Source organism: Dreissena polymorpha, chromosome 7, assembly GCF_020536995.1.
Source record: "Dreissena polymorpha isolate Duluth1 chromosome 7, UMN_Dpol_1.0, whole genome shotgun sequence".
In the NCBI taxonomy this organism is placed as follows: domain Eukaryota; kingdom Metazoa; phylum Mollusca; class Bivalvia; order Myida; family Dreissenidae; genus Dreissena; species Dreissena polymorpha.
This window is the reverse complement of record NC_068361.1, coordinates 72,783,054-72,855,142: the sequence shown is the minus strand read 5'-3', so window position 1 is coordinate 72,855,142 and position 72,089 is coordinate 72,783,054. Positions and strand designations below refer to the sequence as shown.

The following is a 72,089-nucleotide window of genomic DNA, read 5'->3' as shown; positions in this document are numbered from 1 at the left end:
TAACTGTATTTTATTATAAGAGCACATGATAATTTAAGAGAACATATTGAGACTGTTAAACACTTGTAAACCCTTTGAAAATTGCAAGTTTATTCATCTAGGTATCGTCAAATGCATTTTTCTTCAGTCCGTTTCGTTTAAAACTTCCTTGATCATTTATTACAAGTTGAAGTTGATATTTTGTAACATCTACCAGAGCGTGATATTAAAGCTACCATATTTCAAGTCACCAGCCGAAGTTTAAACGAAAAGTAACGAAATCATATTTTCGTAAGGTATTTATTTTATCTGCCACTACACAATTTACGGGAAACACCGGACTGAACATTCACCCATACACACATTTTCTGATAACGTGCTCGTGCAATTACAAAGTACAACATTTAAATGTGCATGTGTTGTGAAGTTAGGCATGCACAATTTTTATTATGCAACATTTTAAAATGCTTAATATATTATAATATAAATTCCTTTACCATGCTTATTTAGATGCCATATATATCAAGAAATCACCATGCATTAACACTTATTCATTTAATTTATTTGTCTCTTGTGAGCCCAAGTGGGAGTTTACAAACGGAATAAATAGCTAGTTTACATTTAATTGCAAACGAAAGAAATATCGCCCACATGCTCTTACATGCGTGAATTAATATTAAATCTTCCTGAATACTGGTTCAAATCGTTTTTAATCTGTTTTCTACGCATATAATGTTCTAACATCCCATGACCCAGTTTGCGGTTAAATCGGGTATAATATAAATGCTTGCATTCAAATATCGTGCCAAGGAAGAAGTTTAATTCTGGGGAAGTGGAGAAGTAGCAAAGTTTTCAGCTTTGATTGTTGGTTTTGATTTAAAATTGTACATGTGATAATTTGACTATATTAACTGCAAGCTAACGATAATATCACTCATCCATGACGATCGGATTATTTAGCACGTGGGGTACGTATGGTTTCATCTTTTTGCACGCGGACATGATAGAAATGATTTAACGCGATATAAGTCTGATTTTATTTTTATTTCATAATTTTATGTTGATTTATACAATACTATAGAATAATTTCAAATGTCCATTATGTCAAATGCACCTATTGCGCTGAAAACAAGATGAGCGGTAAAAGTTTTAGTTGTGTTTGTTAATCGATGAGGTGAAAATAGTATAAATTTAGAACAGGCATTGGCGATAAAACCCCACACAAGTGCTAAATTCAGACAGGTTCAATAGTTGAGTATAAGTAAACTTAATCACAAACTTTTATCGTTCAATACTTTACATACATAAGGGAACAAAGCTTTATGCTGATTTATTGAATCAATTACCTTAATGCAAGAGCACACAACTCTTCAACAAATATTGTGATATACACAACAATAATGGTATTCTACTTCTGTAAACCATAAACAATGCTCCTTTTAAGTTTCGTTTAATTTACTTTATGTTTTATTTATAGTAATATATAGCTGCATAACTTTTGCCAAAACAACTAAGAAATAGCTATATAAAAGTGATCTGTTCATATTTATGCACAACATCAGTGAAATATTGACGTCACAAACGGGTTATTCGTATCCGGCTGGCTAATACAATCATATCAGGCGAATTCTATGCTTATAATAATAAAAATACAACTTCATGCGCTTCCATTTTCTTTTCTTCCATCCATTGACTTTATTTAAAACTATACTATTTTGGGAAATGTTTGTATCGAACGCTCACAATTCTTACAAAAACACGATCTATTTCAAAAATCGAATGACTGGTGAGAGCACTTTATTTTATTCCCATTGAAGATTTTAATTATACCTGATAAACGCACTATTAGTATTCGAAATGTGTTTTGGATTCTTTCATTACTAATTTATTTAATATATTCCCGAGCATGTAATGTACATGACTAATAATGGAAGTCATATTGACCCGAGAATCCAGAGGGTCTAGCTTGAACGTGTGTTTCGTCACAGAATTTACGTCATAAATAAGTAATCAGTTGAATGCAAATAAAAGTGTAAATGTTAGTGATCAAGAAACGTGCATTGTGTAAGTCAAGTAACTTTATGCATACATGTCTCGTCGATATTGTTTTTAGTTTGTCTGCAAGCAGTTTTTTTAATTATCTCTGTCACTTTTAAATGTTGTCTTAAACTCGTAATGCTTATTGAACATGTAGTTTTGGGGATTCATTTTTGAAAAACAGAACAGCAATTACAAAGCATCTATGCGATCGTCTGATATTCCAGCCGAATTCAAAGTCGTATCTGACATTCATGCTTGTAATATATCCACTCAAAAAAGATTACATTGGGGTCGACATCAAGGTTCCTATGCTGTATTCACGAAAAAAAGACAAATATGCGTTGCTCTTAAAAAACAATAACACATATTAACAATTGTTCACGGAACACCAAAAAACATGAATAATGTTTAAAAAGCATGGATGTACGTGATACTCTCTAGACAATTAATTTTCTTCATTTGACATTCATTATTTTTGTCCATGCAAATTGTCATCTTTAGTGATATTTACTGTGCCGTTTTTTACCCAATGTATCATCCTTATAATAATTCTTTATATATAAGACTTGCATTAAATCTAGTATACATTATATATTTACTGTGTTAAATTAAAGATGTAACGTAGTAAGAACCGCGACATTGCCAACGTCGCCAGATATTCTAACGCGCCGAAATCGTCAATGTGTCGACCTTAATCCGCAAAGCACCATACAAGGTATTCAGAGCTCGCACGATACTGTAAAATAACACGCGACACTTTACACTTTATAACGCAAATATGTGGATATGGCGACTGTCGACCTAAATCGTTCGAGTACGACATTGAGTACAAAACATGACATTTTATTCTGTTGTGCGTCGTTGATGATTGTCGTTCGTCATAATGACTGTCGGACGTCCTGCTTATGTGCTTTAGGTCCACGGTCGATAATTGCTTGATTGTACAACATTTGCGTGACATATCCTGTGTCCTGTAGAATATAGTGCGTCGCCTTGAGAACGAACCACTATATATATATTCAACTTGGCACAAAAGGGACACCGTCAAAAATTTGCGAAACAGAAATTTCGCAAACTCAAGTGACCTTTTTCTTGAAGATTTGCTTCTTTAAGATATCGTATGCGATAAAAGTAAGATTTTTGGCTGATAATTGATTATTGTGGCTTACAAAATCAGTTTTTGTCACTATGAAATTTATTCGCAAAGTTGATCTCCCATGGAATTTTTGTATCTTTCCACGGGCTCTTCGTTTTGGCCTCGGATTTTTCCCATGGGATTTTTTCAAGCTTTTTTATGGGTAATTTTTATACATTTGATTATGCTTAGTCATCGATTTTAAGCAGTGTAAAAGTATTTGTGTCAAGATACAGCACGCGACATTAAACAAGGAAATAAGGCAATGAGTAATGATACTTATGTTTTTATGCAACTCTTCTGACAAATACAAGCGTTTCGGAACGACATTCAAATCTTTACATGTCGCGTGTTTTTGTTCCTTGTCGAGGGTCATTGTAATCTGTACTGTTTAGTACCGTGAGTCGCGTTGATAACCATGTGTCGACCTTACAAGACAACAGTCGACTTACAATATTGCATTAACCAGATTCAGATGTTACGAGTTGGGCATTGAATCGATTGCTCGAGTATCCGTTTTGCGTCAACGACCCATTTAAAAAAAGAACGTTTTTGTGAAATGCTTTTGGAATACAGGAATAATGTCCAAAATGCGTAAACAATATTTGAACATCCAATAAGTAAACTATAAATAATTATTATTTATTATAATGATGATCACGATAATTAGTTGAATGAAAATATATATTTATTTATCATTATTTCATATAATGAACATTAAATAAAATAAACCAATATGCGTGTTAATATGTTAATTGTACAAACCAAACTATTCTACATAACAAGGATGTTAGTACTTCTCTGTAGTTTGAATCTTTGTATTGTAAGAATTCATCATATATACAGTTTTAACTCAGGGTTACCGTAATGCTTTATGTATGCATTATGAAAAGAATAAACCCTAATCCAATTACAAAGTTAATTGTTCAGATGCTGTTTTTTAATTCTTATTTTCTTTTATACAACACCAATTGTCATTAAAATAATCAGACGCGATTCATTTTATAAATACAATACTTCATTATAGTGAGCTAAATAGAATATGTTGCATACACATAATAATCATTTACAGTTAACGAAACAAAAGCAACACACAACACACGCTGACTTAAACAATGAAACAGGTCTCTCTTCAAATCAAAGTCGCTTTTAATGTTTCATTCCTACATACATTTAGAAAAAAACATGTTCAATTAAGATGTACGAGCATGTTTAATAAGAACAGATGTAAAACTGGATATACACGCTAACCAACTGTACACACCAAAACATTTAAGACGTTGTAATATTTTGCCGTGTTGCAAAAGAGACCCAGCAACGGGCGACAGTTTACTGAATATTTTAAAATATTTAATTTAAGTCTATGAAATAAATCGTGTCATAAATGCAGAAGATAATTAATATTTACTACTGAATAGGTATAACGAAGGCATACCAAAGATATAGTGTTGACCGTTATTAAATGTTTATTTGTACACAGTTTTGGTAGTCAGAGCTGTTTGTGATGCCATCTACTGATGTACACAGTTTTTCTTGTAAGAACTTCTTGTGGTACCATCTAATGACGTGTTGTAATAACTGTGGTAGGAAGGAAAACAAGTAAAATAGACTACAATAACTTCTATTGAATCAACAAAATGCCAAAGAAAACAATTGAATATTAACAATATGCAGTGTTTTTACCACAAAGCTTTTTATAGTATACTATATGTTACTATACATTTGCATTGTATTAACAATGAAACGGAAATTCCATTTAAAAATACCATTTCCGCGTTCGTTGAGTCCAGCATATAAATGAAGATCCGAAGCTTGATTTGAACCCATCTGAGTTGTTTCATATTCTGAAGATTGGAACCGTTTATTTCGTCTAAAAAAATAAACCAGTATATTAATAATGGCTTGTATGGATGCACCAAAAGTTATAGTTTTGTCAGACTAAACATTTTTTGGTAACTAAATGTATGTATAAATAAAAGAGAATTAATGAAAATCATTTAAAACTTGTACAGTACAATACCTTGTGCGAACGTAAATCAGCACTCCAGTAAGAATCAATCCAACAATAACAATGGCTGCAACTCCACCAACTATTCCTGCTGTTTGACCACCGGAGTTCCGTGCTATATGATAAGGTACTGTTTGCAAAATCATTATAGGGAAATTATGATAACTTGCCGCATATTAAGATGAAATGAAATTATCTTGAATATCTCGACTCTTAATGCTTATGATTTTATGTCACTATATTACAGAGTGCAGGATCACGTTACATTTTAGGGTTCCATCTTTTAACTTTAATGGATTTATACACGACGGTAAGTGGTGCTTCATTTAAAAAGACTTTGTTAAACAAGTTTTCTTTATTATTTCAACAAGTGCATAAAAGTCAGATTTTTATGCTGCTTATGGCAATGTGAAATACATCAGAATTCCTTTTTTTAAATAAGCATGTGTTCTTGTTAATATTTCCGTTTTTACTGCATTCATTGTACACGGTTGTTTCACGCAACGTGAAATTTTGTCACCGATTTCAAAAGTATTCAAGGTTTTATTCTTATACCTTAAGATATCGGCACAAACTGCCAGAAAAACTGTCTTTTACACACTATAAATTTTTGCAAATGTATTTTCAATAACTTGAGATATTTGAAAAAATAAAGTTCTCAACGATGTGTTTACATTCTGTCAAGCCCGTGTGTAAACCCCTGAAAACCCCGTTGTTTCTGCACCTTGTATTATTAAAGTACATACTTTGTGTACGTATAAATTGAAACTATAAGTACCAGTAACACAATGAATCAATTAATATAAAACACTGTACATATTGTGCAGATATTCACTTTACAAATCAAAATCCCGAATACAATGAAAACATTACGGTGATGTACACGCCCGACCTAAAAAGATGGCACAATTAACGAATACTTACAAGTTTTCGATGTCGTTTCATCTCTTACCCCATGCTTGCAAACGCCGTTTTCCTGCGAGCACCGTGACCCTGTCACGACGTCATTACAGTTTTCTTGACACGGAGTGTCGCACTTCTTGCCGTAGAAGTTTAGAGTACATCCGAGGTTGCAGTCGCCACTTATTGAACACGACGTGTTGAGACAATGTTTGCTGCACTCAATATCACACATAAAACCATACTTGTCAATTGATCGACACGACAAGCATCCGCCATTGGTCTGATTGCATACCTGACAGTTTGCGCTGCACATTATCGTGTACGTTTTGTTATATTGCTCACATAAAGGTCCTGGATAATCATGCATGCATGTGCACGTTCCGGTAACACGATTACAACCATTAAAGTCGCATCCTGGTGAACATTTTATGTCACACAAAGCGCCATACCTGCCTGCCAAACATCGATCACATGTTGGTCCATTAAAGTTCGGCGAACACATGCATGACCCATTATTGCGATCACATGTATAATCATCACATCCTTGTGAACATTTGTGCTCACAAGAAGGTCCAAATCTACCGGATATACATTGGTTACAACGGACTCCATTAAATTTGTCTATACATTGATCACATTTGGTTCCTGTATAGTTTGGCAAACAAATACAGGCACCATCAGATCGGTTACATACAGTTTTGTTACATCCTGTCGAACACATTATATTGCAATACGCGCCATACTTTCCAGGTACACACTGGTCGCATTTGTATCCATCAAAGTTTGAACGGCAGTTGCATTTTCCATCAGTCTGATTACAAAGTCCACCATCGCATCCTGTAGAACACACCATTTCACATGACGCTCCGTATCTACCAGGTACACACTGGTCGCATTTGTATCCATCAAAGTTTGAACGGCAGTTGCATTTTCCATCAGTCTGATTACAAAGTCCACCATCGCATCTTGTAGCACACAGCATTTCACAAGACGCTCCATATCTACCAGGTTTGCATGTTGAGCAGATGGTTCCAACGGTGCATGTAGAGCAGTTTGAATTGCATTTGCCCATGCAGTTGCTTGTTGCATTATAATACCCGTCCTTACAAGCATCACACGTGTTTGGTAATTGGCATATGCAGTTGGTTGAAGAACAGTTGGTTCCATATTCACAGCTTTTACCTGTGAAACCCAGCTTACATATTGAGCAGATTCTTGAATTTGAACAAGCCACGCAGTTAGAAGGACATGGGTGGCAAAGAACAATTTCCATATAATATCCAGTTAAGCATGCCGGACAGTTATTGCCATTAGTACATTCACAGCCAGTCATATAACACTCTGTACAAGTGTCATTCCATCCCCAGAAGAACCCGGGTGCACAATTTGCGTAACCGCACGTCACTGTGTAAAGACATAACGTATATGTTATCCATTTATTATTAAAGCGTCTTATAAACTAAACCATACTTCTTATATATAACATATATTGTAAATTCACTTCTTCTAACAATTGACCTTACCATTGACCAAAATTAGAAGAGACTGAACCAATGTGAGTGTTTGCCGCCCTTGCATTTCCGCAATAACTTGAAAAAGAAAACAAACAATAAATCATAGCATAGTGAATTCACCAATTTGGGAATGATACACCGTACTAAGGCATACAATTTATTTTCGACGTCGCTGTGTAAGATCACTAACTTTGCGATATATTTCGCAGTGAACACTTTTTCTAAATTCAGAGAAAGCAAACTGATGAAAAGTGTTCATCATGTAACACTAACTGTTGCACACTGTTTAGCACTGCTGATTACATAGTGCTCATGCGGAGTTCGAGGGTACCGAGATGTCTGACGTCCGTCGAAACTTAAACCGTGCGTGCGTAATTGTGTATTCCAACAACTTTTCCTTTTATTCTCTGAGCAGATTTTAACGAAACTTCACGGGAATGATAGGTGGATTAACATTCGTAATTAATTTTTATCAGTTATTATGTCGCTCACCAAAGCTAAAAATGCCTTCAAAGAGAAAAACCAAACTGGTCTGATGTTGTTTTTTTATGGCAAAACATCGCTTGGTAGTCTCATAAGCAGTTTAATAAAATCGTGCTCCTGAGGTCAAATGTATTCACACTGAATGGGTAACATAGACATAAATAGCAAAATAAAATTACAAATCTTACTAAAACAAGGCAGAATTGTAATATTTATTATGTAACAACGTATGGTGGTATTCTTTAATGTGCACCAAAGTTGAAGTTGACTGTTTTTCATAAATGAACAAAAACAAAACATTAAAATAATCCTTTTTCTAAATAACCGAAAGGCATAGAGGTTTAATATAGGCTAATAACATCGCACGATACCGTTGTCTAAGTTTGTGTAAAGCATACCCTAAGGTCCAAACTGGCAACTCATTTGTTTGCCTTATGTGTGTATAGTAAAATATCTAAGTTTCTTCTTCATTATTCCGGATCTAGTATTGTTTTAGCATAAACAAATAAGGGAAACAAGTAGCCCCATGAAGTGGCCAGTTTTGGCTGACAAAATAATGACGTCGTGAAGTGTTTTAATAACTTTTAGCAATGGCTTACCCACCTAATTTTGCTCTGAAACCGCAAAACAAAGATGTTTGGATGTCAGATGTAGCAAGGTATGCTGGTCCTCTGATAAATTGTAACCAAAGCATGCCTCTTGGTACTAAATTGACCCCGCCCCAGTTTGTTTATTCATCATCAAACATATCTACCAAAGCGCTGTAGTGAAACTTTGCGAACAGTCTAGCGATATGTTTTTCGCCCAAACATCATTTCTGAAATGGTTATGGAACGTCATCAAAGCTACTGAAAACAATTCAGTTCGTTCGGATATCAGGTGATGGTTTAATCAAGCGGTTACAATTCGATGGACACATATTTAAGATAAAAAATCGACGTATACCTCGTAGAATTAAGAAACCCATAAAAACAGAGCGTGCAAAAATGAAAGAGTATTTTGTGCAATACTGAACTAAATGTAAGCGCGTAAAGGGAAAGAATGGGGGTTTCCCATTATTTTTAAGTTGCTTTTTTATCTATTTTAATAGCGCGCGGACCTAATAAAAAACCGAGGCAAGTTCGCTCAAAATTATGCTAATTAACGTTAACGGAATGAATCCGATCCTGACTCGAGATAATCCATCCGAAAAAACGAAATATAATGACATCGTGAAGCGATTTTTAGATACTAAAAGTAGCAGAATATTTGTATTTTACGTTTTCACACAAATGTTACTTTTTGTTGTTTGAAGTTTTATACAGCAAAAGATAACAGAGGGATTCAGTTACATAGTAAAGTAATTTGCATGACCAGCACTCGACTTTCTTAAAGAAGCAACATTATATTTGTATACAAAAATAACATACAAATAACAACATTAATATTATTGGAATAGCAATTCGATGGATTTTTATTTATGCCCTCTTCGAATAAACTGGAAAAATTTGCTTTCCATCTGTCGTTTGTTCGGTCTTTCGGTAATTCTGTCGGTCTGCCGATATACCATTAGTCTTCGCGCAATATCTGGTCAAGGCTTTGAAATGCAACCATGCGAATCAGTAAGATGATTAATGTTTAGGAAATAAAGACGCTTGTAGATTGTGAGGTCAACCGTTCGAAGGCCAATGTCACAGGGATTTGTCACATTAAATTCGTATCCGCACGGCATATTGAGTTTTTGTATTTATATTCATGCAAAAATGCATTCGGATTAAGGTCTACAGGTCCAAGGTCAAGGTCGCATGAGCTTGAATGAAGGATTTGTTTTCTTCATTTTATATAGAGAACACCATGATTTATGATAACCTTATCAGGTGTGGTAATTACTTGGGAAGAAAGAATCACGCATATTGATGTTGAGGTCAACCAGTATAAGATTAAGGTCTAAACAGATTGTAAAACGACATTCGTTTCAACAAAATATTTTGACATCGCTTTGACCTACGATCATGCATATTGGTTAAGTGGTAACTTGTGTTGAGGTTAAGATGCCTATATAGTTTCAGGTTACAGGTGAAAGATTATGTCACATTAGCTTGAAACATGAACTTAATTTCCGCACTATATCTACAGTTGTCGTATGATCATCCAATGTTGCCATGCTGCCTTCGTGTGAAGAAAAATGAAGATGCAAATCGATGTTGAGTTCAACAGATCAGAGATCAAGATCACATTGGCTTTCTTTTAACGTCATAAATTTAAAAGAATTCCTATGATCATATACATTATTTTACTGGTTAATCTTGACAAAGGATTAGCCTCTAAAGATTTCGAATTTAGTATCAAAAGTCTTTTTAAAAGGGTCGACTTTGCAGCAATTAAGAATTGGTTATTGCATATTTCTATCAACTTAACCTAATTATAACTAGATGTTTAAAGACAATTATTTCCTACGACACTTGTTAAGACCAGATAATTCCATGCGTCATTTAAGAGGACTTGCTTCCACACATATTTCATTTCTTATTCTCAATGCTTGTGAGACTGACCAATGGTCATGTTTTTACTCAATCTGTTGCAATTACAATTCTTTTCTTTCGATCATCTTAAGTTAAAAGTTTGTTGATACCACGTTTATCTTCATATCTATTAATTTGGGAAAAAACTTACTGTGGTTATAATTTTGCTAAAATAGGGTGCAGCCAATTATGTTTTTAAGATCACCTCTATGTGATTGTTCTTCAGTTTAAGCGAAATCCACGAAGCAAATGTAGCGGTGTTTAGTCCACAACATATAAGGAAGTATACAAACTACAGTAGTAAAAATGACAAAGGACCTTACATAAATTTTTGTTTATTTACATCTCAACTGAAATTCCTTGTTTAATTTTAATAAACACATTACACATAATGATCAATTGCTAACATCGAAGGTGGATGAAATTAAAAGATCATTACATTGTAAACGATCGCTTTACCTGTTTAAGTCTAGAAGGATAAGTTGGTACTAATTACAACTTGCGCAACTTGCGACACGTAATACTAGTCCTCAAAGATCTGTGTCCATGAGATATATTAGTACATTCAAATAAATATAATTGAATCATTATTTACTTCGAAGATACAAATAGCATAGGAATGGAAAAAGTACATGAACACCAAGTAACGATACGTACGCTGAACTGATGTAAATGTAATGATACGTACGTTGAACGGTTAGAACCTAAGTAAATGTACTTTTATTCCGTAAAGAATGATCTAATCACTCTGCAAATAAACACGTTCACCTTTCAGATTTTAGTATTATGCAATTACAAGCTAAACATATTCACGGATAATTTACTTCCAGATGAACTCAAACTTCCTGGTTTACGACCCATTTATGTACTTCATTTTGTTAAACGCATAGTATGAAAAACTTAGTTGGTAAAATAAATGAAAACATAAGATTCACGCTCTGATTACACTTATTTATAAAACTGCAATACTCGTGATAGCTTGATACTTCATTTGCATAGTTCCATTAAGTCTAAATATCAATGATAATAACTTAATTTTAAATGCAGCACTATGGGCCGTACAAACTGTTACACATAAATCGTGCTTAACATATGACTGATACATTTGCTGCAAAAAATATGTTGCACGTATCCAGTATATACTTGTATATATGTATATATTAATTCTTATTTGTAATATTACAAGACAAAATGTAATCAAAATAATCATCAGCATATTAACTAAAAAAATAACTTAAAGCACGTGACATGTCCTCAATGTTATTTAAGGACAATGTAAAAACGAGCGTTCTACTATAAACAAACATGTAAAGTTAGTACTAAATATCCTACAGTGTTTGACACATCATTTTTGGGGATACAAAATAGAAAAAAAAATACCATTACGAATTAAACTTCTAATTCTTTAGTTTTAAAGCTTGATTGGAACGCGAAATAGTTGCAAAAATTGCTTCGCTTATAACGCATCAATAACATAGTATTATTCATTAGTAAAAATCAAGTATCATATTGAGATTTAAACTTTACATTTGACAGCCAATAATATGCATATGGGTGATGAGCATCAGAAAGTTCATTCAACAAAGGCTTTTTAAATTCTGACTCTATCGATACCGATTGGGTATCGTCAATCGAATAATTAATTAAGTTTGGCCTTTATTTGTTTAAAAAGTATATCATTTGCAATACATGTATCCACATGTTTATATGTGGAATGAAAGGCAGAAGCCTGATATCTTGGTTAAATGTTAAGGTCACAGTTCAAGGTAATTAGACAGCTTATTGTCATGAGCATATTTTCTTCTCCAGCATTGATGAATTTTAATTACCAGCCAGAAGTTACAAGCATGGTTATGTTACACACTAGTAGCAGGTTCCTTGGTAACGCGTGAATTTTATGTCAAACATTAGACATATGCGTCGATTTGTTTTTGAATTATAAATTAGTCCTGAATTGAAATATTTTGAAATACCTTAGCAGAAGTGGAAATTGTTTAGTGGAGAATTGGTCTCAAGAACCATATTTAAATGTCAAAATTTAAAATAGATTTTCAAATTATAATTTTGCGGAGAATAGGGACTTGAATGAAGTTACACGCCAACTAAAATGTAGTTTTTCATGCAAGTCCTTAAGTCAAAGTTTAAGGTCTTAATTCTAGTTTGAAATTAAAATAAGATAAAGCAGTAAAGAATTTGTATCATGGTTACTGGACAATTGTTTATAATTTAACGACGAATCTCTGTGAAAATTGCAGGCATTGTATTTATAAAACAAGACTATTGTCAAGCAATATGGTCCCCTACCGCTTAAACTCCACCATTGTCATATTTTTTTATACATTTGTTGCCATAGCAACCAGAATTTTTGAAGTAGGAACAAAATGAAATGACGTGCATAATTTCCATATTGCCATCTATCCATGTTTCAAGTTTCATGAAAAATATGAAGACCTTTTAAAGTTTTCACATGATCCAGAAAAGTGTGACAGACTGACTGACTGACTTACTGACGAACACACAGAACGCAAACCATAAGTCCCCTCCGGTTTCACCGGTAGGTGACAATAAGACGAATTTGTTTTGACACCTATGGATGCGTTATTGAAAGGTTTCAAAGAACTCTGTAAAGAAAGTCGGACTCTAAATAAAAATGTCTTTCGCATTAAATACGTTAAGAAAAGGATCACATGAGAGTTTGTATATTAGAATATACATATTTGCAAACTTGTTTGCAAATAATTTGGAACATTTTAATTGAAAACAATAATGTTAACCCTGCGAAATAATTGAGTTTGTATAATGCATTGTATAATGCATTAAGTATGAAACATATTAAACATATTGTTAACGTTTTGGTGATAAGGAAACTCGTACGTTGATGCAAATTGGTTTTAAATAATTACAGTTGAGGAAACTGTAACGAGCTGCATTAAGTCTGATTCACATTATATTAATAGTCTTTGTTTCTGTAATTTTGGTATCCCAACAGCGTATCGGTCCAATCCAAATGATTGGCGTCTCCCGTGTCATGAAAAACTTGAAGCAAATGGACAGATGTGCAATTATTTGAAGCTCAACCAACAATGCAAATTCTGTGGATTGTTTCATTTGGTTATATAAAATCTTTATAGGCTTAATATACTAATGTGATTTTTATGTATTTGTGCACAAAGTGGCAACGTTTATTTACATTTTTTTTGTATATATATTGGGGCCGTAAGCTTGTTTTGAAAGATTTTAACGTATACTTTATAATTGAAGCATTCAGTATTCAATAAATTGATCAGCAAATTATACAATATATTAAAACAATAGTTGTGTCTGATTAATCTGTTCTGTATTAACTAATGATATGTTTTGTTGTGCAAATAGTAATAATACTTCTTAATATTTCTTTTTTTTCTCGACTTTTACCTGTTTGAAGAGTTCTGTAACTTATTTTCAAGTTCCTGATCAAGAACTCTGTATTGTATTTGCACAATTTAGGGCAATATGTATGAAGCGCAGATTATTGACTTGATCAAGTTTTCACTGGTAGGATACTCAATTATTGCCTTACTTAAAGTCATGGCACTTAATATTACAAGACTCTCGTGTAAGAGAGCATTAAAGTGTGTTTAATTACACAAATATCACACTGAATGAGCTTGTTTTGCCCGCATGCTATTATATAATTATATGAAAAGCAGTCATGTTGGTGCATGGTTAGACAGGCTTTTATAGCGTGTGGTATGCTAGTTCAGATGTTATTGTTGCGTGTTTGGATCTCTATCGTTTGGAGCGATCTTCAAAACCTTCCTGTTTTGGTGAAAGTTGCATTACTTTCCTGTGTTTGTATTTGTGATCTAATTATTGAAGTAAAACTAACTTCCCTTAATGGGTTTTTACTACATTGCTATCAGGATAGCACATCAAATTTACCATTGTTAAAATACTCAAAAGGCCATAGCAGAATTTGTTGTTAACTTTCACGACTGACACACACGGTTTGCTTGGTTTTCAGCACTCTGGCCTTGTCAGCACGGATGTATTTTGGTAAGTCCTGATTAATTATCACCGTACGTTTTGCACTGTTCTTATAACTGTCCATATTAACAATTGTATGATAATATTGGAATAGACCATAACAAAAATAAATAAAATAGACAGAACGGTATATACTAATGTCTTTGTTCCATCAGTTGATGTGTGTGTATTTGAACCTTCTCCTGACAATAAATGAATTTAAAGTAAAGGTGTACCTGTATGAGACTATGTGCCTCAGGCACGAACTACGTTATATCTTTGGTTTTCTCCATGAGTATTGAATGTTTAGTAAAACGTTATATTATCAGTATTTACGATCACTGATTAAGATAAAGATAATGCTACTTATTAAGCTTATAGTAGTGCTCAAGTTCAACCATATACTGATCATATTACAATAACTTGACTTAATTTATATCAGTTTTTTGTATGATATAAGAATAAGAAGTTGCACAAATTACATGCAGAATTGATCAAATGTATTCATTCAAACATGTATTTTGTTATGCTGCCTTAACGGAGATGTTATTGAGTGTGTTGATGTGTGAAACTAAATTCCCGGAAAAAATATTTTCCAGTCTTCTCAATGTCAGTCGTTTCGCCCGTTGCATACTCGCGAAATCTCAGCAACCAATTATACAAATCTGGCATTTTATATAAAAACATATAGGGTTCACATGCGCATATTTTTCGGTTGTTCTACTCCACTTTCCAATGAGCCATTTTTACATTGATAATAAGACATGTTCTAATGAAATTTGTGTTCACATACGATTTTGTTCGATAATTCCACACCTATTTATTTAGGATGGTATTACGCCTTCATAAATGTGATGACATTTTCTAATGAGGGTTTCGTTTCGACGCGTGATCTCAGGAAATACGCATAATAATCCGAATTTGATAAGGCTGTGTATGTAGTAACATTAAAGGTTTTACATTCGCATATGTTCAGTTCCAATGATTTTAGGTCAGTTAATACCTTTTAATAATAATCCATATCCGCTTGAGATCTCAGGCGACAGCGATTCTGTTTTGATAAACGTTTATAATGATACGCCGACAGGGGGAAAATGTGCATATTGTCTGCTTGTTTCGCCAAAATGATTATTCAGGATGCCATAGCCCACTGGTTTCAAGAAGATATGCTATATATATTCTTTTTGTTTTCTGCTTGAATTCTAAGGATTTTATTATCCTTATTTGATGAAACTTTATATTATGTGTCCAGCTAATGAAATGAATTCTGAATAACAAGAACATGTGATTAAACATTGAAAAATGTATAGTCGACTAGCCTAGACCAAGATCAGTAGATATTACTGAAATAAGGGATTGTTTATATTCGCCGTTGTCAGCATTCATTGGTTATGGTTTTCTGAGATGTTTGTGTATTTATCTATATGTCCTACAATCGACTATTTCACTTGCTGAAATGCCCTTAATGCTGACTGGTATTTATATGTTTCTCTTTAAAAATTTAAGCAATATTTATCCGCCGTTTTAAACCCTATCAGCGCCGCCACTTTTGCTGCGCCGCCACTTTTGCATTCGTCGCCAAGAAGGTGTTTCTGTATAAAATGCTCAAAACGTTGTTAACGCGCTTAATGGATAAATTGAGAACACATCGTGCAGGTAAGTGGTGTTTCGATGAGTTTTTTCTTTACTAGGTAAAACCTGAACAGTGTATTTGCTTTGCATTTCGAATGTTCATGAAGAACGAATATAAATGTGAACAATTTCATGTATCCAGTAAAAGTAATGCACCATACATGCCCGGCGCACAAATGTCGCATTTCGCTCTTGTAAAGTTTGTAAAACAACTACATGTGTCATCAGTTATATTACATAATCCCCACTACATCCTGGTGAACACGACTGTTGACATAATTCACCATACCTGCCTTGTGCACAAATGTTGCATTTCGCTCCTGTTAAGTTTGTAAGACAACTACATGTCACATCATTTGTATTACATGATCCCCCACTACATCCTGGTGAACACAGCTGTTCAAATAATGAACCATACTTGCCCGGGGAGAAATTGTTGCATTTCGCTCCTGTAAAGTTTGCAAGACAACTACATATCCCATCAGTTATATGAAATGATCCCCAAATACATCTTGTGAACACGACTGTTGACATTATGAACCATACCTGCCATGTGAACAAATGTCGCATTTCGCTCCTGTAAAATTTGTAAGACAACTACATGTCACATCAGTTGTATTACATGATCCCCCACTACATCCTGGTGAACACGACTGTTGACATAATGTACCATACCTGGCTTGTTAACAAATGTCGCATTTCGCTCCTGTAAAGTTTGTAAGACAACTACATGTCACACCAGTTGTATTACATGATCCCCCACTACATCCTGGGGAACACGACTGTTCACATAATAAACCATACCTGCCTTGTGCACAAATGTTGCATTTCGCTCCTGTAAAGTTTCCAAGACAACTAAACATCCCATCAGTTGAATAACCTGATCCCCCACTACATCCTGGGGAACACGACTGTTCACATAAAGCACCACACCTGCCTTGTACCATAATGTCGCATTTCGCTCCTGTAAAGTTTGCAAGAAAACTACATGTCACATCAGTTGTATTACATGATCACCAACTACATCCTAGTGAACACAACTGTTCACATAATGAACCATACTTACCCGGGGAGAAATTGTTGCATTTCGCTCCTGTAAAGTTTTCAATACAACTACATGTCCCATCGGTTGTATTAAATGATTCCCTTCTACATCCTGGGGAACACGACTGTTCACATAATGCACCATACAAGCCCATTTTGTATGTGGAACAGGTCGTTTCATTATAACAAGAAGTACAGCATGAATTGCATCGATTATTGCAATTTTCAGAGGGGCTAAAGTAACCATTTTTACACTGGAAGCAAGTGTTCGAGTGCTTACAATTGCAGTTAATTGATTGACAATTTATCAGATATTCACATGATAGACATGTGTATCCCGATTTACAGGTAAAACATAATGTCGCATTTGAACATTCTAGACAGTTGGTTGGACGGGAATGGAATAAATAGTCTTTCTTGAAATATCCGCTCAAACAAGAATCACATTTGAGAAAATTAACGCATGCACACCGATTTTATTTGGTTGAATGATTACTGTAATACAAACCATCATGAAAAAACACACAAGGTTTGATTTAAAAAAATAGAAGTACAAATTAAATTCTTTGTTAGCCGTGATATTATATTGAAATTATTTCTAAACTATTTTGAAAGATTATACTATAAATATAAATAGAATAGAACTAGAATAATTTGTTTTAACTGACATTCAACTGTGATAGGTACCAAACATATTACGTTTAACCAGCTTCAAATCATTTCGATTTTCTGAAAATTAAGTATCAAATAGACTGACGTTATACATATGCGCTTTAATATTCTATTGAGGCTTAAATTTGAAAAATGATCTTTGATTAATAAAACTTGTAAATATTATGCATGTAATCTGTTTTTCTTAGGTTTTAGTTATTTTATTTTACTTGTATTCCAATTGCGTGTGTTTTTAAAAATGAACAAAGACAAAAACTGAAAAAAGGTAAATGATGTACATAATTGATTTACATACACAATAACCAAATAACCATCGGTTTTTATTTTATTGTAAGGACCAACTAAAACATGTAAGCACTATAGATTGAGGATAATGCACTAGAAGCAAAATCTTCAATATTTAGTTTGGCAATAAACGCTTTCAACTCAAATGCACATCATTCACGTATCCGTTCAACAGACTCTTGATATGTCGAAATAAATACCCATTGTTCATTCGTCGACATGCACGCAACAGAGGATTTTAAACTTCCTAGTTAATAAAATACACTTAATACGGACATATGTATATCTTCAGTTGAAATGTTTATATAATGATATGAACTTCATATAATATAAATGTAAATTCACCTACAAAAAAGCGCATTCTTAAAAAATAGTTTATATATTAAATATTAATGTCGTAAAATTCGGCATCATATTTCGCATAGAATCTTCGCGTAGTTATATTGGAGTTTTACTTTGCATTTAACCACTTGCACCAAATAACAACTGTTGGTTAACAAGTCTTTCTATCCCCGTTATGTCTCTGTACTTTTTATGTTTAATATGTTTGTGCTTTGTAACTCATTCCATATAAATAATATATTTGTTTCTTTATTTTTTATTGCAAGTTTGTTTGACGTTAATTTACGTTAGACATGCAAACAGTTGAAAAGATTCATTTGCTATCTTCACCTGCTTTTAAATTGTCAATGGCCTCGTGACCTACATAGTTACCTATTATATACTGAGTTTAATATAGATTTGCTTTAATTGATAAATGTGTGTTTGCTAATTTTACAAATGCACTAAGTATTCGAAACATAATATATTATAATTATCTCATCTAGTACATGTTCAAATTTCCTCATTTAAATAACGTTCGCTAAAGCTTTTTGCGCATAAAGCGTACATGTCGATTTAGTCAGAGGCCGCCGTTCAGCAACTATTGCTTAGAGAAACTACGATTTGAAGGTACCAAAACGTTTGGATTCACAAGTGTGTTGTAGTGTAGATTGATGTGAAATATATGAATTTAAAAATTGCTTTAAAATTACACCATAAGTAATGAATATAATTGAATGCGTTGCACATTTCCAGTTAAATGAAGCGTTCGCATGACATGTACGATTCGTCATAAGATAAAAGTGTTCGTCACATGGAACACATTTGTACAAACATAGTTTTGCTACGGGAACAATACAAATAAAGTAACATCATTTGTAAAATACAACTACAGAAATTAACAAAATGCAAGCACGTAAACACACTTAATATAATAATAACCGATATTCGTAAGTCATGTTTACGTAATTTCAATTCGATTTCATTTTTATTTGCGTGTCAAATTGCTAAATATCGGGGTTTGTTTCTTTAAAGCGGACAATAGCGGCAAATCTTTGTCAAACAGGTACTATTTTCAATGATTTTAAATGATGCAGTTAATTTTGTTTAAACCTAATTGCGACATTTTATATGGGAATTACTTCGTTAGAAGGATTATCACTCGAAGATATTTTCCATTTAAAGATATTGGAGGGTTGATTTGAATTAAAGATTTTTTCTTATTTTATTTAGATATTCATTTTAATAAATTATAGATGTTGATTATTTTGAAAACAGACATATATTACTTAATGTATATAACAACCGGATTGTAATCTTTTCATTGGAAAACTTGTCCTCATGTAGTGGCGTTAAATTGTACCGCTTAACAACTTATAAGGGGAAGAATATATCAAACTTCGTATGTAATAACTTAAAAAATAAATGTCCTAAAACACGACCAAGAGACTCGGCAACTATGAAACAAACAAGAAAATGATTTAAAAAAATTAAATCACTGAAACATTGTTTGCATTTGTAAAGCTCTTTTTATTTTAAACATAATATTATCGTTTACCATCAAGATTTAATACAGTTGTCAAATATATTACATTTGTTCATGCCTTTCGTTTTACATAGTTTGAAGTTGTGCACTTATTTGAACTGCTCAATTTTAAGCAATATCTTCAGCCGTCTTTATGTCATCCATCAGACCTTGAGTCATCTGAGAAATAATCATGATGTCGTTATCCACATGTTGAAGGACTTGCAATAACAGAGACTTCGTGTGACCTGAATCAAACCTTTATTCTATATAATTGATATTGATTTTTTTTAATTAACATTTATACTCGATTGACGTTGCTTTAAACTAGGAAAGCATCGTACTTTTAATCATTATATAATAAACTTCATTTCTTAATAGTCTCATAATGCGTTATATACTTCTTTGAAATTCCAGTATTGTTGCTCTTTGACTAAGCATTTTTATCATTTACTGAAATTAACTTATTTAAAACTCTTTAAACTTTTAAACTCTTAGTACCAGACCATGGTAGAACATGTGGGGCTTTGGATCTGAAGAAAACAAACAATTCCGTATGTCCACAAAGGTATCCTTACCTGCTACTTCTTCAACAGTGGCCACTTTGTCAGTTAGCCCGTGCGCCAGTGCGGACATCGTGTTGGCGTCGTCATACATGTTACGCAGGAGTATTTATTAAGAAAAAATCCATATTTTTTATAATTTAAGCAGTTTCTTTAGAGTGTGGAGATAATACATATATATTTATTCTTCAGTATGGAATCATGTTGAGAAAATAATCATTAATCTATTAGCGATGCTATCAACTCTGTTTTGAACAATAACGATGTTTGATGGGCTATTCCCTCGAGAGAGATTGCCGACAACGAAAATATTTTGAGACCTGCATTCTCAATACGCGTGTATCAAATATTGACATATTTCGTGTCTATTTGATTTGGTCCAAGTATTATGCAATCTTCCACAGCATAGCAACCAGAATAAATAAAAAATGTAACTAAATACTGTCGTATTTACACATCTTACACAAATAATTTACGAAAAGATCTCAAAGTTTTACATATTCAAATATATTCTAGCTCATAGAGTTTATTTCAAAGAAATGGAGACAAATCCGGGTGTAAACTATTATGTTTGTTATTTGATTGCCCTGTTAAAAATCATACATACAACAAGACAACGAGAACAACTTAATAAACCCTGTGAGAAAAATGAGTGTTTAAAGAAATAATCATTTCTTTATAAAATAGACTGAACCATTTAACAAATCGCCTAAAGCACATGGTCCTTCGCGGAATTTCTTTATAGTACATAAATACAAGATCGTGCAGAAACATCAATCAATTTTGCATTTCAGATGAGTTGAATTTTTGTGTTTTGAATGAGGAATTTATTATTGAAATAACGCGAATTCATGTCATTAAACGTGTATATGAAGAAGTTTAAATGAGAAAGTTAAAAAAACGTTTGTATTGTTCATGAATATCAAATAAAAGTTATTTGTGATCGACGCACATGTGTTTTATTTATTTAATACATGACATGTAACAAATGAACCTATCTATGTATACCCCATCTAGTGTTTGTTATCGCGCAATGGCACGTTTTTGGCAGATAGCATACACGATCTAATTACTTTTTGTTAAAAACATATTAAACGTTGGTGAATATAAAACTTTACTAAACGGTTAGAAGAAGTATAACACGAGAATAAACAAAATACTTCTTTTATCAAATGGCAAATTTTCCGTGGTACAGCAGAAAACTCATTAGGAAAAACATGATATGAAAATCGTTGGGATATTGGTCCATTCAGATTCTTTCATACGTCACATGACAATTTTGTTTGTGCATCAAATAGAGAGTACACTTGTTGTAGATGAAATTAATTTCAATAATATTTGGTTCCATGCAAAGCTGTTAAATTAATTGTAAATAAATTACCTCGTTTATATTAATGTATTGGTTTAAGATAGCGTAAACCAATACTTGGCATGGAAATCGAACATTAGGTAAAAGATCATGTTGTTGAAATAGAAATAACAAGAGGTGTGTTTGTCAGAAACACAATGTTCCCCTACTGCGCCGGTTTGATTTATTTATTTTTGTTTTTGATTATATCCCTTTAAAAAATATTACTTTTCTTTGTAAAAATGATCCATACCTGTCAAATAATAAATATAAATTATCTCCCTTTAAAGCTTGTTACTTCCCTTGGATTTGTGTTTTTGATCTTTGACCTTGAAGGATTACTTTGACCTTGACCTTTCACCAATCAAAATGTGCAGCTCCGTGAGAAACACATACATGCAAAATATCAAGTTGCTATATTCAAAATTGCAAAAGTTATGTTAAAGTTTTCGGACGGACGGACTGACAGACAGTTCAAATGCTAAATGCCACCCTACCTGGGAGCAAAAAAGCATTGATAAGTATGAAAACATCCTGAAAAATTGCTGATTCCTTGAAATACTCGCGGTAATTAACATCAACGATCAACAATCAAGTAATATATTGAAGAGAATCGAATCACACTTCGTCGTCGTAGTTGAAATAATCAATACGGCCTCAACGGAATAAACTGATGGATGCAACGAAAGAAAAAGTGTAGCTCTTAACTCTTTCTTTTTGAAAAACACATATTAATTTCACTATTTTATACCATTATTCATAACAGATCCGTGATAACGCCGACAGATAAATTTGCATATATGCAATGTGAAAAGTCGGACCCAATAAATTATGTCTTGGTATATCCAACCGTCGATTGTTTCAAGTCGGCGCAAAATTTACGGCCGATTGGGTTAGTGGAAACAAATAAGTTTTTTTTTTCTTACGCTTCATGTCATATTTTTGGAATGCAATCAGTATACATGTATCACCTATTTTTTGCATCTAATTGAGTTACCTTATATAAAAAACACGCGACAGATATAGGCATTCTCAATTATTTATGTATTAACCATGCAAGGTTTATGCATGTTGAAAATATAGTTAAGTGTAACATGAATTTTTGTAATTCCATAATCAATAAGAATATATTTACAAAGTGTTTAGTCATTTTGAAGGTTCAGAGTTAAAAATGTGATGGATATGTCTGCCATAATTATAATTGATGTTTTTGAGACGATGTGTGTTTAATTGTACATGAGAGGTCTTTAAAATATTCGAATTCAAAGCATGATATCCATCAGGGTATCCAATAACACTATGAGGAAGCGTTTTGCCTAGAATTCCAAATAGAAATCGGAATATTAAAAAGGATCGTTTTAACGATCGTAAACATAACCAGGTGAAAAAAATCCGACAATTTGTGTTTATAATCTAAGCAAATATTTCCGACATACCATGCTTTGAATAGCTAAATATATTGTTCATGAATCATTTCCGATCAGTCAATATTCCGGCATATTATATTGTCAAGTAACCACTGGCTAGAATCGATTGTTAGCGACCTCCTCCGCTATGTCAGCCTCATCACTAAGGCCGGTTGCCATATGCTCCAGTGCGTCAGCATTGTTCTTCATGTTTCGAAGGATCCTGGCCAGCAGTCCACGCGGAATACCGGAACCTATACAATATAAGAAGACAATCATTCAGACACGTAATAGCATCCAAGTTGATATGTTGAGTTTCGCAAATCTTATGCAATTAAATGAAGTTTCGCAGAATATGTTATGTGTGAATTAAATAATATCATATGAACTGACAAGTGTGTATCCCGCTACTTACAACTCACAATCGTTTAGATTGAAAATTTATTTAAAATAATGATCGTTCCAATGCGGTGACCCCAGAATAATTTACATTTGTAATATGTGTCTGTTTTGGTTTCTATATTGTTAACCATGTACTACTAGTTGTATGTTCCGATAATTATCGCTGAACTAAGTGTGATGTTTTGTATGCATTTAAACTGTTAACCCTCCCCCTCTTTAAACTTGGTATTGATACTTCCTTTGCGATGGACCCAGCTGTAATAATTCTTTTATGTGTGATGTCGTATCGTATACTTTGTATGTCTTTGTATAGGTCATTGGTCATTATCCTCCAATAAAAGACTAGACAGTGTAAACCAGGAGTGTATTTATTCCTTTTATATGGTAAACATACTACATGTTATTTGTTAAAAGTATGAAAAAACCTTACTGTTTTGCATCGATCCCATTCCCGCGTTTTCACAAAGGCAGCGACAATCATACCTGCATCATTCATAAATATGTATTATGCACAAACTAGCATAACTTGACCGAAAACAAATTTCATGGTTATGAGAAGTTATTTATAACGCTATTGAATCGGTATAAACAATCGGTCTTGATAATCATCTGAGGAATTGAAACTGAATTATCACGGGCAACCTTCAAAAATTAAATTTAGTTCAATTTCAGTTTACCATCTGATTCAGTGTATTGTTTCGTTTATTTATTGCGTAACATTTCAGTTATTGATTTGGTAAATAGAAACGGTAACATGCATGTGGACGTTTGTTTCCTTTTGAAGATTCATTTGTTAAATTAAGCATTATTCACAAATACACGCACGTATGATAAGCACTATAACCAGCGGGACAGGCATCGCAAGAGCCACAAGGAGGCGCCGTTCCGTTAAGGTAAATTGAAGCCTCGGATGAAGGTCCTCCGTCGTTTTTCATAGTAGACGGATGTGGTCTAGTTGTACTATAAATTTGAGTGGTGTTTTGTGCTTCCTGTAAAGGAAATTTCACAAAAAAGAATATTATTTATAGTATTACCAAATCGGTTGCGAGACGATTATATTACGAATAGCATACGCCTTTTGACGTAGAGAAGACAATCTGGTGTTTAAATCCATAAACTGGTATAACTTTCAATGACCTCTGACCGATACTACTACTACTACTACTACTACTACTACTACTACTACTACTACTACTACTACTACTACTACTACTACTACTACTACTACTACTACTACTACTACTACTACTACTACTACTACTACTACTACTACTACTACTACTACTACTACTACTACTACTACTACTACTACTACTACTACTACTACTACTACTACTACTACTACTACTACTACTACTACTACAACTACTACTACTATTACTAATACTACTACTAATACTACTACTACAACTATTACTACTACTACTACTACTACTACTAGTATGTGACGATTAACAACGTATTCATCTTTAGCCAATTTGTCTCTATATAATCTAAAATATTAATTGTTTTTAAAATATTGATTATTGGACCAGGTGGACGTCCATGTTAACATAATTTTACTCCTATCGAATATGCGAAGCATTTTTTTATATATTATTTTTATGTAAGGTATGATGTTAACGCTTTACACGGTATTTCTCAACATTATCATTTAAAATATTCAATATGCTCACTCGACACCATGATTATGTTAACGTTACGCGAAGACACACTCTTTTAATTTGACACAAAGGGAACATCCAGATAAATGCATGTAATCGATGCACGAGGCATATGTTTATTATACTTTTACTTTGAAGTTAAGAAATGTTTCGCTATGATATATTTTACTTGTAATCAGCATGAACAGCATCAGCATTTATAGCATCAATACAAATTATTCGCATTGAAACGTTTTCATTAACCGATGCGCACAAAATATCTGATATAATTAAAATACCAACGACGCTTGCTACGTTTGTAAAGTCAGTTGTAGTTTTGTATACTCACCAAATTTGAGAAAAAAGATCCACAAGTCACTAGCGCCAAGACGAGAGATGAAGCGGCGTACATCTTTAGTTTAAAATAATACAGGTACAGGGCATATGTGCTTTTATAGCAATATTGGACATGGCGTATATTATCACGTCAATCACAAACTATATATTATCTTACATCAACGTGGAACTTAACTGTTACCGTGAGCACTTAACAACCGTTTAATGCGTCCAGGCAACACACTAAGTGGAATACAAAGAAAGCCTGCGGTGTGCATGTTGTACCCTAGTGATTTAATCTTATAACATAAAACACTTTTAAGTTGATAATGCATTCATTATATATTACAAAGGCGTTTGTTTACGGTTTCTATAGAAAGGCTAACAATTTAAGTGTAATCATTGATTAATAACTTAAAGAAAACAACTTCTATAGATACGCACTGCATGACACTTTATTGTGCATGGAAACGTTGAATATTTTAATCAGTATTTAAATATAATTTGATCATAAATTTATTTTGGATGTAACAAGTATTCAACATGCTTCTCAAAACTAAGACTGGGAAACATATGAAGGTAATTTATTTAAAGACACATCAACCAATACATTGTACCTCTTACTAAAACCAGACTCATATTATATTTTTATTCCCCCGAAGGTGGGCATATAATGATCGCATTTCCATCTCTCTGTCTGTCCGTCTGTCTATCCGTCTGTCTGTCCGTCACACTTTTGCGTTTAGGTTTCAAAAATTCGCATAACCTTTATGTCACTTTAGATATAACCTTCATATTTGGTATGCACGTGTATATGGACAAGGCCTTTCCATAAGCGTGCAAAGTATGACCCCCTTGTCCTTGAACTTAGGGTCCGCGTAAAGGTGATGAAATCTGCGCTTAGGTTTCAAAAAAGCGTTTTTCGGGGACATATGTCTTCCTATGGAGACAGCTCTTGCTTCATATTCTTAAAAACATGGAAACAACAATAGCTTAAAAATAAATCTGGATTACGAGTCATTGATACGAGTATTGTTTGCTTTTCAAAAAAATACAAAATGAATAAACCGTATTTGTTTACATGTTATAGAATTTTGACATTTGTAAAATGTTAAGCGCCGTATTTTACAGGATCATTAGAATTTATTAAAATATAGTAATGTATCTCAAGAAATGTGATACACATGATAGGGGATTCAAACTAGTATCTTCCTGTATACAATATGATAGAAACTAAGATGTTTATTTTGAGCATCATTATTTTCAACCTATCCTCCTGAGAAGTTGGGTCATATCAGCTTGTTCCATTAGTAATTGTCTCCCCAATTGTAATCTCCGTGGTTGTTGACGTCTGAGTTATTATTGAAACAGGATAGATTGTCTCATTAGTTGATTCATCCGGAATTGAGTGTTGTTGACTCCTGCGTTGTAATTGCATGATGGTGATGAAGCAATTCAACATTAATGCTTGTTCTAAGCGTCGTTCGATAGGTTGTACAAATGCGTCTAAGAAATATTTCAATCGAAACTTACTTTCATACATCTATTCGTGTATATTTGAAAAGATATATATAACGTACAATGTTGATACATAACTGAGTGCGGGTGTGATTTAGTTTTAAGAATAGGCTTCGAAAGTAAAATGAATAACGTAATTGGTACATGCAGGTTTGGTGCTGCAACATGTCAAATGTTATGTTAAATGTATTCCCTCTTAACACATTTCAAATCATTTTATTATCATGCTAATGTATAATGTTGAAAATTAAATGTTGATCACATGTTGATTATTTCCTCATACGGTTATACACCAAATTACATTGCTGAGTAGTATATTCTTACGTCCGTGTGTAGTTGGAGTATTGGCATCATGAACCAATTAAAAATGTTCATATCTTTTGTTCTGATATGTCATGTGAACAGTTGTGTCGATTTTTTCATAAAAAATACCATATGAAACATCGATATTTACGACAGGTTTAATACCGTTTACGCCATGCCTTCCAGAGAGGAACAATATGTCAATAATTCAATTATGAAGTCATTTTCTCTTTTACAATTTATGATAAAAACTAAATACGGTTTGTTGTTTGGATTCAATATATTGAATGATACAAGTAAATGTATATTTGAACGTCATGTTTAAACTATCAGTTAACCCGGTCTTCAAAACCTTGAGCTTGATGAAATTTATCAGTAAATTTCAATTACATACATTACTTGTAATCTGCAAACTTGAGTCACACATACAACTTTATTTTGTGTTTAAAAACATACCTGGAATTATTCACTTTTAAACACTGAATGGCATGTATTACTTTTATGATTGCTCTTTTACTTTGCATCCGTGCTGACGAAAATGTAACATATATGTGAAAATCATCAATCCGTTATCCCGTATTCTACATTCATATACCACACAATATTTAATATTTTGATACAAATGAGAACCACATGGAGACTTGTTCCGCTCGCATCGACTATTCCCCCGGGAAAAAACCTCTAAGGTGAAGGTAACACATGTTATCAATACGCGAACATGCGGTTTGTTCGGACTGAGACGTAATTGCTGACAAAGCAATTTTAAAAAGCATGCCTCACAGATCAACGGCCTGTCTCATTGCTTCAGTCCATAAAACAGGTAAATTGTGACATCCTGTCATTATATGTATATTTTTACTGAATTTCAATATACGCATAGTAGAAGGCCTCATGTATTATATAGAATGTGTTACGGTAGGCACACAGCCTTCGAGTACAACCATGCACGTAAGTTACATCTATGTTTCAGCACATATATACCAATCAAAGACCATTGAGTCGCGTTCTGAGAAAACTGAGCATTATTCATGTGCGTAAAGTGTCGTTCCATATTAGCCTGTGCAGTCCTCACAGGCTAATCAGAGACGACACTTTCCGCTTTTATGCCATTTCAATTTAAATGAAGTATCTTCTTAACAAAAATCCAATTTAGGCGGAAAGTGTCGTCCCTGATAAGCCTGTGTAAACTGCACAGGCTAATCTGGGACGACACTATACGCACTTGCATTATGCCCAGTTTTCTCAGAACGCGGCTCAATTATTGTTAATATAACGACGGAAAATGACTGTGTTTGAGAATTGTATAGATTTATTTGAATACGTATATTGTTTAAAACATTAACCTTGAATAAAGAAGTAATAAAGGACGTAACGAGTATTTGTTTAAAGGCTTAATTCAACATTTCTGCATTTGATCCCCATCTACGGTATTTAACACGTGTATCTGGAACACCGCTTTTGTCGACTACCGTAGGTATATACGTACACATGTAATTGTAGTACATATCCGTAATACAAAATTACAAGAATAATTAAAATGTGTTGTTTTTTACTTGTGCTAATTTAGGTTATTTTGTAGGTTGATCATTATCCCGCTCACTTAAAGCGACCTAAATAGTATTATAAATAAACCGGACTGTAAATTTACCAAAAACGATAATGGTCTGGGTTATTTTAAGATAATGCGAAAACCAAAGATACACACGAAACCAAACCGCATGCTTAACGTTGTATAAAAACCTGTGTTTGATATTTACCAATGTTGTATTTAATTAGTTTATACATGTATATGCCTGACAATACATTAACGTGTCTTACATGAAACTGATTTAGAGTTAGTTCGGTCCTTTTGTATAATAAATATGGGCCGTGCTCTGTGAAAAAGGGGTTTAATGTACGTAAAGTGTCGTCCCAGATTAGCATGTGCAATCCGCACAGGCAAATCACGTCGAACATTTTCGGCCTAAACTAGATTTTTGCTAAGATAAGACTTTCTTTAAACAGAAAATATCATAAAAGCGGAAAGTGTCGACCATGTTTAGCCTGTGCGGACTGCACAGGTTAATCTGCGACGACAGTTTACGCACATGCATAAAAAACCTTTTCACAGAGCACTGCCCAATTATGTAATATTGATTCAGCTATACATGTAAATCAAGAAAAAATAACTATTTATTTATGAACGCTTTAAACAAGTCGATGGGAAGCGGGAATATGATGGTGGAGTTTTTCTCGGCGGAGATGGAACTCAGCGTCTGGAGGTAGCGCAACTGAAGAGCTGCACTGGAGCTACCCATGACGTCAGCAGCCTCTTTGAGCGCACGGGACGCCTTATGCTCTCCTTCCGCCGCGATAACCTGGAATCAGTTGCTTGACGTATCATTTTCTTTACCTCCCTCCCTCCCTCCCTGCTTCCTTCTCTCCATCCCTCTCTCTCTGTCTCTATCTCCCTCCCTCTCTCCCTCCCTCCCGCCCTCTCTCTCTCTCTCTCGTTTACCTCCTACAAATGTTTATTAAACTCCCTCCCTCCCTCTCTCCCTCCCTCCCTCTAACCCTTTCTCTCTCTCTCTCTTTCTCGTTTACATCATACAAATGTTTATTAAACTCCCTCCCTCCCTCCCTCACTCCCGCATCCCTCCCTCCCTCCCTCTCCTCCCTCTCTCACTCCCTAATCCCTAATCACCTCCCTAAATCCCTCCCTCCCTAAATCTCCTCTCCCTCTCTCCTCTCCCTCTCTCCTAGGAGCTCTCTCTCTTTTCTCTCTCTCTCTTTCCACCTTACTCCTCTCTCTCTCTCTCTTCTCGACCTCTCTCTCTCTCTCTAAGCTCTCTCTCTCTCTCTCTGATCTCCTCCTCTCTCTCTCTCTCTCTCTCTCTCTCTCTCTCTCTCTCTCTCTCTCTCTCTCTCTCTCTCTCTCTCTCTCTCTCTCTCTCTCTCTCTCTCTCTCTCTCTCTCTCTCTCTCTCTCTCTCTCTCTCTCTCTCATCTCTCTCGCTCTCTCTCTCTCTCTCTCTCGTCTCTCTTACGCTCTCTCTCTCTCTCTCTCTTTTCCATAATTTATACAAGCTATGAACGCGAACTTGGATACACGATATTTATTTTAAAGCATTTTCAGAATATGATCATAAAGAACACTGTAAACGACCAACATAATATATGTCATGTTGTAAAACTGTGCCATACCTTTGCTCGAGCCTCCCTGGAAGCCTCCGCCTCTGCCGCCATGGCTCTCTGAAGCTGCACTGGGAGCCGAACGTCCTTACTGCAATGAATTTACATGCTTATACGAAACTTATAATAGACAACTAGACTTAATGCATGTGCGTAAAGTGTCATCCCAGATTTGTGAATGCAAATTACGGACAACGCTTTTCGCCTAGATTGAATTCTCGTTAGAAAAGACTTCCTGTAAAGACAAAAAATACATAAACTCGAAAGTTTCGTTCCTGATTAGCCTGTGAAAACTAGATAGTCTAATCTGGGACGACATTTTAAGCTCAAGCATGAAGCCTATTTTTGCGGGAAAGGGGCTCGTGCCATGGATGAGTGTTTCTCATATAACAACACTGAATGATACAGGAATGGTTGCAAATAGTTCCGTTGCGGATTATATTGAATATAAGACAGAGTTTATATAATACGGGTGTCTCTTCTAGTCGTTCTTCTGTCGTTGCATAATTCCAATGCATATGTTTTAATTCGTCCGCTATGTTTTCTATGCTTTCATCTTCAGGGAATGATAATGCAACTGTTGCTCAACTGTAAATAAATGTTTAGATACTGCTAGACATTTAGTCTATAAATATCAGACAGACAATATAGAGTTCATCATTTGGATGTTAGTTAAAGATGTTTGCATTAAATCAATAGACTATTTGCACCTTAAAGGGACTATGAAAAATAAAAACTGATATGTTCTTTTTTTCCGTTAATGTAATTTACTAAAACTATTAATTTAATCAAATATTAACTTATATAAAGTGTCAGAAATGTTATAATGTATGATTAATTAAACAAATTATTTGCAGATATAATTGTTTTTAATTCCGATATGGTATCTAACTCATAATCATACAATGAAACGACAGTGAACACTGCTTTAACCAACCGTGATATCATACTTGATAATAACCCTTTCCGACCGGCAGATATATAAATAACTCACACTAATGTTGTTAACATGTAAATATGAAAACGGCTAAACAAACAGGCATTTTTAAATTTATTAACTTTCTCGTTATTTTATGTAGCCAATTTTATCCGTATTTTATATACCAATATCATATGTGTCATTTCAGTTTTTAAGAAGTTGCAATTTTTTGGGCCATTTTAATGACAAATTCAATTAAAACATAAAATGATTCTATGCTAGAATCATATTATGGTGGCATTCATTTAATATTTCTACCTGGCATTTTTTACGAAATATGAACACATTTTAAACTAAGCGTTTAAAAGTTTCTCGTAAATGTTTGGATTTTATCGTGAAAAAATTACTGTACAAAAATACATGTATGTTAAGATAATTCACTACTGCATCAGATTATTTGATAGAGTTCGCAAAACTTTAAATAACCTGCTTGATACTTGTCTATATTTCAAGAAAAAAGTTTTAACGAAACATTTAGAAGTAAGCACAAAAGTGTGACCTATTTTCATGGAAGATATATGGCTATCTTACGCAGAAATATGCAAACATAAGAGAAAAGCCGAACTAAGCGAATAGTTGCCTCTGTTAGTTACTTATTCATAATATTCATTACAGGTTCAAAATATTGCATTCGGTGCGTGATGAAAAACATAACTTGAAATACCTTACATTTCTACTCGCTCAACTTTGATTCCCCATCGATCAGTACATTCGTCTAATGAGGACTGAAAATCAAAGCCACTATGATATTGTTTTTATATTTGTAACAATGTATGATACGCGCTTCACATCGTGTTAGTGGCCTTTCTTTGCTTATATGTTATTATTTAATGATATTCAAGTCTACTTTAAAAAATTACGTTTTATGATATACGTTGAATAAATAAATTATAATTTTACTAAAGCCAAATTAAAGATATAGTGCGTGCAAATAGCCTAAGCTATTAAAGTTTGGGTATATTGTTGAGTTCATTACTGCTCATACTGGATTCTAAATCAGTTAGTTGAAAAATATTACGTGTAAACGTACGGGTAAATAAATCTGTATAAGGTTTTTCCAAAATCTTAATAGCAACCTGCATTCCTTGACTGATGCTCTCCCTGTCCGACAAGATCTCCGACATGTTCTTGGTTCCCAGGATGTTGCGCAATGTCGTCTGCGCAAGCAGGCGCGTGCTATGGTGCGCGTTCTCGACGTTAGCAACAGACACGGTCGGGTTGGAAACCCGATAGTACACAACGGCGTCGACGGAAACGGTCACACTATCCTTCGTAAGAACCTGTTAGAAAATTCAAACAACCTGTTGGAAATTCCTTTACCGATTTGGAAAATGCGGAACTCATAGGAATGAATAAGGTTTCGAACTTTTGAGAGTAATATTATTAATAATCACCTCGCTAGTTAAACTGTGTACAATCGTATTTTTATTAATATGTGTAAACTATATACTTTTAGGAACTTTGTAACATTTTTTTTTCGATTAAGTCGTCATTAAATGCTTTTATTTGAGAAATGGACATAACAAATAACAATCGGAACCAGAGAGCTCAATTTTAAAACCAAAATATATAAAAAAAAATTAAAGAAAATCACTAAATATAAAACAGTAAATTATAATATCAATACACAATCCACGTATAGTCACACAATACAACAAAGACAGCAGAATAAATTCAAATTATTTAATCGTTTTGCGTTTGTAACGTATTCAAATTTTATCAATTTCTAATGATGATTATTCATAAATGAACATTCATTTTTAGTAGCACGTCATTCGTGTAATGTCGCTCGACAATGCGCAGGGTACTTTTATTTGGTATCAGTATTCCTATCTTCGAAACTTTATATTTAAAAGCATATAACTGTTACATAGCACGATTAGTTCTAATTGCTGATAGTGATGTATCAAAACAATTTTTTGTTATCAACCACATTTTAATAAAATAAAGATTTTCCTGCTTTGTTTACCACTTATATGGATTGATTAAAAGCGTACATGAACCGAAATTGATTCTTTAGAAAGTCGGATATGGTGTTCAAGCATGGGGTCGTTTTTTTATTTTTAAAGAGTTATAAGTAACTATTAGATTCATGTAATCGACTTTCTCTTGCCAATTAAGGAATCATACTTGCGTTTTGATTACATTTGTGTCCCATTTGCAAACGGGCCGCGCTCTGTGAAAAGGGGGTTTAATGCATGTGCGTTAAATGTCGTACCAGATTAGCCTGTGTAGTCCGCACATGCTAATCAGGGACGACATTTTCCGCTTAAACTGTCTTTTTGCTAAGTAGAGACTTTCTTTAAACAGAAAATATCATAAAAGCGGAAAATCTTGTCCGTGATTATCCTGTGCGGACTTCACAGGCTAATGTGAGACGACACTTTACACACATGCATTTAACCTCATTTTCACAGAGCACGTCCATTAATCCATATTATGTACTTGACTGTTACGTAAATGTGCGTGGTTTGCGGTTGTAATCCTTTGCATTCGAATAATCTGATCATATATGCAGCACATGCAATTATTATATTTTATGACACGGCTATAACACGTATTGCTTTAAGTCTGGCGGTCTAAAAAAAATGAATATATAGATACTATCTCTAGTTGCTGTTCAAACAATCGGCTTATTGGTGTGATAAGGCTAGAAACAACTAAAAATGGTACATGTCAAGCGGGATTGGTGAATCGTTATTTAAGGGTTTTTGTTAATTAACTCTTTAGAGCACTTGCATTGATACTTAGAGGTAACGGACTTACATACGTATCATCTCGTGGCGACACTTTCTGCTGTGTGTTCTTATAACAATGGCGAAAAACCCGTGTATTTTAGCAATTAAACTCAACCAGCGGAACCCATGCAAAGACATGACTTGTACGTACACGCAAACACAAACAGTATCGGCAGTTAAACATTCAAAGGTAACTTCTTATTATTCGGAGAACAAACCTTCTTCTAGAGAGTTAAGGTTATTAATGAAACCGCTAACTATCAAGATTTTATCCTCCTTCTATCCCCTAATAAATAATTGCACCGGTTGTCATTCTTTCTTAAGTATGGATTGCGTTTAAGCAACACTCATAAATCAAGTGCAGATGCCATGCCCTCGAGTTAGTTTAAGAGCTTTGTTTGATTTTCCATTCTGTTGAGAGCAATCGCCGCTAACAAATTCATTTTAATTTTATATGACAACATATGCTTAAACTATGCTGATAGATTTGCATTTCAATAGGAGTAGAGGTGGGTGGTAGTTCTTTTTTTTTACAAACCTAATAGCTGTTAATTGCATATATAATTCGAAACAATAAAGCATGAACGTCACTTTTGCGATAGCAAAAGACTCACTTTTATAAGGAAAATAGCCAAATTACGGTTGATATTACTAAATCAATTATTGCATCTAACTGACTTAATATTCGGGTTGTCGGAATGTGAACATCATTAAGAATGCTCAACATCTGGTGCGCTTTCTTTATTCTTTCGTTTGTTCCTGAATAAAATAAAAAATTAAATTCACTCTACATGTACACATCTGACCATATTGGCCGATTAACAGATGTGCTTGAAAACGACATATACTCATACTATGCTGTAAAGACCATCTCATTTGTCTCCGAATACTTGATTGTTAGTATTTTAGTATATGTTTATTAAACAAATCATTTACGCTCTACACGTGCATAATACTACTTATAATTACTTGCACGAAAATTGAAACTCCAGATATATTATCAGAAAATTTTTTTTTTGTAAATATTCGATGGTATTTAAAGGGATCTTTTCACGGTTTGGCAAATTGACAAAATTGAAAAAAAGTTGTTTCAGATTCGCAAATTTTCGTTTTAGTTATGATATTTGTGAGGAAATAGTATTATTGAACATTTACCATAGTCTAATATAGCCATTATATGCATCTTTTGACGATTTATAAACCTAAAAATTATAAAGCGTTGCAACGCGAAACGATTGAATAATTTGGAGAGTTCTGCTGTTGTCGTTTAAATTTACGAAACTACGAAGATTGCTTTTATAATGTATAAAATACATCATACATTAACACTCGGCAGAATAGCCGAGATGGCTAATGCGTTTTTACTCCAGGACTCCGAAGGTCACTGGTTCGAGCCCCGGTACGAGTTACATTTTTTTTCCTTTTTTAATTTTATTTTTGATTTTTCACTGAAGCTTTTAAGATTCAAAGTTTACGTTTATCAAAATAAAGCATTTAATGACTAACTCCAAAATATGCAAAAATCTGTTAAAAGGCTCCTTTAAGCTGATGAAAGATACATGTTGACTACCAAATACAGGACTTTACATACAACATAATATTAAACATTTTAAATAAATTGTTAAAAAGAGAATTATGACAAAAGGAAAATAATGTATGCTGTGACTAGGCTATATAATGTTCAAACATACATGTATAGTTGTATATATTGATACGAAACCTTTCTGGTAAAAACAGCATCCATTAATTCATATACTATGTCATAAAATCGTTTTTGCTCAAGAGCTATGTTTGATTTCTCGTGTTTTCCTTTTCCCCGGAGACAGATTGTCGTCAACGTAAAGAGTCCAATTCGCCTAGACGTATAATGGCAAGAAATGTATATAATGTGGCTTTGAATGATTTTTTAAGGCATGGCAAAATACAACGGGGAATTCACGGTACTAGCGTTTTAAGGCCACAAAGACATTTGCGTGTCAGATTCTTTATTTCTTTATTTCTTGCATTTATTCGCAGAATGTTTTTTTTCTGAAACTAAATTTATTATGAACATTTGCATTACTTTTTTATTGATTCATAGTTCTATAATAAGTTTGAGAATTGAAACCACATATTTTGTGAATATAGATTGATGTGCTTAAATGAATATGCAAACATCCCAAGTTAAACATTCAAAACGTTTAACCTATGTTAACCTTTGTTGGGACTATATAGTTAAGTTTGGAAACATGCTTAAATGACATGAAACAAATGCGCAAACTAGTAATCAGTTAATATCAAAGAACCCTACTTTAAAATAATATCTTTATATTTTTAAAGAAAAACATTACTAGCATACTGCATCTTTCGCAAATATTAAGAATGCCTACGTTTTTAAAAGAAAAAAACTTGTAAGTATTTTATTTAGAAAGAAAGATTGCAAAATAATGTTCCTTTGTATATCTCATTAAAGTTTGTAATAATCACGTTGACGCGTAAATAAAAGTTATAATACAAACACGATAACGATTGATGCAATGCATCAAAGGGCGTCGGAAATTTCAGTGTAAAAGGCACTCAATGAAGTTACATGGAACGATTTGTTTTCCATTGTAAATATTAATATATTGGCAGATTATTTTAAACAAAATAGAAAAAGATACTGGTATAACGATTATCTATGATTTTGTGTTATAACCCCCAAACAACCATTATCTATGATGTTGTGTTATAACCCCCAAATAACCATTATCTATGATTTTATGTTGTAACCCCCAAATATTTCATAGTTCATTTATTTACATTGGTTTCCTTTTTTACTGGCATCCGTGTGCAGTTAATGGAACAGAACTGTGTAGGTTTTAACAAATCTGCGTCATCTTGTAAGCGTAATTTCATATTTTTCTCAACTTCAAGGGGAGATGATTCTGAACTTACTCTTACGTTGCTCATTTACGATAGGGGTTGAGTACTCATTGATATGAAAATCATGTAAAAGTTTTAATGTGTTTACGAACCCCCCACCCTCTCACACATATAGTTCATGGGCATAATAAATTTAAAAAAAAATGTTTACAATAAAACAACATATCTTTTTAAACTAAAATGTCTACATCAAAACATAAAGTTAACATACTAGAACACAAATAAAATAATCTGATTATACTGGGGCTCGAAACTTGGGCCTGTCACTTGTGAAGCGAGCGTGTAACCACTGCACTACGGAACCGCTTGAACAATCACCTTCTAACTAAGATATTAATAAGCTATTAAAAGTCGGTTTAAACGTAAACCCGGAAGTTTAAACGCTGGATAGTGAGCGGGATTAACAGTCCATACCAAAGGGTCCATACCAAAGGGTCCATACCACTGGTAAGATACGGGTCAGGCCTGCGGCCTTCTATATGTGGTTCTTAAAAAAACCTGTAGGAGGACTTGATAGTAATGGGACTGGGGTGCTGTGATGGTGCTCATTGATGGGTGCTGTGATGGTGCTCATTGATAAACGGCTGCTTCCTTTATCAAGACTCATTATTACAATTAATAATACGTCTTGTGCTTCGCGCTCTATAGCGCCTTTATTAGTAACTAGGTGGTTGCTAGGATTATGGTACAAACAAGTTTTGTTTTTATACAAAACCAGAAAGTTTCACCGGTTCGCGTATTTGTCCAGTCCCTGTGATCTTTTATTATTGCCCAGTCCCTGTGATCAGTTATTAATGAAAACAATTAGCTTTGCATTATTGGCAATAATTGTTGTAGTAAATGTAATAGACACAAATGTAGTACTTATTTACACTAATTTACGCAAACAATCACCACTATGCAAGATATTCTGACGACAAAAATATATACATTGATCCGTAAAATAACTTTTCCTCCCATAAGCGAAAACAAAACGTATTACATACTTGTCGCCGCACTACAGTGCGACGCCAATAAAGACTATGACTTGTAATTCTGAAGTAAATTAAAGCATCATAGAGTATTACCCGTCTATTGCAGGTTTTCAAAATGTCGCTGCGCATATCTAGTTTTAAAACGGATGCAGACTGATATAATAATGGATTTAACGAAATAAGACCCCAGTAAAGCGCATCAGCTCATGACGGGTGTTTTCGTTTGTCACTAATCGAAAAGTTTTGACATAGTTTAACCCATTTATATCTAGTGGACTCTCCCATCCTTCTAAAGTGGTTCAATTTATTTCTAAAATTAGGGATGTCTAGTATATGTATTTTTTATTTAGAATATTTTTTACAGACATTCATTTAAGCAAACAGCGTAGACCCATCATGCGGCGTCTCATCTGGGTCTACGCTGTTTGCCAAGGCCTTTTTTCTAGACGCGAGGCATAAATGGGTTAAATGGGTGTAAAACGAGGAAACGGGGATAATTTATTTTAAAATATCATTTCATTCTGTTCTGTTGAAGTACATGTTTATTTTAGTTTTGTTTTGCATAATAAAAAATTAATACAGCACTTAATTGTATACAGTATACAGAAACCAGACGACAGTAAATGACCAGAATGAAGTAATAACATCATCTAAAACTATACGTGGGAATTTGAATGTGACATCATTTAAGAATTACTCATTTTTAATATCCAACATTGGATTTGTGTTTCTTGCCGCTAAAATGTTAGTGAAAATAATCTAATGGCGAAAAAAGCGCTTAATAAGTACACGTATGCTTTACAAAACACTACACACCCCTTATCAATACATGTTATAGTAACTTACCTCCTGTGGTGGCACATCAAATGAAACTGTGCGGAGATCAATTTTTGTGTAGCTTTCGATGCAGGGAATTATGAAGAAGATACCTAAAAGAGACAAAAATTGTAAGAAAATAATTTTTTACAATACGTTTTTTAGTTTAAAACAATTATTGCATGTATATATATATATGGATGCGTACCTGGTCCTTTTGCACCACCTAATGGTAAACGCCCAAGTCTGAATATCACGGCTCTCTCATATTCCTGCACAACCTAGACAGACGAAAATAATATAATGAAACCAGATTCAGTATATTGTTTTTAACCCTTTACCCTAAGAAACGTGTTTTTGATGCATTTTTAGTTCCTCAAAAAGTTCAATTTAATTACTAGATTCAAATTTTAAAAGTTTCATATTCGACCTTAAGATACTAATTAGCAGCAAACAGCATGATACCTGTACAGACTGCGAGTGACTCGCAGGCTGTTCTGCTTTTATGCTGTTTGCACACAGGCATTTTTACTTTGCTTCTGAGTGGAAAAGGGTAAATCAATGATTTAAACAATAGCTTACTGGTCACATATTTCAGGCAGAAATGAAGAATAAACTTTCGGAGTAAGACAGAAACAATGCAATATTTACCTTCGAAAGTTCACATGTTAACGCATATAATCAGATTTATTGTATTCAATCTTTAGATCGACAATTCGATTTCGTTATGTGACCATAGTAGTGAACAAATGTATATGAAAACCAACACTGAAACTATTACGAAGACGGGATAAGCATTACTATTGAATATAATAAACCATTCTGTTTTGACAACATCCATGAATTCATATACAATGTCATAAAATCGTTTAAGCTCAAGAGCTCAGTTTGATTTGTTATTGTCTTATGTTCCCGGGAGAGCGATAGTCGTCAACGGAATGGTCCAGTTGTTCTCGACGTAAAATAACAAAATATCTGTATGTTATTATACTGACATAAATGTTTTGGATGCATGGAAATACACACCACGATTATGAGGTCCACAAACTCACGTACGTTCCAGATTCCCTGCATGTATTTGCAAATAGAACATATCTGAATTTTTTTACTGAGGGCATACAACTTACTTTTATATTATTGATATAGATATCGATAATAAGTTTTAGAATTTATGTCTCATGTTAAGTGCATCTGATTTAATGCGCTGTACTTAATAGGCGAATTAAAACGACACGAATGGTTCAATCTCTGTTTCTCAGGAAGAGATGTATTAACACAGGAAACACTAGTATTTAACCATAAGAAGTTACACAGGACATATTTAAAGGTCGGGGATACATCATTAATGATTGGATCACCATTTCTATTGATACGCATGTTTAGGTTACCTTGATACACAGAACGAGGGAGAAGGGCAAGGTAACCACGATGAGGAACAGCGAGAAAGCGTAGAGAAGCCATCCACAGCAGCCGGCACCGTCTGTGTTATCATCCGCTGAAAATAGTATGGTAAGTAATATTTCAGGGAAAGGCGACCACGCTGTGAAGCAGGAAGAAAACTTATAGAAGTCAATGACAGCAGCCGACAATGCCAGTGTATCGTGTTCTGAGACGGTAAAGGCAATAAACAAGTGAAATATGTAAAAGCTAATCACAACAACGATAAAGCATGGAGAACCCCAGCAGCTTGTGCAATATGTGATATCATGCCCTAACAATATGGTAAACAATAAGGGTATTAAGATCATAATTTGAAGAATTTAACGAGGGCAAGAAGAAGCCAATTACAGCCGCCGACCACGTCGATGGTATCGTCTGTCTAACTTTAAAAAAGATCACAGTGACCACGATGATAAGCAGAGGGAATAATTACTGTTCGGCAATGTCTGTGGTCTCAGTTGCTACCCAATTTGCGGTAAACAATTAATAATTACTTTACAATAAGTAGATATCTCTCACTAATAAAAGTAATAGTAGAATTGACAAATTTCATGCATAACGTTTGCATGGCAGGCTTACGCTAAAAACTACACTGCAAAAAATAAATAGAAACAAAATAACATTTGCGTTATACTTAAAATAGCATTGTATAATAAATTGATATTTTTCTTCCAATGCTTTATATAAAACTATTTTAGTTGGATCCGAAAGAAACCTAGAATAAATATAAACAATAGCTGATCATCTTAAGTGCTTTTCTAGACATATGTTACAAGCCATTACTGTTGTAAACAAGTTACTTCCGTGATTTTGAATGTTACCGCCCGACGCAACTCATCATTCTCTCAGACGCATTAATTGGCTATTCCGAAACCAATAAATTGGAAACGACGGCAGAAATTTCTGTTTAAATCATGCTAACTATTTACACGTGGTAGACACAATTGCTTGCAATTAGGCAAATGAAATAAAAATAGTAATATTTGTTATAGTTTAGACTCTATGAATCTATGAAAGTCGTTTTAGCTCCACTGGCCAAAGGCTACCAAATTTGCTATGTAGTGACATCTTATAGTTTTCTACTAAGTTTGTTCAAACTATGCCCCTGGGGTCAAATTTGAACCTGCCCCGGGGGATTAAAAAATAGAACATTTGCTAATATAAGGCCTACTTTGTGCAAACTTTAAAAATCTTTTTGACCATAACCATTGGGCCTAGGGCTACCAAATTTGGTATGTAGTGACATCTTATAGTCCTTTACCAAGTTTGTTCAAATTATGCCCCTGGGGTCACATTTGACCCTGCCCCAGGGGGTCAAAAAATTGAACATTTGCTTATATAAGGCCTATTTTGTGAAAACTTTAAAAATCTTCTTGTCCATAACCATTGGGCCAAGGGCTACCAAATTTGGTATGTAGTGACATCTTATTGTCCTCTACCAAGTTTGTTCCCTGGGATCAAATTTGAACGTTCCCCAGGGGTCACAAAATTGAACATATGCTTATATTGGGCCCATTTTGTGCAAACTATAAAAATCTTCTTGTCCATAACCATTGGGCCTATTTCTATCAAATTTGGTAGGTAGTGACATCTACTAGTTCTCTACTTAGTTTTTTTCAAATTATGCCCCTGGGAACAAATTTGACCTTGCCCCAGGGGTCACAAAAATGAACATATGCTTAAATAAGGCCTATTTTGTGCAAACTTCAAAAATCTTCTTGTTCTTAATTATAGAGCCTAGGGCTACTTAATTGTATGTTGTGATATCTAATAGTTCTCTACCAAATTTGTTCAAATTATTCCCCTGGGCTCAAATTTGACCCTGTCCCGGGAGGTCACAAAACTGAACATATGACGTTTACTGCGGCCGTGTGGCTGTGACCAACAACAAGAACAACATCTTGTAAAAATGAGATAAAACCATGTCATTTAGTGCCATTTTAGATCAGATGGTGACTGCTTACAAAGGAATTGAAGTAAGAACATGTGTTCTGAATGTTTTTCTTATAAACTGAAAAAAGTCGGGATATATTTAAATATGTCGAAAGTGACCATATATCCGGATAAAAAATTCGGATGACATGTTTATTTAATGTCTTTTTTGTAGTGTTTAAACCAGTTTAATAATATCTTATTGATTTTAAAACACAACTTCCATGAACATAATTGTTTCCAGAAAAGTCAAGATATGATACTGCATTGTAAACTCAAACTTTGTATCCAAGAGGTGTTAATGAAGTGCAATGTTCTTAACTATCGTATATGCTGCTTTTTAATAACTAATGATTCATTGTTCCATTTGTGAATTGTGACTCATGAATTGTGGAGATATGATTGTCAATTGCTCAACGATCCATATAAATTTCTGATCATTTTATAATTTTCTTTATTTTATGATAAAGTTATGAATTGATCTTAGAAGTCAAATGTATTACTTAATTAAATACATTTATAAATATAAGAAATAATCTTTAGATGATCATAATATTCTCAGGCCTGTTGGTCTAAGGGATATGTGGGTTGTTAATTGTATGTATGCCCCTCTTCGAAGAAGAGGGTGTTAATTGTTTTGCACATGTCGGTCCGTCCGTCGTCCGTATGTCCGTCCACCAGATGGTTTCTGGATGATAACTCAAGAACGCTTAGGCCTAGGATCATGACACTTCAAAGGTATATTGATCATGACTCGCAGATGACCCCTGTTGATTTTGAGGTCACTAGGTGAAAGGTCAAGGTCACGGTGACCCGAAATAGTAAAATGTTTTCCGGATCATAACTCAAGAACGCTTATGCCTATGATCATGAAACTTCATAGGTACATTGATCATGACTCGCAGATGACCCCTATTGATTTTCAGGTCACTAGATCAAAGGTCAAGGTCACGGTGACCGGAAATAGTATAATGGTTTCCGGATGATAACTCAAGAACGTTTTATGCCTAGGATCATGAAACTTCATAGGTGCATTGATCATGATTCGCAGATGACCCCTATTGATTCTCAGATGAAAGGTCAATGTCACTGTGACCCGAAATAGTAAAATGTTTTCTGGATGATAACTCAAGAACGCTTATTCCTAGGATCATGAAACTTCATAGGTACATGTATCATGACTTGCAGATTTTCCCTATTGATTTTCAGGTCACTAGGTCAAAGGTCACGGTGACTCAACTTAGAAAAATGGTTTCCCGATTATAACTTAAGAACGCTTACGCCTAGGATCATGAAACTTCATAGGTACATTTATCATGACTCGCAGATGACGCCTATTGACTTTCAGGTCACTAGGTCAAAGACCAAGGTCACGGTGACTTCACACAGTAAAATGGTTTCCGGATGATAACTCAAGAAAGCTTACGCCTAGGATCATGAAACTTCATAGGTACATTAATCATGACTCACAGATGGACCCCTATTGATGTTCAGGTCACTAGGTCAAAGGTCAAGGTCACAGTGCCACAAAACGTATCCACTCAATGGCTGCCACTACAACTGACAGCCCATATGGGGGGGGCAGTGCTCCAGTTGGGCCTAAATCGAAGGGCGCCGCGCCCTGCCCTCCCGAACCTCCGCCCTGCCGCCCCGAACCTCCGCCCTGCCCCCCCTCCCCCCACCCCCCCCCAAAAAAAAACTTTTTTTTTCTTTACATATGATTATTAAAATCTCTTATTACATTGTAATTACTTTAATCCTCATTGTAGACATTATATTTGAATGGTTTAATAATAATGGGAATAATACAATTATTTATAACATATAAATTAACATGCAATAGGAAGCATTTCAGAAACACCCACGCGCCCTTTTCACAAAATACTGCGCGTCGAAAGTGCCCTTTTGACAAAATACTGCGCGTCAAAAGTGCCCTTTTGAATAATTAGCCCCCTGCCCTTTTCAAATCCTAGCTGGAGCACTGGGGGGGGGGGCATGCATGTTTTACAAACAGCCCTTGTTTGAGATGATTCTTTACAGAGAAAGATGCTACTATTGTATTTGTTTTTAAGTTGTGAAAGGCTCTAAGAAGGAACCAGAGATTATTAACCCTTTACAAAACACCAACAGGATTTTAAGGGTTTATAGCTGACGACTTTATAAATAATTATGATAAAATGAGAAATTGCTCAAGATGAGCAATTTTTCCTTTTATCACAATTATTTCTACCCTACTTGAATTTTTCCTTAATATTCCATTACAATTTAATTGTCATCTGCAACCTTTTTCAAATTGGGAAAGTCCAAAATGTGTCGTTTGGTAAAGGGTTAAGGCATTTTGATTCCTACGGGTCTTGTAAATCTGTTTCAAATCAAATGTGTATATTTGATCTTCAGCATCTAAAAATATGTGAAATAGAAAGAACGACAATATCTTTTGGAGAGATAAATGTACCTACGTTATAAGCAATGGGACTGTGCTTTAAAGGAACAATTCCCGGGCTTTTTAGTCTGTTTAGTTAACACGGTAGTAACTTTTTCCATATATAAAAATGCTCACCCTTCCAACTTTAAGCGCCCAGTGGGACGAGGGATAGACAGAGAAAGTCACATGCTTGAGTACATTTCAATCCATGGGCATTGCGCGTTTTTTTTCGCATAAAAAACAGTGGAGCGATACAGGGCCATCATGGCCCTCTTGTTTAAATACCATTACGTGAGAATGATACGTTGCGATCGTGTTCGTACAGCGTAAAAAATACAACACGTTTATACTGTTAAATTCAAAATTAAGCATTACACAGTTAAATCATATATTTTGTTATGTTTTTGGATGTCTTTCGATAAAGAAGATCTGCCAATCGCTCTATTTGTTGATTGCCTTTTATCGCTAAGTTTAGTTTGTTTCATACAGTTTAAGTTTTATTGAGTAGATTTATCAATATACTACTCTAAGACTATTGAATCTAGTATTTTTACTACTGTCCCGTACATTGATTTTCCCATTTTAATCGTTTGAACAAAAAAGCTCTGATTTAAATATTGAGCTTATGATTGGTTTTTGAATTTCTTAAAATGAAAACGATATAGAAAATAGTCTGCTTTATCACATGTTATAGTTCAGTTGATTCAGTTGATTGATACGGACGAAATAGTATTGACCATTAATTTTACTACACCACGCTCACTTTAAACTGACTATTAGCTATGCATGACAACATGTCTAGATAAATAAATATTGCTAGTCTTCACCATATAATAGCTATCAACATTTAGCGATCATGTAAATAATATCTTAAAGAGAATTAAACATTTGTTTGTGAAGTGTCGATTATTGTCGACAAATACAAATATACATCCATTTATAATCATTATTATAACATAGTTTCAATATTAAGCACAAGTACCTTGTCGTGTGTGATGAACAGAATCCGTGTGACCAAAGGAATGACGTATTTAACTTCCACGTGATTTGCACAATTAAGATTCGTTACATCATGTGATTATAGGTGCCAATAGGAGATGTGAATGTGGAAAATTTTCTATTTATGTGCCAATAAAAACTACAAGTGTCGTCCTGTCATTTGTTTTGTTAATATTGCTACTTCGAAGTTCTGGTTGAAAATGAAATGCGTCCAGCAATTTAGCTTAGATGATTAAATGGTATTGTTACTTTTCCATGACAGTTTAATATTCAATTTAATTGTTCCTATACTTGGCTGCCATACCTTTGCTTTTTTCAGTCATAACATTGATTTCATGGACATACCTTACTGACATCAAATGCATCCGGCCAATGAAAGACATGTGACAAACATGACTTATGTACATTACAAATTAATTACAATTTCTTATTTATAATAAAAAAATATATTAAATAAGTGAAACCGTGAGAATATTAGTATATATTTACCCCCGATGACCAAGTCCTCAGTGCCAAGGGAATATCCGCCCGTATGCCTGTTGTTCATGTCAAAATGTATTCGATGCAATCCAATTTATCTAGCGTATTTTAATATTTTGATGGACACATTAGTAATCATACATCATTTCAAGTGCACAATCTTCCAAATATCCTTTACTTCATATGTTAACATAAAAATACGCACAAGTAAACCGTTCAGCTACAATTAATGCACTACTGCGATTTGTTTTCTCTTATATCTTATGCCGTTTATCAAAGTATGTTTCTCTAAAATATTGGAAATAAGCTATCCCGACCATGCATGTGCACACACGAATGTATCTTGTCTTTGACGCATCGTCAAAGATATTTGGAGAACACGCGTGTGGGCTGGAACGTTTCAAGTATGTATCCGATCAATACGCTTTCTGATTCTGATGGCGTGTGACGATGTATTTGCCTTAGAGTCTTAGAGGCATAAAAAAACTATTCTGTGTTTTTTTGCATTGCATAACCAACAATTATTCTCAGAATAACACTATTCTTAGTACAGTCTTGTTATTTATTCATTGCATACCACCATTTATATAAATGACTTTGTGAAAAAACACTATATGCATACTAAGAATGTTAAAAGAAATCGATGTTGTTCAGATTGCGTTTAGCCCGATTCATGTATATATTTCGTTGCAGCGATGGCAAAATGGTTGCACCCCGTTTGCTTTTCTTGATCATTTGTACCATATAAGCCTACAAGAATCGAACAGTTGCAAACTAGAATCGTTGAATATCCCGTATATCAAAATAAGGTGAAACAATAGTTGTGCCTTGGAGATTTTCGTCTAATACTCGACCAGAAACAGATTTAGAAACTTTATGGAAACACTTGCTAAAAGTGCAATATTTCAAATAGAAAAGATAACGCTGATATCGTAGAATTGGTGTATCATCAGTTCATACGTGCCACTTTTTAATTCAATCAATGAGAAATAAACAAACAAACAAATATGTCCAATAATTACACAATTCAGCAAAACAAATATATATAAGACCAACGGTTTTTCCCTGATTGCCAAGATAAGATTGACATGACTGTCAAGAATTATTGCCAAGTCGTTTAGTAATTCAGAAACACCAGGATTCATTGTTCAACGGGGATATATTTAGCACAAACAATTTTACAACTATGCTCAGATGACTTTTGTTTTTCAATCTGAACAAATTTAAAAACAATGCGTACACTTAAGACAGTGTTAATTACAAGAGTAGTGATCTTAATAATTCCGTAAGCGAATTGATGTTATAATCAATCCTCATAACGATCGTATTACTCGGGTAAACACTCCGACAAGTATTTTCAACAGAGTAATTATGTTTTTGCAAGATATATTGAACAAAAACAATTGAGTAGATTAGTCATTATGAATCAAATTAATCAAGTTTAACGGTCCGTTTTTTATTGTTCGGTTAATGTCACAGACCCAAGCATTCACTGCCTAGTTTCTGTTGTTAGCGAATGCCTCGGCTATGTTTGTCACGTCATGTAAACCTGTGTACATTTGCTCTGAACGTGTTTTTCATTTACCACGGGTATCTTCCAAGAAAATAATTTGGAAGACTGGGACTGTACGTATACAATTTAAACAAGCGTTAAAATACATACAAGCATTTTTACGTTTTTCTGTGTTGAGTGCGTGAAACCGTTGCCAGTTATATTATCTACCGACATTTCTTATGTTAACTGTTAAGAATTTGTCCCGCTTATTACGACAAACAATTGTGTCCTTGTAAAAAATAAGAAACAATTTCGGATAAGTACGGTTTCTAAGATTCTGAATTGTATTACACGCAGGGTTAACATACTTTAGAAGTAAGATTTCGGACACTTATTGTGTAAAACGTTTGCCATTATGGCTTATTTATCAAACTGTCGGAAAGATTTTAATAACAGATGTTTTCTTTATGCCATCTCTTCGATTTACTGCTAATTAATAGACGGACATACGTTGCGCCGTCGTTCTGTATAAGTTAGGTTCTTTTGTCACCATTACAGTGAAACTATTTTATTGGAATTTAAACAATAAGTAATCCATAATTGGTCGATACAATCCTTGATGTATATGCAGGTCAATTATAAATGCTAATTATATTTGACAACTAAGGAAACCATAATGAAAGAACCTATTGACAACGTATTCGTTGATTAACTCTTTCGTAGAAGTATTTAATTGGCAATTACTAACTGCAGTCTATGCATGGAAGCCATTTATGTAAATGTTTTGTTATTTGATTTTATATAATTTTAATAAATTTAAATAATAATGTTTATTCGCTCAAGAATAAACTGTCTTATTCAACGCAAACGCTATTTTCCTAAGGGATCGCCGAAACATAAACCCCAATTTTATAACCCATCCTACCCAGTCTACTCTTACATATAGACTCGTCCACTAAGTATAAAACCACTGCCCGTGCAAATTGACGCTCTTTTACTAGCTTGTCGCATCACAGGGTAGGTCGCGCTATGGTTTACAAGTTAACATTTAAAGCCACGTGGTTTCATAAATTTGTCTTTAACTCTTTCTTTTCAACGGAGAACGTATTTAATTATAGACACGTGTATCTTGTTAGCTTATTTACATTTAAAATATAACATTCAGTATATATTTTGGCGAAAATATTACATATTTTGCATTTTTAGAATTCGGTTACACCGACCACGTTGTTTCATGAATTTAAATGGAGAACTTGTATAATTATGAGCAGTTGTATCACTTTAGTAATTTAGTGAAATGTATATGTAAAACATAAAAATCATTATCAATTCTGGGAAAAGATATTGCATAAGTGTTTTTGTGTTGTTGTTGTATTTTTTTTAATTAAGAAAGACCGACCACGTGATGGTATACTTCTCAAAATTGTGTTTTGTAAATTTTCATATTAAGTTATCGTGAATTATTTGACAAAGCCTTATTCTTAGATATTTTATGTTTGCATTAAGGTTCATGTAGAGGCTTCATTTTGAAAAATGTGGGACCCCTAGCATTGAACTCAAAATTGCTACCAATTTTGTACATCAACGTATCATAACATTCACAAAATCAATCAAAATACAAAGCGATTTTAACACTAAAATATACATTATTTTCAAAAATCTGAATCATGTTTATTCCACGTATTTCGGCGGAAAATTATATAACTAGTGAATAATATCGACATTGACGAGGGCAAGTTACGCTTAAATAGTAAAATAAGTTGATATATCAAAACTCGAACACATATCATTTCATCACCATGGGGGCAGCCATTTTTAAATTAATAAAATAGAAAGAAACATGCTAAAAACTCACTCATCGCCTAATTGACATTCCAAACGGTTGACGATGACAAATGCATTGGATTGTAATCTTTCCGTTGATGTTTGCAAACTGCACGATCAGACCTCATAAACACTTAAAATAATAACTATGTAAGAAGCATTTCACCAATGTTTACAATCGTTGTCGAATCACATGTACTTTATTATTGCGCATAAAATTGTACGCTTACAGACTGACAGAAAGATCGATACGTTACTCCGTTCAATTCATCACGGTATACTATTCTATTGATAATATATAATAATACATCGCTTTAACAATCTAAAAGTAGAAATAATTCTTTTAAACGGAATTTTTAATAACGAAAGTGAAAACAACGGAAGTTGGATGGACATTCTGTGAGATGCACTTCGGCTCCAAAAAAAACAATACAAATTAACTAAAAAAGACGTGTGGGGGACAATTTTCAGCTGGAAAATATTTGAAATAGGGTAAGTGATGATATCTCTACGTGGTCATTACTGTTATTTAGTGCGATCTCTTGCTGATTAATGTTAATAGTTGTTTTACTAGTTGCCACCCAACTGTCAAAATAAGTATGTGTTATCTCAGGTATGTGTATACACATACCCGGTTTTCTCACCACTGCACGTGGTTTCGAGCGATTTGTTTTGCACGTTTTTCTACGGATCACAGCGATGGCCACGCTTTCAAATGGGTAGAAGGAATCGAAATATAAAATCAATCGTTTTACCAATTTCTTTATATTCCTTTACAAATTTATATATCGTCTGCAATCTATTTTAATTTGAGATGGTTTAAAATTTGCAATTTGGTTGAGAGGTAAATAACAAAATTGTTAAGCCTTTGAAATAGAGTTATGACTCTTATTATCCACCATACCTGGATTTTTAAAAAGTAGTTACGTTTTAGTTATTTTTAGAACTATGTGTAGGATATTTATCCAAAAAAGGCAGTTGAATAAAAACTCATTTGTTGTTTTATGACAATAATTTTCTGTGAAATGTTGCTAACTTGACCTTGTTTATGTATATAGCTTTGTATTTATTCAACTTAAGGTAGTGCATATCCTTCCTAACTTTAGATTGAGATTTTGTAAATTAGTGTAAAAAAGTATTGGTTTTAAACCAAAATATGAAAAAAGCACACAAATATCGAATGTCAAAAATGTGTTTATGTTATTCTATCCGTCTTTAGCTTTAAAATGATATATAGTTTGACCATATTGTACCACATTCAATGAAGAAAAACCAAAGCGAAGTTTTAATGAATTCTATCCCCCCCCCCCCCCCCATGAACCTTAATTTGAAGTTATGGTCTAATCATTGTTCTCTATCCGATTGTATTAACACAACTATTTGTATTGTTAGCTTATCTATTTTTTGAAAAAAAATTATGAGCTATTGTCATCACCTTGGCGTCGGCGTCGGCGTCTGTGTCGGCGTTGGCGTCCGGTTAAGTTTGGCGTTTAGGTCCACTTTTCTCAGAAAGTATCAATGCTATTGCATTCAAACTTGGTACACTTACTTACTATCATGAGGGGACTGGACAGGCAAAGTTAGATAACTCTGGCGTGCATTTTGACAGAATTATGTGCCCTTTTTATACTTTAAAAATTGAAAATTTTGGTTAAGTTTTGTGTTTAGGTCCATTTTATTCCGTAAGTATCAAAGCTATTGCTTTGATACTTGCAACACTTACTAACTATCATAAGGGGACTGTGCAGGCAAAGTAATGTAACTCTGACTGGCATTTTTACAGAATTATGTGCTCTTTTTATACTTAGAAAATTGAAAATTTGTTTAAGTTTTGTGTTTAGGTCCACTTTATTCCTACAGTATCAAAGCTATTGCTTTCATACTTGCAACACTTATTAACTATCATAAGGGGACTGTGCAGGCAAAGTTATGTAACTCAGACTGGCATTTGGACGGAATTATGGGCCCTTCATACTTAGAAAATTGAAAAGTTTTGTGTTTTGGTCCACTTTACCCCTAAAGTATCATAGATATTGCTTTCATACTTGGAACACTCGCAAACTATCATAAGGGTACAGTAAAAGGACAAGTTGCATAACTCTGGTTGTCATTTTTACGGAATTATGGCCCTTTTTGACTTAGTAACTTTGAATATATGGTAAAATTTTGTGTTTCTATCCACTTTACTTCTTAAGTATCAAGGCTATTGCTTTCAAACTTCAAATACTTTCATGCTATCATGAGGTTACTGTACCTGGCAAGTTGACCTTTGAATGACCTTGACTCTCAAGGTCAAATTATAAAATTTTGCTAAAATTGCCATAACTTCTTTATTTATGATTAGATTTGATTGATACTTTGACAAAACTACTTTTACCTGACATACAACAATAGACTCCACCCAAACTATCCCCCGTGCCCTCCCCTCCTCCCCCTTTCCTAATTTTTGATCATCTCACAAATGACCACCACACCCTCACACTATACCCCCCCCCCTCCCCACCTCCATTTTTTTAAACGGTTAAAAAACACAAATATTTTTTTTTAATTTTATGTTTGAAATACCGTCCAACCATCGCACCCAAGAATCCCCCCCTCCCCCCCCCCCGAATTTTATATATTTTTTTGCATTTTTTTCGCATTTTTGGAAAATAATGTAATAAATGTCCACACCCCCACACTATACACCCCTCTTCACTCCACCCCTCCCTGCTTTGTGATTGAAAATGAGAGTCCCTTCACCTTTAAAAAGAAAATAGATGAGCGGTCTGCACCCGCTAGGCGGTGCTCTTGTTTTATATTGCCACCACGGGTCGAAAGATGTCTTTTAAAGGAAGCGCTGTCGTCTCAAGCCATGGGCACGGAGAATAGACATGAAACCGAACCGGAGGTAACGGCGTCGGTTATATAAAACGAAATGTGGACTCGTCTGAGCGGATTTTCAGGTCGGTTAAACATGTTGTTTTATTTATCATTACAGACGAGACAAACATTTTAAACGGAGAATTTGTTTCCTAGGTGTCTCTTTAACAAATATGCCTAGAAATAACGCAGCAAATAGTCTGTAATAGAGAAATTATTGGGTGCGCTTCCGGCGTCATTTAAGACATTGAACGTGTAGACGTTTGGTTTAACGTGTTAATGATTTATATGGCGATACAACGTACAACTTATGGAAGTAGAAACAATAATTTTATCTTTATTTTGTTTATGGGCAGTCACGCTAAGAAATTACAAGAAATATTTTCAAGAAAGATCAACGGAATTAGACGTTGATTTGTTTTGGTGAAAGATAATCATTTAAAACAAAGATCGCATTACCCTTTCTATATGCGCAATTCATAATTGCATCACGAAGAATGAAAATTGTGTAATGCTAAAATCACAAATAGTAGGTCAATTTAATAACCTGTTTACAATCGAATCGGCTGACAAGGTCGCGTCATTCTCGTGCAAAGCGTGGGTTTTAATACTTGATTGCTGTATAAAAACATCGAGGTGCAGAGAACGTTGAGATCTTTAGTTTAAAGTGATGTTGTGGGCGTCTGTCAGTTGGTAGGTGTCTGTCGCGGCCGTTGTTTGTTTTTTGTGTTTCGCTTCATATGCGCTTGTGTTTGTTAGTGCGGCATCGGCATGTCAGGGCGGTGTCCCGGGGGGAGAGGAATAATGCATTTGAACATCGGCCTTGCTTTCGGTTTGACAACTGGCGACAGCAATAATTCGATTTACTATGTGAATCTAAATTTGCTTTTGGTACGGATTCGTTCGTGCGACGCGGGGACGCTGTTTTGTTTTGCGGATCATTTCGGATTGGGGACTCGCCGGCGAGGTCATGTGGAATATCGAATATAGTATGTGTGTTTTTTTTGTTGTTTTTTTTTTGTTTTTTTATGAAGGGCTGGAGGCGGGATGAGTTGCGGATGGTTGGTCGGTGGCCATGTTTTGGCTTGCTCTTTTGGCCTGGTGGTTCTTTTAATCCCAATTCAACAGTGAGAAATGCCCATAATATTTCTTTGGATACACAAAGTGCGCCGAGCGCCATTCCACAATAGTGTCAACACATTAATTCTGTAATAAATTAATTACGGACTAGCTGTAAGAGCGCATAAATCATATCAGCGTAAATAAGAAATGTTTGAAGCGATCTTTCAAATCACGAATACTATTCCCGAATATATTTTTTATTAAATTATATCAGTCAATAAAATTTCCGAATATATTGCTTTTATAATCCGTCAATACGCTCATCCAACAGTAAGGCAACACAAAATAAACAACTTCCATTGCTATACGCGAAAATGCATAGTGCATACAATTATGGTTTAAAACGTAGTCACGTCAGAAGAAATTCTCAAGTGTCCCATATCTCAATCCGTTTAAATGCTGCTCGAAAGATATAAATGTATTTATTATCGGTAAGGTGATACATGTCCAATAGAGCGGAAATCAAGATTTCCACGTGCACCGATTTGTAGGGTAGAGAGTAGACGTAATTCAAATCATTGTATTTATTTATTCTCTGTTTGTTTAAAGGTTAATATGATGTTTCACGTGTTTCAGTATAATGGGAAATACTTGCGTACTAGTATGCATCAGTGCGTCAAAAACTGATCAATGCCATTATGGTTTATTCGTTTGCATTCAGTTTGACCAACTGACCTTCGTCGTAGCAATGCTATTTTAGTCTGGCGATTAGGCCCACAAACAAAGTATGGGTGGAAATCTGACGCATGAAAGTTGTTCATTCGTTAGAGGATATTGTTATACGCCAATAATCGGTGGATGCTAATTTTTGTTCTCGCTACGCACTCAATCGTCAAAGCTATTAGATAGTGTGACGTTAATAAAATAAGCACGAACGAAACATTACGTATTTTCTTCAGTATGGTTTCACGGGTGTATTTATATATGTATCGTTAAAAATAATTTATAAAAAATAGGTTCATTTCTAGCCATATTTCTAGCCATATTAATGCATGTCGGCATTACACTTGGAGTCTGATTTATTTAAGTTTATATACTCAATACGATTTGTAAAGCAAAATTACTAATTATACCTTGGAAAAAAACGCATTTCCCGGGTCCCTATTGCTATGAAGACTAAATCAACAAAGAACAAATTTAATCGCAACCTTAATTCAAAAATCCCAGCAATCAATTGTATCTGCATACTATATTAATTGATGTGCGTTGGTGCGTATCTTGCAGAACTTGTAATATAATCCATGTTACAAAATTAATAAAAATAATAAATACATATAAATATGAGAATAATAACAAAATATAAAACATCTATAACATAATAATGTATATATACAATAAACTGCGGTAATACAAATTCATATACATTCGTTTGGGGTGCCCTAAATGTACGTCTTCGTGAATTTTTGAACTTGCTTAAATGATAACCGATGGGCTTATGTTTAAAAGACACGAACACAAATCTGATTCTAAGTAAATAATAGAATGGGGCTTAGTCCTGTGAGATCAAACAATCTGGTTATATTGGAATAGGTTCGGTATATGTTTGGTTGATGGTACGCTAAAAGCGCCTTTGTATTTTCAAAATTATTGTGATTAAACGATTGCCAATAGGCTTATGATGATCAACGTTGGCTATGAATAAACAAATATCAGGTTGTTGGTAAATAAGCAGTTCCAGTGCCTCTATTAAAACCGGGACTTAATCCCAAAAGAAAAACAAGATGGTTTATAAATGCAATGGTATATGGTTTGTTGGTGGTGCACTAAAATGTGCTTATGTATTTTCAAAATTATGGTGTTGAAACGATCGCCCATATTAGCTTATGGTGAAAAGCTCGGTGATCACCTTTGGCTATAAGTAAATATTAAATAAATATCAAGTTCTTGGTAGATAACGCCGTTCCCGGGTCTCTACCGGAACCGGAACTTAATCCCGGAAGAACATTGTGGTGGTTATATATAATGGTATGGTGGTGCACTAAATGTGCTTATGTATTTTCAAAATTATGGTGTTGAAGCGATCGCCCAAATTGGCTTATGGTTAAAAGCTCGGTGATCACTTTTGGCTATAATTAAATATTTAATAAATATCAAGTTCTTGGTAGATAACGCCGTTCCCGGGTCTCTAACGGAACCGGGACTTAATCCCGGAAGAACTTTGTGGTGGTTATATATAATGGTACATGGTTGGTTGATGGTGCACAAAATGTGCTTATTCATTTTCAAAATTATGGTGTTGAAACGATCGCAAAATTGGCTTATGGTGAAAAGTCCGGTGATCATTTTTGGCTATAAGTAAATATTAAATAGAATATCAATATAAAGAAGTTCTTTGCTGATAACGCCGTTTCCCGGAAGAACTTTGTGGTTGTTATATATAATGGTACATGGTTGGTAAATGAAGCGATAAATGGGCTTCTATATTTCCGAAATTACGGAAAATACATGACTGCCAATTGGCTTATGGTAAAATGCCCGTTGATCATCTTTGCCTGTAAATAAATAAATATCCGGTTCTTGGTAGATACGCAGTTCCAGTTTGTGTTGTGGTAAAGCGATCGCCATTTGGCTTATGTTGAAAAGCCTGGTGATGAATTTAATGTATTTAACAAATTAATAGATTATTCATAGATCTCTACTGATCTGGGGCTTGATCCCGGAAGAACAAAGGTCGTTATTTAATGCTATATAGTTGGCTAGCAGTGCCGTATTGTTTGCATATACTTGTTTATCATAAATTAAAATAAAGTGGTGTATAGTAACCAAGTGGTCAACGTTGGAAAGCCCGACTTAAAGGTTACATTACACTAAATCATTGTGTATCCCTCCGTGGTCCATTCAAAAGTAGTGCCTATTTCTAAAGAGTTCCTTTTCTCTTCTTGAATATAAGCCATTTGACAATGTGAGACAAGTCTTTTGTGGTTATTTGTAATATCCTGTATGTGTCTGGAGTACTTTGATGCCTTGGATTGGAAGCTAACTTAAAAGATGGACTTTTGAGGGTGTGTTTTCTATTGTGTGGGGCTTTTGTCGAAACTAGGATTCCGAAACACGTTTTTCTACGGTGGGTTCATTCGACAGCGATTTACTTTCTTAGAAGTTGCGAGACGGTATGTTTTTGATTGCAATTATTGGAAGAAGACAGATCCATCTTTAAAATGATACCAGGTTCGGAAAAATTGATACGTCGAAAAGGCAAGAAAAATGCTGTGAAAGTTGTCAGTTTTATAATGGGACCCTATGGGAATCGGAATTAGTGTAATATAACCTAAAATGTTTGTTTTTATCGATTCGTGTACAAGTTAATTGAAAAAAAACACGTACATACAACCGTAACATATATATGACTTACTGTTCTGTTATATTTCATAACTTAAGTTCGCCGTGGTATTTACTTGTAACATTAAAAAACTGTATTACGTGTCGTTTTATTGTAAGGTTTGAAACTCAACGGCCGAGTTCCTGCTGGTATGAACCTGTATATTAATCTGGTATTTAAATGTCACGTAAGGAACGTATGAATGATCGGATAATCGATGATATGGGATGCCTATCATAGGGCAGTAGACGTGGCAGACGGTTCTGATCTAGGCTTGCATTATTTAGGGATCAACATCACGTGGGATTTTAAAAGACGGAATGCGCCTGGAACACATAGAATAATCCTATAATTCGCAATTGCCATTTAATCAACATATCAACATGCTGTACTTTTGACCACCACTTATGGTGGTAACGAAATCGAACCCCGATCAATGTTACACATTTCCCATGATTATCGATACATAGTGGGCTACCTACAATAGCTTTTATCTGACGCGATCCAAGTTTACTCCTTAATCTTTCCGCGCATTAATAAATAAATAAGAAAACAAATAGTGAATTCCTGAATAGCGTTACTATTCCTAGATGCGTGAGGTTGCTATATCAAATACCCTGACATTGTTAAATCGCTTGTCTTTTTCAAATCCGATGACACGCACAAGTTCTAGTTAGGATCGTTATCATGTTGAACACTGTCCGGAGCTATCTAGCCTTTTATTTGAGCAAGGTTTCGTTTTTCCAAACCCGATTTTAATTCTTCGTTATTGCTTGTCAATGCTGGCGTGTGTTCGTGGCCGCTGTGTGGCGGAAGGCCCACTTCCTGCGGCCGTGGTACTTTTTTGGCATAGTTTCCACGAACACACTTCCCGCTTGTCCCGGGGGATAGACATTATGTACTTAAATTTCCCGCCGTTCTCGGGGGAACCTGTATAAGACAATTGATCCCAGCCTTGACATTATTATGCCAAACCTTTAAGATAATAAATTGCGTAGTTAAACTGTTTGGCGTTTGTCGTTGAATAATAATGTTTATTCGCTCAAGAATAAACTGTCTTATTCAACGCAAACGCTATTTTCCTAAGGGATCGCCGAAACCTAAACCCCAATTTTATAACCCATCCTACCCAGTCTACTCTTACATATAGACTCGTCCACTAAGTATAAAACCACTGCCCGTGCAAATTGACGCTCTTTTACTAGCTTGTCGCATCACAGGGTAGGTCGCGCTATGGTTTACAAGTTTACATTTACCACCCACCCTCCCACTTAATTTTTTATTGTAGCATGATGCTTGCCAGATTTTTGTTATATTCCAGTGTTGTCGAGAATAACGAGCTCCATTAGAAACCCACATCGTCATGGCTGGGACTTAACAGCGTACGGCACACCGTCAGTCTGTCCAATGGCCTACTTATTTCGGCCCCCGACGACAGGTTCCTGCGTAATTGACTGTAGCAGTTTTAGAGAATTTGCTAGACTTTGATCAATAAACTTTTGTTAATATTGGTTGTTTTCGGGTACAGTTTTCCAGAGTTATTTTACCTTCAGTGAAGTTTTATCTCTGGTTTTTACTCTGGCCTTGAAAAAACAAAAACATTTTTGGATAACGAATAGAAGTGATGTATAGGCATAGTTTCCACGAACACACTTCCCGCTTGTCCCGGGGGATAGACATTATGTTCTTAATTTTCCCGCCGTTCTCGGGGGAACCTGTATAAGACAATTGATCCCAGCCTTGACATTATTATGCCAAACCTTTAAGATAATAAATTGCGTAGTTAAACTGTTTGGCGTTTGTCGTTGAATAATATAACACGGGGCTAAACTTGCTAATTGGTACTCGATAAAAAACTGTTTAAAAAGGGCCAATTAAAAAATGAAACTTATTCGATGGTGCGCATTAAGCCTACAACTTGCAACAAAGCTTATAGTGCAAAAACAAAAAGAAAGCAACATTCCACGCATTTGAGTAAAAGTTATCAATAGCACAAGTCGCGATTAGGCGTCGCCAACACATTCAATTAGACAAAGAAACGAACAATAACATTTAGCGTGGTCTGTGACATTTGGTCCTATTTCGCTAAGCGTTTGTCTAAGAAAAAAACATGATATTACGTTATATTATTTACGCTGACTTTGGTTTAATTCACTGCTTCGTATTTGGAAGATTTCAGAGAGTATTGTTTGAAATAAAAACAAATTTTAACATTTTAAAAGTGTTTGGATTTTACCTTTTTAATTCCACTGTCAACTGATTACTTCCCTTTTACCGTAGCTGGAATATATTTACATGCATTAAGCCAGAGGCTTTTAGAAGTAAAGTAAAAACATTTTTGTGAAATATGAAGGACACAGTCACAGTCTATTTAAACGCAATTGTTGCCATAAAAAGCATAAACTGAAGTAATAATATAACACTGAGCATAATAGATCCTAACAATCGAAACTATAAGTTTGATAACACTTGAATTTCTACATACCAAAACAGGCTTAGAGTTTTATCCAGACTAAAAAATGGCAGGTCTTATAGTCCCAAGGATTAATTAACGCTGGAAAAAATATATTTAACGTTTATTCAAAACATGGCACATTTGGACAATAACACTCGAGGGCTTATAAAAATCAACTTCCATACAGAAAATAGAAACCCGCCCTAAATAACAAAATCATATTTATAAAAAAAGTAATACCAAACAGTGTCATTCCAACTATTCAAACAAAATTAAATTAAGAGTTCGTTAATATCGATGTGAAAAGCGTATTGAAAAGCGAAAAGAAACTTGTGTTCAATATAACTAAAGAAACATATATCAGATGGTTCTAATGTAGAATAATCCACATAATATAGGGGACAATATCTCTTAGGTTCAATATGAAAAAATATAAAAAAAGGCATGTAATTTATGTAATAATGAAGTGGAAAACAGTACACACTTGTTCTGGTACTGCCCAGGAATTATTATATTTGATGTTGATATTATCCATAGAAGTAGACACCACATAATTTAGGGGACAATATCTCTTAGGTTAAATATGAAAAAATATTGCAAAAATGCATGTAATTTATGTAATAATGAAGTGGAAAACAGTACACACTTGTTCTGGTACTGCCCAGGAATTATTATATTTGATGTTGATATTAACCATAGAAGAAGACACCTTGTGCATTGACACCAAGCGGTGGATCTCAAATTGTCAGAAAAGACAAAAACAGAAGCAGAATTGAAAACCTGTTCCCTGTTGAAACAAATTGATGTCAATTTTAGTCATATTACCTTACATATTTTGCTTATCAAATCTTTTTAGCTCATCTATTTTTTGAAAAAAAAAATGAGCTATTGTCATCACCTTGGCGTCGGCGTCTGCGTCGGCGTCGGCGTCCGGTTAAGTTTTGCGTTTAGGTCCACTTTTCTCAGAAAGTATCAATGCTATTGCATTCAAACTTGGTACACTTACTTACTATCATGAGGGGACTGGGCAGGCAAAGTTAGATAATTCTGGCGTGCATTTTGACAGAATTATGTGCCCTTTTTATACTTAGAAAATTGAAAATTTTGGTTAAGTTTTGCGTTTAGGTCCACTTTTCTCAGAAAGTATCAATGCTATTGCATTCAAACTTGGTACACTTACTTACTATCATGAGGGGACTGGGCAGGCAAAGTTAGATAACTCTAGCATGCATTTTGACAGAATTATGTGCCCTTTTTATACTTAGAAAATTGAAAATTTTGGTTAAGTTTTGTGTTTAGGTCCATTTTATTCCTTAAGTATCAAAGCTATTGCTTTCATACTTGCAACACTTACTAACTATCATAAGGGGACTGTGCAGGCAAAGTAATGTAACTCTGACTGGCATTTTGACAGAATTATGTGCCCTTTTTATACTTAGAAAATTGAAAATTTGGTTAAGTTTTGTGTTTAGGTCTACTTTATTCCTACAGTATTAAAGCTATTGCTTTCATACTTGCAACACTTATTAACTGTCATAAGGGGACTGTGCAGGCAAAGTAATGTAACTCTGACTGGCATTTGGACGGAATTATGGGCCCTTCATACTCAGAAAAATGAAAATTTGGTTAAGTTTTGTGTTTTGGTCCACTTTACCCCCAAAGTATCATAGATATTGCATTCATACTTGGAACACTCGCAAACTATCATAAGGGTACAGTAAAATGACAATATGCATAACTCTGGTTGTCATTTTTACGGAATTATCGCCCTTTTTTGACTTAGTAACTTTTAATTTATGGTTAAATTTTGTGTTTCGATCCACTTTACTTCTTAAGTATCAAGGCTATTGCTTTCAAACTTCAAATACTTTCATGCTATCATGAGGTTACTGTACCTGGCAAGTTGAATATAACCTTGACCTTTGAATTACCTTGACTCTCAATGTCAAATTATTAAATTTTGCTAAAATTGTCATTACTTCTTTAGTTATGATTACATTTGATTGATACTTTGACAAAACTACTCTTACCTGACATACCACAATAGACTCCACCCAAACCATCCCCCGTGCCCTCCCCCCCCCCCGAATCCCCCCCCATTTCTTTTTCTTTTTTTTAAGATCATCTCACAAAACAAATGACCAGCACACCCTCACACGATACCCCCCCCCCCACACCCCCATTTTTTTAACGGTTAAAAAACACAAATATTTATTTTTATTATTTTATGTTTGAAATACCGTCCAACCATCGCACCCAAGAATCCCCCCACCCCCCCCCCCGAATCCCCCTCCCCTAAATTTTTTTTTAAGAACATCTCACAAATTACCACCACACCCTCACACTATACCCCCCCACCCCCAATTTTTTTTAAACGGTTAAAAAACACAAATATTTATTTTTATTATTTTATGTTTGAAATACGGTCCAACCATCGCACCCAAGAATCCCCCCCCACCCCCCCCCCCCCCCCCGAATTGCCCCCCCCCCTAATTTTTTTTTTTTTTTTTAAGATCATCTCACAAATTACCACCACACCCTCACACTATACTCCCCCCCCTCCCCAATTTTTTTTGAAACAGTTAAAAAACACAAATATTTATTTATATTATATATGTTTGAAATACCGTCCAACCATCGCACCCAAAAATCCCCCCCCCCCCCCCCCTCCCCGCCGATTTTTTTTTTCCTTTTTGCATTTTTTTCGCATTTTTGGAAGATAATGTAATAAATGTCCACACACCCACACTATACACCCCTCTCCACTCCACCCCTCCCTCCTTTGTGATGGAAAATGAGAGTCCCTTCACCTTTAAAAAGAAAATAGATGAGCGGTCTGCACCCGCAAGGCGGTGCTCTTGTTTTTAAATCTGCATCCTCAGTAAATCATACATCATGCAATTCAGTCTTTTAAGTTATCTTTCGTTGAAAAGGGGAAGGTTGATTGCTTGAACGTAGTTTGCATTAAAGCAGTATCATTTTATAGACGGATTGTATACAATGGTTGCTTGACACATATGCTTCAATTTTGAAAACACTCTTATTAGTCAAATATTTTTTTAACAATAATAAAAAAGTAACCCCAAGAATAATTTTTATTACGATAAAAGCAATAGTATTTGTAGAAGTTCACACGTTATGGATAACATGTAAATACCATTACGCTATATGCATGCGCACGTTCGATCTAGAAACACTATAGTAAAAAATTGTTACTGCACTTTCATCGCGTTATCACAGTCACGGTCGATTATTAGCCATCCATGCAAAGCATTGTCAGACATCAAGTGACATTTAGAAAATTCGATTGGAATCGGTACGAGGTGATTTGTTAATATGGAACAAACCATTTGAACTTGTTTATGCATCGCAATTTGGGTCGTTAATGACTCAGAGGTTTGAATGTATAACAAGAGATGTCAGAAGACAGAGCGCTCGACTTTTCGAGTGCTTGACAGTATAACGAAAGCCATCATGGGGCAATTGTTTATATTCAATAATGTCAAGTTAATAAAGTCATATTCTAACAATAAAAGGACCATAATTGAAACATATTGATCGCTTATGTTAAAGAAGTGGTAAATTATAGGCAATTCTGAGTTCAGGTATATTTTCCACAATCTATTGAACATTTGTAAAACATAAAGGAAACTAATAAGATTATATTTCAAGTTTGATAGCAATAGCTTAGGTGGGATGGTTAGACGGTTTTTCAAAAATAAAATATTAAAAATGAATATGTGTTTTTTACCATGTTTCAAAAAATAATAATTTCTTTTTGTGTGGGGGTTGGAGAGGGAGAATAATGTGGGGGTGTGGTCATTTATTAGATGATATCTCAAAAAAAGGAAAAAAAAGGAAAAAAAAATATTTGGGGAGGGTGATTCTGGGGTGGGGCGGGGGGGGAGTTTGGGTGGAGTCCATTGTGGTATGTCAGTTAAGTATTGTTTTGTCAAAGTATGAATCACATCTGATCCTAAATAAAGAAGTTATGGCAATTTAAGCAAAATTGTTTTATTTGACCTTGAGGTTCAAGGTCATTCAAAGGTCAAGGTCAAAATCAACTTGCCAGGTACAGTATCCTCATGATAGTAAGAAAGTATTTGAAGTTTGAAAGCAATAGCCTTTATAATTTAGAATTAAAGTGTATCTAAACACAAAATTTAACAAAATATTCGACGCCGGGGCGAGAAGTATAGCTCTTATTTTTCTTCGAAAAGTCGAGCTTAAAACCGAGAAATATCTTATATATGAAGTTTTAAATAATTGTTTTTCACTAATAAAATTTTGTGCAGAATAATGAAACAAGTGTTGCAATTATTAAACTACGTTTGAAATTATGTAATAACGTTCTCACGAAAATATGATAACATGTATACTACTTAAATTGTAAATTGATCTATCTTCAAAATGATGTATATTTGGTATTTACTTCATGTTGTTATTGCATGTAAATGACAAAGAGCTTCACATGTGTATGTCTAAATAAACGATTATGTTCTGTTCTGTTAATGAAAATGATCTATTGCGATCAACATTTGATATCATAATTATGCACACTATTATATACCATGCTCCAAATGATATTTTGGAAGATTGAATATAAAAATTATTCCAGTTGTATCATATGTATTTGCAAATTAAATGTAAAACATTTATTGGACTTACCATTCGCACTCATTTGCAATCTTATATCTATAACAAATAATAATTAATTAATAAATATAATTTGTTGTTTTCGGGAGACAATATTTTTCCATTAGTATTTGCACAAGCGCAATGTTGGATTTAAATTAACATTTCAATTTCAACAGGCCCTCCCAATAGGCATAGCGACTATGGCCATATTGATTTGAGTCTGCTTGATCCGAGCAGAAAGGAATTATTTTTAGATAACAACAGACATGAAAGGTAATAGACACGTTACATGGAAAAGCAACCAATGGGAACGCATAGATTTATGATCCTTACATTTTCGAAATATCAACATTATTAATAAATAAAGGCGGCATGGACTACTTAATTGTGGATAAATAAATGCGGTGCACAGAGTCGGGTTAGAAATGAAAATTAATTTCTACCAAGATGGCCAGTTTGAATGTTAAGACATTTATCTGGAGAAATTCTTAAATTTGTAATTTACCCCTTTTTTAAATAAATATTAAACATAATATTAAGCAAGATGTCATTTAAAACGCTTACTGTATAGTAAAAAATATGAATTTACTGCTATTTAACAACTTTGCGACATGTATGAGTAATCAATGATTATATAAGCTAGTAGAGAGTAATTGTTTATCACTGAATAACTTACTTTTAGTTAGATATTTAGTTATTTCATATAGTATGATTGATATGTCGATCACTGATAACATCAGACAGTTAAGCAGTTTTGTTAAATAGAATACAAATGTTATTAATGTGACGTCTAGTGGTGCACACTTATCGAAATGAAATACACATTCGTTGAAATAAAATAGCGATAAAAGCACCATGATTTAAAAAAAATAATTCCTTTAAATGCTGAATCTAGCCTCTGAGCCTGTTTAACATACAAAGGCGTTGTGCTACAAATTAGTACAAGTGCCTTTTTCAATCAAGTTTCAAAATGGATCTCTTGAGTATCGAGTGAAAGTCACATCCATTACAGCATAAAGCAATTAATAAAAGACACAACCATTTAAAGCGGGTATATACGATCTTGTCAAATATTTATTTATTTATATAAAATGTGTAAAAACTTATTATACATATATTTCAATATAAACTAAAATAAAAGTTAAGAAGAACATGTGTCGAAAAATGCTAAATAAGCCAGATATTTAATTCTGAAATCGAAAAAGGCTGTACAGCCGAATTCGCCAGCATGTATATCATGCATGTACGATGTGAATCTAAATTTAGTTTAACGGTTCATTTGAAATTCCTGCAGCGATATCGATTCATACGACACACGAACACTTACTAAAAAGACGAATGCATCGGTTATTGTAGGAAAATAATTACGAATTATCTTCGTCACAATCGGCTCGGGGCTCTAATTTGTATTTGCTGTATTTTATGAAATTCGTCTTAAATGTATCATTTTTCTTGCATATTGTGTGTTATTATAACATATTTGTATCAATATTTTACAATTCAGCACATATAAAAATCGTATATACCCGCTTTAATAACACGTTTATTAAACTAAATACTAATAATGCTTTTTTAAGCAAATGAAATACAATTGCTATACATGTGCTTATAATAAGAAAAATTAAAATAAAGTAAGAAAGTACATAACACGTTCATTCATGCATACACAATTATCAAATTTGATTTTATTCCATTTTGGCTGTATTTTTGTTATCCTTTATCATTGATATAAGTGTGCATATATTACCTCATTTCTTAAATAATAAAAAATGTAATAACTATAAATATTATAATATGAATGTATAGTTAATTAAGATCACATAAACTGTTGAACATATATACCATTACAATATCGTCTAATCAAACAAAATGTTAGTTAAGTAGATAACTCATACACTTTATAAAAGTTATTAATTAAGAACAGAATAACATTCACACGTGAGCAAATAAACATAGTAGAGGCAAGAAAAAAAGTACTCTACCGGAATGTGAAAAATTAAAGTTCGGACCTTAGTTGAAGTTCATATTTGCAACAAATCTCAAATTCAGTATGTAACTACTAGAGACACATTTGAATGTTCAGTCTTGATAAGAAAACCATCGCCATGTATATTATTACATTAATTTTGCTACATATAATGTTGTTGATACAACAAGTACAGTTCATCGTTACATGTACACAATAATAACAAAAAACTGATACTAAGCAATGGAAAATTACAATATAAAATATCCTAATTGAAATCAGACAAGCATACTTTAAACATGTAAATGAAATGCATTCTTATATTAAATGACTAATTACAGTACTACACATGTTTAAACATAATTTCATATTTTAATTTGTAAACAAATGTATACAGTTATGTATACTAGGTCGGTCATGATAACATATTTTTCTGCAATTATTTGAAGAAGATGCACTTAAACAAAGTCTTAGTTATGATACATAAGTTCATAGCATTTTGTGATTACTATGTTAATATAACTAGTAATGAATCTTACAATCTAGCATCGTGGAACTTTGCCTCAAAGTTAATCATACGACTGACATTCTGCGAAAAAATATTACTGTGAAATAATATAAATAGTGTACATCGGTACACGTGTTCCAAAATGTATTTCTTTTAATAAAAAGAATTAACCTAAGGTTACATTCTTCATTCAATAACAACAAAACAATGTAAATGTTAAAATTCGTTAAATAATGAAAATTAAGCTTATCTCACGTTATAAACCGTTAACTTTTGTAGATTAAAAAACAGTATAAATGAATGAAAAACATATTTCTATAAGAAGTTAGTCTAGCTGGTGCAACCTTGCAGATTAGATTGAAGTGAGGCATATTTTAACATCAAATTTTAATATCCGATACAATCGATTAAGTTCAAACTCTGAATAAAACATACATGTTATTAATAGTCTGCATTACATTATAACTTACTATCCCTTACGTAATAAATCAGTAAAAGGAAACTCATACAAATAAAAATTGACAATGTGCGAACTTTCCCATTCCTTGAATACAAATTACAATCATACGGCATACAAAAAACGAACCCGATACCCAATTAAGTTTTAAAGTTTTCATCGTTGAAATATGACAACAGATGAATGTAAAACGGGTATGCACCTCTCGTTCGGCCAACGCCCATAAATCATTTTGTTTCATATCCACAAAGTAAGACAAGCAATACCAATCATACATGGGTCATGAAACTGGTTATTACTTTTTTTAAATTTTAACACCATGTATAATAATGGACTAAATGCTTAAACTCTATCAAATAATAAAGACAGCATGTGTCGAAAGTTTAGATGGTGTGTAAATATAATTGAGGGATGATCATGTAGGTATTCATGGTACTTAAAATGACTATTGTATCGATTATGTATTGAAAGTCTCTGTGAAAGTGACCTTTGACCTGTTGGCCTCAAAATTGACAGACGTATCTCGTCATTAGTAACCAACCTACCAATATGGATGATAGTGGCCAGTAGTGTTGGCAAGATAGTGCTGTACGGACCGACCATTCGAAAGACCGACTGACCGACACACGGATAGATACAAAGCAATACATGACTGCTACTTCGGGTTTTGTTGGTGGGGGGGGGGGTCATTTATATATATCGAGTGTACGTATATATTAGTTTGCTATGCATGAAAACACGTGTCTACACTTTTGTTGTAGAAATGAAATTACATTCGATATACAATCTTTAAGTATATATGCAATATACTAGCATATAAATTGCTTCAAATACAATAACATGCATTGAACTTGTTCATTTTTACAGATACAATTAGAGCATTTGTCTACCATTGAAGACACAATACAAATAAGCATTATTTCCCGAATAATATCTGTATTTAACAAAACAATAACAAGTATATAGAAAGAAGGGTTTGGAACTTTTCTGTTTATAAATCAAACATAAAAACAGTAAAAACAACACTTCTTTAAAAGTTTAAAGCTTCTTAAGAATAAATGTACTTGTTTTTCTTCTGGAATTTGGTGTTACCTTGTAAACAAACGTTAGCAATATTTTGTTTTGGTAACGCAACTGTAAAATGGCCCAGAAACGAACGGCTTTGCACAGTGGAAAAAAAAACGTTTTGATATATTCTCAACATTGTCAAGAAATATTTCTGAAATGAACAAGACTAAGAGTATACTTTTGAAATATTACTTGTGGAAAACAAAATGCCACAAAATTGGTGTATACTGCAATTTTAACCATAGTACTAATTATCTTTATTTTAAATTTTTTTGAAATTTCCAGGAATGTTTTTCAACAAGAAAAATAGTTCGTGAAAGTGGGTACTTTGTCTTCTTGTCTTTATTTTATTCAAAGAATGACTGTTTTAAAACATTCAAAGATATATTCAAACACTTGTTGCCAGAGCCATGGTCCTCTTAATAGATTATGGGATCACAGGATGACAGCCATTGGTCTTTGGCTTGGGCGTGGTATTAAAGTTGACTGCAAACACAAATAAACGATGAGTTGTTTTATATACTAGGAACGTGAATTCATTTTACATAATTTCATTCGTCGCGTCTCGGTTTAAGAGATACGGTTTGAACTTGATACTATGAGTTTATAGAGTAGAAAAATGATCACATTACACTTTCGCCCAATCTCAAAACAAAAAGCTTTTTTATTTTCCTCGTGTAATTTCATGCGCACGCGCATGAGCACACATGTCTCTCTTATTTTCATACATTGGCTGGGAGTAATCCAAAGATAATTTTAAAAACATCACATGTAGTACATATATAGGATCTGGCACGAGTTGTCATATCATAACCATATTTTATTAAGCGAGTTCAGGAATTTTGTTAGTAAGCGAACCTTAAGCGAGCTTACTAACGAATTTCCTAGACGAGTTTAATAAAATATGGTATGAAATGACAACGAGTGTCAGACCTTTTTATCACATGGTTTAAAATGAGCAAATTAAATAAATATTTTCGCAAACATAATGATAAATCCCGAATGTTGTTAACATTTCGTGACGTCATTTGAAGGTGCAACGTCATTTCAGCAAAATAACAAAATGCGATTGGTCAATCGAACTAAAATAAGCCAATTAAAACGCTTACAAAGTATATTACACATGTGTAATATACAAATATATGCAATGGTTATATTACATGAGAAACAGGGTATGGCATTTGATAAAAATGAGATTACAAATGTACCCGACCATATGTATACTATAGCACGGATAATCTACCGCAACAATAATGCGTTTATTGATTTCGTTCAAATCAAAACTTGTATATATTCATTGGGATATGCATATTCAGGTTTAAATGACGATTTGAAAATAAACATAAACATAAGACTTACTACTATACAATCATCGATGTATTTTGTTATATAACGCCGATGGAACATAGGTTATACGATATAACATTTATATAACAATTTTGCACTTTTTTGTAATGTGTTAACAATGTAAACCTACATGTAGTTATAATGTGACTAATTGAAATCGACATGTTTCATTAAAAAAATTATTTAAAGAAGGACGTATTCAGAAAACCGATAATAAGTGAATACAGTTTTATTTTTCAATAAAACACAAACATTCAGTAACTGTTAATCAATTAAAACACGAATAATTAGCGTTTAAAATAACAACAAACAAATAATGAAATATTCGGTCTAAAGTAAAGATCGTTTCGATAAAAATGTAGAACATCTTTTTTTCAATATTTGTTTTTACAAAGGAGAGTTCATCCAAGATCGATCTTTATCTAGTTCGAATACTTATTTGAAACTATGGTTAATATGTGTATTGTCAGTACAGCATTTTATTACGTTAATCATTTACTGAAGAAAACTCCATTATACCGGCATGCATACTGTATTCTTATAGGAAACTTGTAAACGATATTCGATTACAAAAGCAAAAATGAAAATCTGATTTGTTTCAACTGACATTGCGACAATACTAATGGTCGGTCTGCTTAACGTTTTGTGCGTAAGATTTTGTACGATTTCCATCGTCCATAAGAAAATGATATGACATGCAGCAATCTGTCCAATATAGTTTCCATTTTTTGTAAAGTTTTGTAAATTCAATGTTTATTAAGATAAAATGATCGCAACCGTATAATACTATTTTAGTAAATTAAGAACAAATGATTGTGAAACTGTACCTGGATTGCTCACCAAAAGTTACTGGTTTATACACACATTTTCGGTTGGTCGGAAGAGTGAAAACACGCAGGGTTAATTTAGGGCTTTGTAAAGAATTATTACCTGGGCAAATATATGTCGATTCAAGTTCAGACAGATCCCTTATGGACCTTTTGCCTGCATGCGCACTCTTACAGTCGTCTGTAAATTGTCATAGAAAAAAGTATGCATAGCGTGATTGAATAAAACTCAAATAGCGGTGTTTTTCTGCTACAACTTATTCTTACTAGTGCTATTGTTGTTGCAGTTATCAATATTTTGTCTGTTCATGCTAAACTTTGGTTTTGTAACGGACTAAATTGATGCAGAGCATTGACAACATATGATGAAGTTTGACATGTCATTATCAAGCATGGCCTTCAAGGTAGCGAAATGATTCTTAACGCGAAACGTAACCTCCTCTATGGTTGGGTCAAGAATGTTATTGAATGCGTTTATCCGTTTATAATAAAATAACTAATTTGACAACTAAGTGCATTATGTTGAATTTGATCTCAGCATTTGACATTGACCTTTAAGGTAGTCTGGAATCTTTTTATAAATTTTCAAGTTTTCCATTCATTGTTTATTAAACATATTAAAATGTATTCTTGAAATCCTATGCGGTTTAAAGTGGAGGCTACAATTGAAAGATAACCAATTCATATTAATACGTGGCGTGTGAACGGGATTCTCATTTGATTATTTTACGTTGTGCTCTTGATAAAAACGCTGTACTTTTACGAAATATTAATATACAGACATGTAATATTCAGATCGCAATAGAACACACTATTGACTATTAGATCCAATCACAACGATGAAAGAGGCTGTTGGAATCTTTATATGTGGTAACCGTTCTTACTGAGAATATTGACTATATCTAAGACAAATAATTTAATCATATTCAAGTAGAGACACCAACTTAATATAAGGCACTTATTAAATACTATACTCACCTGATTCTGCGAGTGCCTTGAGGGTTTCGAAAATGGCGTCCGTCGTTTTGGAGAGAAACTTCAGATTAGATTCCGTCACAATAGTTGTAACGTTGTCACATTTATTATGGTAGCAGGATATATTCGGTAGAAGTTCGGTCATCCGATATTTAAAATATATAAAATTATTATTACGAATGTAAGCGTGAGAAGCTCAAGCTATTTTGTGTGTGGATTTATTTTGCGTTCTACCATAATTGGTAAAGACAGGCTAATGTTATTCCAGCGTATCATCGTCACTTACGCCGTAAATATCTGAAGTTTCGTGTGCATGGTTAATGTCAGGCACAATTCAAGATCTTAGTGTGCGATCAAATTGCAAGCGGTAATCTGAATAAAACTGTTGTCTGCCATTTATTAATACGACGTATATGGACATCATCAAAATATGAAATGTGCGCACTCACATGGCCCTTTTTATATGCCGATACAACGATTTGACTAGCACGAACAAGTTTACATTTAAGTTACACGAAATATTTCATACAGGAAATGCAATGTTTGTACTGAAGCATGACAGTTATTTTCCTGTATTGACATCTTTAGTTTACATGGTAACAAAATATTTCTAGCTGATTTGAACGTGTTTTGCGTGTTTGGATGTAAATACATTAATCAAAACGCTGCATTGATATCTGCCTGATATACCCCCCCCCCCCGAAAAGGAAGTTCTTATATCAGTCGATGATGGGAGGTAGGTCATATTACTCGGAATCATCTATAAAGTAATCATAGTAAAATCGAATCAGTGCAGTGAAAAC

The 72,089-nt window shown here is 33.9% G+C and overlaps 2 protein-coding genes and 1 long non-coding RNA gene across 3 annotated transcripts; all 3 read right to left on the bottom strand.

Annotated features, from left to right (window-relative positions):
- Window positions 1-4,483: 4,483 nt before the first annotated feature.
- LOC127837420 (uncharacterized) lies at window positions 4,484-5,277 on the bottom strand. The gene is made up of 3 exons (XR_008029279.1): window positions 5,175-5,277; window positions 4,921-5,024; window positions 4,484-4,732 (listed from the first exon to the last, which is right to left on the bottom strand). It is a non-coding gene; the product is annotated as an uncharacterized LOC127837420 (long non-coding RNA).
- A 15,891-nt stretch (window positions 5,278-21,168) lies between these two features.
- Window positions 21,169-25,889, bottom strand: LOC127838955 (uncharacterized). The gene is made up of 4 exons (XM_052367090.1): window positions 25,759-25,889; window positions 24,592-24,755; window positions 24,197-24,249; window positions 21,169-23,618 (listed from the first exon to the last, which is right to left on the bottom strand). The coding sequence occupies exons 1-4, from the start codon at window positions 25,819-25,821 to the stop codon at window positions 23,482-23,484; spliced, it is 417 nt and encodes a 138-aa protein (XP_052223050.1). The 5' UTR covers window positions 25,822-25,889; the 3' UTR covers window positions 21,169-23,481.
- Window positions 25,890-28,825: 2,936 nt separating this feature from the next.
- On the bottom strand, window positions 28,826-71,431 carry LOC127839826 (band 7 protein AGAP004871-like). The gene is made up of 8 exons (XM_052368214.1): window positions 71,290-71,431; window positions 40,536-40,687; window positions 39,356-39,428; window positions 39,178-39,260; window positions 32,792-32,995; window positions 32,385-32,440; window positions 30,749-30,827; window positions 28,826-29,923 (listed from the first exon to the last, which is right to left on the bottom strand). Exons 1-8 carry the CDS (start codon window positions 71,429-71,431, stop codon window positions 29,735-29,737), a joined length of 978 nt encoding a protein of 325 aa, XP_052224174.1. The 3' UTR covers window positions 28,826-29,734.
- Between the last annotated feature and the right edge of the window lie 658 nt (window positions 71,432-72,089).

What these genes read in the sequence shown, in the direction of transcription:
- LOC127839826 (XM_052368214.1), bottom strand. Translation starts at nt 71,431, where the DNA reads ATGACCGAACTTCTACCGAATATATCCTGCTACCATAATAAATGTGAC. An exon ending in CAAGGCACTCGCAGAATCAG is followed by an intron (nt 40,688 to 71,289) that starts GTGAGTATAGTA and finishes CCTGCTTCACAG; the next exon opens with CGTGGTCGCCTTTCCCTGAA. An exon ending in AAAGTTGAGCGAGTAGAAAT is followed by an intron (nt 30,828 to 32,384) that starts GTAAGGTATTTC and finishes AATTCATTGCAG; the next exon opens with TAAGGACGTTCGGCTCCCAG.
- LOC127838955 (XM_052367090.1), bottom strand. Translation starts at nt 25,821, where the DNA reads ATGTACGCCGCTTCATCTCTCGTCTTGGCGCTAGTGACTTGTGGATCT. An exon ending in GATCTTTTTTCTCAAATTTG is followed by an intron (nt 24,756 to 25,758) that starts GTGAGTATACAA and finishes TTTCCTTTACAG; the next exon opens with GAAGCACAAAACACCACTCA. An exon ending in GGTTATAGTGCTTATCATAC is followed by an intron (nt 24,250 to 24,591) that starts GTGCGTGTATTT and finishes TGAATGATGCAG; the next exon opens with GTATGATTGTCGCTGCCTTT.